This window comes from Oncorhynchus mykiss, chromosome 27, assembly GCF_057628025.1.
Source record: "Oncorhynchus mykiss isolate SJ-2025 chromosome 27, ASM5762802v1, whole genome shotgun sequence".
Classification (NCBI taxonomy): Eukaryota; Metazoa; Chordata; class Actinopteri; order Salmoniformes; family Salmonidae; genus Oncorhynchus; species Oncorhynchus mykiss.
Window position 1 is genome coordinate 35,890,661 of NC_143048.1, and position 72,089 is coordinate 35,962,749.

The window sequence follows — 72,089 nt, forward strand, 5'->3', positions numbered from 1 at the left end:
AATATCAATCTCCTGATAGTGACTTGACAATATGACTAGTTTATCTCAATGTACAGGTCCTCATGTGGACTTGATCTAGAGACCAAGTGTTGTGTTTCTGTTGTCCTGTCTATGTTGTGGCGCTCCTGCAGTTCCCAGGGGCTTCACACACCTCCTCTCACTGCAGACTCTCTCCTAGTTCAGAACATAGTTGGTTTCCTGGGATTATTCCAGCCAATCAGCGTTTCACACAACAGTAGGCCTAATAACTCCCAAGCATGCATGATTGGTAATACATGCATTGAATTCCTGGCAAACGAGAGCAGAACTAAAATGGATAATAAAAGCTACTACTCTCTTCTGTGCTCCCCTTCCCATGTTGCATCATTATGTAGGCTTATGACTGGGGCAAATAGTTTCTGATTAATTATGTCCAAAACATCTTTTTGATCCTCTAAAATGTTTATACGCATGGATAGATGCTCAACAAACTCTTCACAAACTCCATCGGCTAGCTAGGTGTTCACTGCAAATGCTGATATGCAGCAAACAGTCTTGTGTTTCCAGCAGGGAGTTGTACACCTCAATGGAACTTAAATGTGTGTGATAGTATTCAAATCTGGAAGCTCCAGTCAATATCAACCCGGAGTGTATAGACATTGTTTTTTCCTCACTGTGTAACCTTTTACCATTTCAAAGTAACAATCATATTTGAGTATAATTATTAAGGGCAGCAGGTAGCGTAGTGGTTAGAGTGTTAGAGGCCAGTAACCGAAACGTTGCTGGATCAAATCCCTAAGCTGACATGGTAAAAATGTGTTGTTCTACCCCTGAACAAGGCAGGTAACACACTGTTCCCCGGTAGGTCGTCATTGTAAATAAGAATTTGTTCTTAACTGAATTGCCTAGTTAAACTAAAAAATAAAACAATAAAAAAATAAAAAATAACAAAAAAATAAAAAATAAGTACATATATAAATGTAAAAATGTGTTCATTTATTGTTAAAGGCCCAGTGCAGACAACAACGTGATTTACCTGTGTTGCATACATATTTCCACACTATGAGGTTGGAATAATACTGTGAAATTGATCATGCCCTTTTAGTAAAATACATTTTTTTAAAGTCTGCCTGAAATTTCAGTCTGTTCTGGTGAGGTGGAGTTCTTGCCTGCCTGGTGTCCTCACCAGGCAGTAATTTAGTTAATAGACCAATAAGAAAGAGAGTTCCAAACCTTTCTGCCAATAACAGCTAGTTTTCAGTTTTTCCCTCCCAACTCAGACCACCAGACAGTCCAAGCAAAAGTATGTTTTTTTAAATTGAAAACAATCACAGTAAGGTACTTAAATTGTTACCCAGAAAGGATTTGATTTTGAGATAATAAAAAAAAGAAGGGCTGTATTGGATCTTTAAATAATAAAATCCAAACATGGTGCGTTATGGAATAACTTTATTGGAGAACAAGAGTTTCAGGACAGAATCCTTTATCTGTTTGTTCCTGAAACTGTAAACAAGTGGGTTCACAAGAGGAGTTAAAATACAGTTGACAATAGATATCAAGATGAGAACATTGGGATGAATATGATAGGATTTGGCACTGATGTAGACACATGAATGAGCAATGTAGAAGGTAAGGACAACAATGAGATGAGAGGAGCAGGTAGAGAAAGCTTTTTTCCGCCCTTCAGATGTGGCAATTTTGCAAACAGATTTGATGATTTTACAATATGACCAAGTTATGACACTGAATGGAACATACATCACAAATAAAGCACATGCGAGGGCTAGATCTATCAACAGTGTTGTGTCCAGACAAGACAATGTAACAATCGGAGGATAATCACAAAACCAATACATTATCTGATTACTACAGAAAGGTAGTTGTGATGCAAGAATGACATTCAACGCTGGAAGAATTATCCCCAAAGCCCATGCTGTTGAGGCCAGGATCACACATACATTGATTGTCATGATGCTGTTGTAGCGTAAAGGATTGCAGATAGCAACATAGCGGTCGTAGGCCATAGCACATAGGAGAAATCCCTCTGCAGTTTGGAATGTCAAATAGGTATACATCTGCAAGAAGCAACCTGCAAATGAAATGGACACATCATTCCACAAACACACTGATATCATTTTAGGTAAAACGCTGGTGGTGATCACTATATCTGTGACAGACAGATTACAGAGGAAAATATACATTGGTGTGTGAAGTTTGGAGTCGAGCAACACCAGAGTGATGATCATGGCGTTGCCGATGAGGACCATAATGTATACCACAAGAAGAAAGATGGCCAAGTCTGTGTAGATCTCCTTGAGACCCAGCTCCCCTCCATGTATCAGGAAATCTGAAAACAGGCTCACGTTGAACTCCAGTGGTAGAGAAACATCTGAAAAACATTATGAGAAGAATGAGATTTTCATGTAACAACATGCACCCACGAAGTACTGTCTAAAACACATACTGGTTTATATTTACATAGAAAGCAGATAGTCAGGCACAGTGTAAGTACAAGGAATACGTTGTTAAGCAGTATAGTTGTCATGACCTTATTATGAATAGGTATATCATCTGCATGCAGTATTTTCACACACACACATACACACACACCATACGCACACACACACCATACGCACACACACACACACGCACTCACTCACACAAACAGACACACACATATAGTAGGACCTTTTTGAAATCCAAGTGATACAGAAGTTACATCATAATAGAAGGAAACAAAAGCCTTTTAAGGTTAAGGATGAAGTAAGAGTTAGTTTGATAGTTGTTCACTGTTCAGGTAAAGACGTTTCACCAATAGACAACACTGCAAACTCGAAAGCAAAGATTTGTATGGAATCAGCTGACAATGAAGGGGGATATCTAGTCAGTTGCACAACTTGCACAACTTAGTGCGTTCAACCAAAATGTGTCTTCCGCATTTAACCCAACCACGCTGGTTCAAAGAGGTGCGGGGGGGGGCTGCCTTAATCAACATAATTGGCACACAGGGAGCAGTTGCTGATGAACTGTTTTGCTGGTCCAGGTATTTGAACCACTAGGCTACACTGTTGATGTTCATTTAAATCAATATTCACTATTAGAAACCAAACCAAACCAAACATCAAACAACAGTGTGAAGAGCATTGAGCACATTAGGTTTAGAGTAAGGTTGATCCGGACAAGGGCATGGTTGTCCAAAGTTACCACAGGTAATCATAGAGCCTCGCTAGATGCTAAGCGGGATCCTTGGGACGACCCTACCCTAAATCCTGACACCTAACCCTGACCATTACACAAACCCTTACCTAAACCATTTTACATTTCAATGGGGTGAGGCCAGAGTTGGGTCATCCAAAGCATCCCACTTAGTAAAAAACATTGATTCACACAACTGAGAATAAAATAAATAAACATACATCTAACAAACAGAGACAAAACAAATGGACATGGGAGAAAGAACATCTACAAAGGTTGAATGGATGTTAGGGTTAATACATTGACTCCAATAAGGTAATAATTGTAGCTATACATTTTGTTATTGCATTTTAAAAACATTTAACAGGACGTTCTAAAGAAACCAGAAGTGTTAGCATCCTCCAATTCACCAGCCAACGTTGACAATATATTTTACATTAATCAGATGGTAAGCAATTCCTATTTAAATATTGGGAACGTAATTTTGTTCACCTGAAAGAGAAATATAAGATGTTAATTATGGCTGCCGTTCTTCTTGTTCCTTTAACAGCTCTTGTATCATTTGATTTTTCCAATTGGAAAATGAGAAAACACAAACAATTTTCATGTCATAGAAAGCACTGGAGTTCTCACTTACTTGCCATTGTGTTGGTCATCTCACCAGACCCGCATCTCTGGGATTGAGGAAGAGCTGCATAATGTGGGAATTTATATAACAACTCCTCACCCACTCTTCCTCTGTAATCCTTTTCAGGAAGCTTTTTAATTAGACAGAAAACACAGGAGTCACTTTGGGACCTTTTTATTGTGTTGTCTGGCACAAGCTCATAATTGGGACCTACAACACCAGCTCATAATTGGTTTAATCAGAACACAGAGACCCTTCAATACACTGTGGTCCAATACACTGTGATTTAATATTAAATTATATAGTATTCATGCAGTGATTAAATATACTAAGTAGAAGAACATAATCTATGCCAGTGGTGGAAAAAGTACCCTATTGTCATACTTGAGTAAAAGTAAATATACTTTAATAGAAAATGACTCAAGTAAAAATAAAGTCACCCAGTAAAATACTACTTGAGAAAAAGTCTTAAAGTACTTGGTTTTAAATATTCTTAAATATCAAAATGAAATGTAATTGCAAAAATATTCTTAAGTATCAAAAGTAAAAGTATAAATCATTTCAAATTCCTTATATTAAGCAAACCAGACGACACCATTTCCTTGTGTTTTTTATTTATGGATATCAAGAGGCAAAGTCTAAACACAAACATACTTTACAAATGAAGCATGTGTGTTTAGTGAGTCTGACAGATCTGAGGCAGTAGGGATGACCAGGGATGTTCTCTTGATAAGTGTGTGAATTGGACCATTTTCCTGTCCTGCTAAGCATTCAAAATGTAATGGGTACTTTTGGGTGTTGGGGAAAATGTACACTACCAGTCAAAAGCTTTAGAACAACTACTCATTCAAGCGTTGTTCTTTATTTTTACTATTTTCTACATTGTAAAATAATAGTGAAGACATCAAAACTATGAAATAACACATATGGAATCATGTATGTAGAAATGAAAAAAGTGCTAAACAAAAAATATATCTGAGATTCTCCAAATAGCCACCCTTTGCCTTGATTACAGGTTTGCAAACTCTTGGCATTCTCTCAACCAGCTTCACCCGGAATGCTTTTACAACTCCTTTTGAAGGAGTTGCCACATATACTGAGCACTTGTTGGCTGCTTTTCCTTCACTCTGCGGTCTGACTCATCCCAAACCATATCAATTTGATTGAGGTCGGGGGATTGTGGAGGCCAGGTCATCTGATGCAGCACTCCATCATTCTTGTTCAAATAGCTCTCACACAGCATGGAGGTGTGTTGGGTCATTGTCCTGTTGAAAAACAAATGATTGTCCCACTAAGCCCAAGCCAGATGGGATGGCGTATCGCTGTATAATGCTGACGTAGCCATGCTGGTTAAGTGTGCCTTGAATTCTAATGCTTTACATTGGGAAATACACGCTTTACATTAGGAAATTGCTTTTTGCTTATTTGAGCTGTTCTTGCCATAATATGGACTTGTGTTTTACCAAATAGGGCCATCTTCTGTATACTTGTGCATATATGATATTTGTGCATCTGTGACTTTTTCACTCATCATTGTTCATGATTAATTCGGGATGATCCATAATCCTGGTACAGTAGCATCCACATTAATGTCGAAGTGTTTAGAAAAATATTATATTCTTATTTAAAAAATCATCTGAAACACAATCAATGCATCCAACAAATGTGCAGAGTCACAAGCTTGATGTAGTCATTGCGTACTATAAATATTGGAACAAGTACTACTGTAAATGTTTGACTACTTTAATACACATAAGTTAATTATACCCAGCACTTTTGGCCCCCTAAAATGTGGGAACTATGTACAAAAAGTGTTGTAATTTCAAAACGGTTCACCCAATATGGATGAAAATACCCTCAAATTAAAGCTGACAGTCTGCACTTTAACCTCATAGTCATTGTATCATTTCAAATCCAAAGTGCTGGAGTACAGAACCAAAACAACAACAAATGTGTCACTGTCCCAATACTTTTGGAGCTCACTGTATGTTCCTCTTGTGATGTTATTGTTTAACAGACAGACATGAATATCAATTGCCTGGCTCTGCTCCTGTGAGAGGGAGCACCAGAAAGACTGTAGGAACTGTTTCAGAGGGAAAAGGCCTTGGATCAGTTAAAGGCCATTTGGGATTTTTCCTGCTGTTCAATGGTCGTTTCAATTATCCACAGCCAAAGTCACAATCAAATCAAATCAAATGTATTCATATAGCCCTTCCTACATCAGCTGATATCTCAAAGTGCTGTACAGAAACCCAGCCTAAAACCCCAAACAGCAAGCAATGCAGGCGTTGAAGCACATTGGCTAGGAAAAACTCCCTAGAAAGGCCAAAACCTAGGAAGAAACCTAGAGAGGAACCAGGCTATGAGGGGTGGCCAGTCCTCTTCTGGCTTTGCCGGGTGGAGATTATAACAGAACATGGCCAAGATGTTCAAATGTTCATAAATGACCAGCATGGTCAAATAATAGGTCTGGGACAGGTAGCACGTCCGATGAACAGGTCAGGATTCCATAGCCGCAGGCAGAACAGTTGAAACTGGAGCAGCAGCACGTCCAGGTGGACTGGGGACAGCAAGGAGTCATCATGCCAGGTAGTCCTGAGGCGTGGTCCTACGGCTCAGGTCCTCCGAGAGAGAGAAAGAAAGAGAGAAAGAGAGAATTAGAGAGAGCATACTTAAATTCACACAGGACACCGGATAAGACAGGAGAAGTACTCCAGATATAACAAACTGACCCTAGCCCCCTGACACATAAACTACTGCAGCATAAATACTGGAGGTTGAGACAGGAGGGGTCAGGAGACACTGTGGCCCCATCCGATGATACCCCCGGACAGGGCCAAACAGGAAGGATATAACCCCACCCACTTTGCCAAAGCACAGCCCCCACACCACTAGAGAAATATCTTCAACCACCAACTTACCATCCTTAGACAAGGCCGAGTATAGCCCACAACCTAAGGGGGGGGGGGGGGGGGGGGGGGGGGCGCCAACCCAGACAGGAAGATCACGTCAGTGACTCAACCCAGTCAAGTGATGCACCCCTCCTAGGGACGGCATGAAAGAGCACCAGTAAGCCAATGACTCAGCCCCTGTAATAGGGTTAGAGGCAGAGAATCCCAGTGGAGAGAGGGGAACCGGCCAGGCAGAGACAGCAAGGGCGGTTCGTTGCTCCAGAGCCTTTCCGTTCACCATCACACTCCTGGGCCAGACTACACTCAATCATATGACCCACTGAAGAGATGAGTCTTCAGTAAAGACTTAAAGGTTGAGACCGAGTCTGCGTCTCTCACATGGGTATACAGACCATTCCATAAAAATGTAGCTCTATAGGAGAAAGCCCTGCCTCCAGCTGTTTGCTTAGAAATTATAGGGACAATTAGGAGGCCTGTGTCTTGTGACCGTAGCGTACGTGTAGGTATGTACGGTAGGACCAAATCAGAGAGATAGGTAGGAGCAAGCCCATGTAATGCTTTGTTGGTTAGCAGTAAAACCTTGAAATCAACCCTTGCCTTGACAGGAAGCCAGTGTAGGGAGGCTAGCACTGGAATAATATGATCACATTTTCTAGCAGCTGTATTTAGCACTAACTGAAGTTTATTTAGTGCTTTATCCGATGATGATATCTGATACAATGATATCTATAAGAAATTGTGAAATATTCTATTCAATATTATCTGTCTCCTTTGCCAGCAAAGAGGACAAATGTTGTCTGGTAACAATTAGTCTATCCTATCTTATTGCATTGACTAAATAAAATGAATGTAATAAAATACATTATATTTTGCCTATGGTATATACACTTCTAGAAACGTATATAGAGAATAGCAATAATGTCATATCAAGTTGATGCTTATTGTTTATTATGATTCAAATCATTTAAATGTCTACTTTTTCATAAAATGTTGTGGTTTAAAAAAGAGCACATTTCTGCCCGATGCCAGTTAAAATGTCCAAAATAGCACATATTTCTATGACAGTATAATGCTTTTGCCAGAGTGTTGCCCATGCTTAGACCGGTTATGCACATTTGAGTTCACATTCAGGCTCCTGAGCTGTGAATACCTTGCTTCTTTAATATCAGTTTATACAAAAAAAAGTATTTATTTACAGTGACCCCCCCATCCCCCACCCCACTATCGGGGCATGTACTCTACAAGGTGTCAAAGTTCCACAAGGATACTGGCCCATGTTGACTCCAATGCTTCCCACAGTTGTGTCAAGTTGGCTGGCTGTCCGTTGGGTGGTGGACCGTTCTTGATACACACAGGAAACTGTTGAGTGTGAATAACCCAGCAGCGTTGCAATTCTTGAAACACTTAAATTGGTGTGCCTGGCACCTACTACCATACCCTGGTACTTAAATCTTGTGTCTTTCCCATTCATCCTCTGAATGGTACACATACACAATCCATGTCTAAATTGTCTCAAGGCTTAAAAATCCTTCTTTAACCTGTCTCCTCCCCTTCATCTACACTGATTGAATTGGATTTAACCTCTCTAGGGTAGGGGGCAGCATTCAGAATTTTGGATGAAAAGCATGCCAAAATTGAATCACCTGCTACTTGGGCCCAGAAGATATGATATGCATATAACTGGTAGATTTGGATAGAAAAAACACTCTATAGTTTCCAAAACTGTTAAAATAGTGTCTGTGAGTATAACAAAACTGATTTGGTAGGCGAAAACCTAAGAAAAATAAATTCAGGAAGTATTTTTGTTTTGGTTTTGTAGTTTTCTATTCAATGCCATGACAGTCAGTATCCATTGACTTAGGACTCAATTCCTATGCCTTCCACTAGATGTCAACAGTCTTTAGAAATTGTTTCAGGCTTGTATTCTTCTAAATGAGGGAGTAAGACCAGTCTGAACGAGTGGACGATACCCGTGTCGCAGAGCTTTTTCAGGTGCAATCCCGAGAGAGTGCATTTCTTGTTTACCTTTTATATTGACTACGTTATTGTCCGGTTGAAATATTCTAGATCATTTAGGCTAAAAACAACCTGAGGATTGAATATAAACATTGTTTGACATGTTTTTATGAACTTTACGGATACAATTCAGATTTTTTTTGTCTGCCTGTTTTGACTGCGTTTGAGCCTGTGGATTACTGAAGAAAACGCGTAAACAAAATGGAGGTTTTTGGATATAAAGAGACTTTATCGAACAAAAGGAACATTTATTGAGTCAATGAATGTCTTCTGAGTGCCACCATATGAAGATCATCAAAGCTAAGGGATTAATTTTATCTCTATTTCTGACTTGTGTAACTCTTCTACTTGGCTGGCTACTGTTTGTAATGATTTGTCTGCTGGGCTATGTTCTCAAATAATCGTAAGGTATGCTTACGCCGTAAAGCATTTTTTAAATCTGACACCGTGGTTGGATTCACAAGAAGTTAATCTTTAAACCTATGTAAAATATGTTTTGTTTTCTGAATTTTTATAATGAGTATTTCTGTATTTGAATTTGGCGCTCTGCAAACTCACTGGATTACTGTCTCAATTCCAGGCTGTTTTTCATTCAGACCTGGGGCACCAGAATCAGGTACAGGTTGACAATAGAGTGAATTAGTTACGGGTTGGCTCTATAGAGTGAATTAGTTACAGGTTGACTCTTTTCGAGTGAATCAGGTACAGGTTGACTCTATAGAGTGAATCAGTTACAGGTTGACTCTATAGAATGAATCAGTTTCAGGTTGACTCTGTAGATTGAATCAGCTACAGGTGAGTGAAATCTCTGGCCATCAAGGACAATCTCTCAATTCACCTGACAACCAGCAGTATTGCAGACCTTCAATCTTGGAATTGAGCATCTCAGACGTCCCTCTGAATTTTCAGCTAACAGACACTAGAGGTCTCTGTAGAGATACAATTTTGACTGGCAGTCAGGTAATGACTAGGCACAGACAGGAAAGCCTGTTAAACAATGTGTGCACATCACCACCTTTACAGTTCCCTCATTCATACTTCCAAATATCTTACAGAACATCACCTTTAAAGGGTGATTTCACAATTTTTCTATTTCATATTCATAATCTCCAACATCAAAATGTGTAAATGGCAAGACATAACCTTTAAAGGGAAATATTACAATTTTCTCCCGAACATTGCCTGCTCATTGCCAGCACATAATTGGTTAAAATCACGAAACACACTAGATGATGTCATCGGAAACACTTATCTTATCTACAAAACATAGAAAGGTGGCATTTTAACATATGTTGATGTTGGGGTGGTGCTGAAGATGATGAATATGGAGTAGAACATTTTATAAATGTACCTCAAACATCACTCTTAAGAATGGTATGTGGTGAATTCTAATCCATTTTGTTTTAGGGTTTTAGGGATACCAGAATAATCAACAATCCTGTCAATATTATTTACAAAGTGCCAAACAAATATCTGTATTAAGAGTGTGTAACTTTCCGGCTGAGTATTTGTATAATTTTCTGCTTCAATGACTTTGTTTGCAAGCCGTAGATAATTGGATTCAAATTAGCAGGGACGACATGAAATAGAACGTAAGCCAGTTTTCTCAAATATGGATAGTCTGGAAAGCGATGCAGTATGATGGTTAGAAACCCACTCCACAGCATAATGAGATACAGTACCAGGTGGCTTGCACAGGTCTGAAATGCTCTGTTGTTCAGCTCTTTGCTTTTCTTGGTCCAGCAAATCACAGCAATCCTGAAATAAGTGACAGCGATGCTTCCCATTGATGAAGTAAAGAGCAGCACAGTGAAAAAGAGTCCATAGATGTTGTTGATTGAAACATTCTCACAGGACAGCTTGAACAATGATGCATTGTCACAATAAGCATTCTGAATGATTGAACTGCAGCGGGAAAGCCTTATGGTGAGACCCAGTAGGACAGACACTAACACAAGGGAAGCCCCCCAAGCAGACACAGACAACATAACTAAAGTTTTGTTTGTCATTATGGACGTGTACCTTAATGGGTAACAAATGGCCACATACCTGTCAAAGGCCATAATGATCAGTATCATATGTGAGGCTGATCCAAACGTGTGACTGAAAAAGGCCTGAGCAACACATTGGCTGTACGTGATAAACCTCTCAGTTGAAACAATGTCAGCCATGAGGCGAGGCAACAAGACAGTGTTGCCAATCAGATCATTTACAGACAGGTTACAGAAGAGGATGTACATTGGTTGGTGCAAGCTTCTCTCTGTGATGATGGCGACCAGGACTCCAATGTTAGACACAAGGAGGGCGAGATAGACAAACAGCAAGGAGAAAAAAATTGGATACATTAATGTCTGTGGCAATTGAAAACCCTGGATGTGAAGGATATGGCTTGGTAATGACATGTTGTCGTCCATCCTGTTAGCAATGAAGGGCAAACCTGAAAAAAAGAACAGAAATATAACTAAAAATTATCATTTGTTATAATTGTAAATACAAGTTTTAAATGAAGATATACTACACATGCTGTTTGTATCCTCTTTTTTAAAATCTGCTGCCAGGAATTTTGAATACCCCATATAAACACATTTGACAGAGTGAGTAAGAATGCCACAGCAAGAGGAAAACCTGTATACAGGCAGTCCTCCAAAGCCACGCTTGTACCTTGCTGAAGAGGGTATGAATCCTGCCACAGGTATCGGCTACATCCTTTTTATCTACAACACTCCCCCATCATTTATCATCCTTCGTTTCAACAATGATGAGGTAAGTCAAATGGTCACATGTGGATTTTCATGTCATAGTCTCAAGAGCTATAGCTAGGCAGATTGTCATGACAACTCCTCTTGAGAAGGAAAAAGTTATGCATTTAAAATGTTTAAAATATTGTGTGAGTGACCACTAATGGAAACCATCTGGCAACTAGGTTTTGAATGATATTCTGTAGGTGTTTGTTAGCCTGGACCTGGATCTGTTTGTGCCGTCTTCACACCAAGCAGGCCAACATGGCTGGTTGGCGTGACAATTACTCCATATAGGACTTGGATAGACAGCACAAACAGTTTTGGATCTAGACTAGCTGGTCTTTTTGTGCCCTGTGTAGGATCAAATCCTGATACACTATATATAACGTACGTGGACACCCTTTCAAATTAGTGGATTTGGCTATTTCAGCCACACCCATAGCTGACAGCTGTATAAAATAGAGCACAAAGCCATGCAATCTCCATAGACAAACATTGGCAGTAGAATGGTCTTACTAATGAGCTCAGTGACTTTCAACGTGGCACCGTCATGGGATGCCACCTTTCCAACACGTCAGTTCTTAAAATGTGTGCCATGCTAGAGCTGCCCCGGTCAACTGTAAGTGATGTTATTGTGAAGTAGAAACAGCGAAGTGATAGGCCACACAAGCTCACAGAACGGGACCTTCAGCTGAGTGCTAAACTGCGTAGCGCGTAAAAATTGTCTGTCCTCGGTTGCAACACTCACTACCAGGTTCAAAACTGCCTCTGTAATCAACGTCAGCACAATAACTGTTCATTGGGAGCTTCATGAAAGGGCTTTCCATGGCCTAACAGCCACACCCAAGCCTAAGATCACCATGCGCAGTGCCAAGCGTCGGGCTGCAGAGGTGTAAAGCTCGCCACCATTGGACTCTGGAGCAGTAGAAACACGTTCTCTAGAGTGATGAATCTTGCTTCACCATCTGGCAGTCCGACGGATGAATCTGGGTTTGGCGGATGCCAGGAGAACGCTACCTGCCCTAATGCATAGTGCAGTGTAAAGTTTCTTGGAGGAGGGGGCTGGGGCTGGGGCTGTTTTTCATGGTTCAGGCTTGGCCCCTTAGTTCCAATGAAGGGAAATATTAACGCCACAGCATACAATGACATTCTAGACAAGGCCTGGGCAATTATTTTCCATGGAGGGACACATTAGAATATATTTTTGCCATCGCGGGCCAGGATCATATTACAGGATTATACATGTGTATGATATATCTACTGTAAATCACGTCCAGATATGATACTTATTTTAGTTTTTTAACATGCACAGAAATAAAACCACATCCATGTCTCCTTTTAGTAGGTATTTTCATTAATTAACATGCAATCAACCACACGGAGGGAAAAGTACGCTGTGCATTCAGCAACTCTTGTTAACGGGTATGCACAAAAACACAAGAAAGAGAGAGAGAGCTCAACATTACATTTAAACTACTCAATCAGTGTGAGGAGTGAAGTCCCTGATGGGCATTGACTAGAGCAGTGAAGTCAGGTATGGTTTCTGACATCGCTATGTGCAGGATTGCTGAGAGGTGAGAGTCAGTAAGAGATGATCTTTGCCTTGACTTGCTATATTTCATCACTGAAAATGTCTGTTCGCATACATAGGTTGACCCAAACAGTACAAACATCTTCTGCGCATGACTCCTAATCTTTGGAAAGTTTTGTTCATCGAAAGATGCATAGAACCTAGTCAGTGACATTGTTTTGAATAGTTCTCCAATCACTGCATCAGAATGAAAACCGATAAGTTCAGTGGTAGTGTTATCCACATTGAAGGTGAAAGGAGAGGAAACCAACAGCATGTCATTTTCCAACACTTTGAAATCCTCAAAACGACGAGAAAACTCACCGTTCAAAGCACGCAGTAGCGATGTATACTTCTCCCGCTGGTCATCTGATAGGGAACAGACTAGTAGTGTCGGAAGGTGGGTGAGAGTGTTGGCTTCTACTTGACGGGTCAGGGGGAGGCTGGGTTTCTGTACAGCACTTTGAGATATCAGCTGATGTACGAAGGGCTATATAAAATAAATTTGATTGATTAAATTTGAAATTTGAGTAATTGTTTTGGACTGGCCTGCACAGAGCCTTGATCTCAATTCCATTGAACATCTTTAGGATGAATTGGAATGCCGACTGCGAGCCAGGCCTAATCGCCCAACATCAGCGCCGACCTCACTAATGCTTTAGTCCCCACAGCAATGTTCCAACTAGAGCTCGACCGATTAATCGGAATGGCCGATTAATTAGGGCCGATTTCAAGTTTTCATAACAATCGGAAATCGGTCTTTTTGGGTGCCGATATGCCACATTTTTTAAAATTGTATTATTATTATTTTTGGATATATATTTTTGTATACCTTTATTTAACTAGGCAAGTCAGTTAAGAACACATTCTGACGGCCTAGGAACAGTGGGTTAACTGCCTATTTCAGGGGCAGAACGACAGATTTTCACCTTGTCAGCTCGAGGGATCCAATCTTGCAACCGTACAGCTAACTAGTCCAACGCTATAACCACCTGCCTCTCGTTGCACTCCACAAGGAGACTGCCTGTTACGCGAATGCAGTAAGCCAAGGTAAGTTGCTAGCTAGCATTAAACTTATCTTATAAAAACAATCAGTCATAATCACTAGTGAACTACTCATGGTTGATGATATTACTAGATAGTATCTAGCGTGTCCTATAATCTGACTGAGCATACAAGAATACAAGTATCTAAGTATCTGACTGAGAGGTGGTAGGCAGAAGCAGGCGCGTAAACATTCATTCAAACAGCACTTTAGTGCGTTTTGCCAACAGCTCTTCATTTTGCATCAAGCATTGCGCTGTTTATGACTTCAAGCCTATCAACTCCCGAGATGAGGCTGGTGTAACCGAAGTGAAATGGCTAGCTAGTTAGCGCACGCTAATAGCGTTTCAAACGTCACTCGCTCTGAGCCTTCTAGTAGTTGTTCCCTTTGCTCTACATGGGTAACGCTGCTTCGATGGTGGCTGTTGTCGTTGTGTTGTTGGTTCGAGCCCAGGGAGGAGCGAGAAGAGGGACGGAAGCTATACTGTTACACTGGCAATACTAAAGTGTCTATAAGAACATCCAATAGTCAAAGGTTAATGAAATACAAATGTTATAGAGGGAAATAGTCCTATAATTCCTATAATAAATACAACCTAAACTTCTTACCTGGGAATATTGAAGACTCATGTTAAAAGGAACCACCAGCTTTCATATGTTCTCATGTTCTAAGCAAGGAATTGAAACGTTAGCTTTCTTACATAGCACATATTGCACTTTTACTTTCTTCAACAACACTTTGTTTTTGCATTATTTAAACCAAATTGAACATGTTTCATCATTTACTTGAGGCTAAATTGATTTTATTGATGTATTATATTAAGTTAAAATAAGTGTTCAATCAGTATTGTTGTAATTGTCATTATTACAAATAAATAAAACAAATCGGCCGATTAATCAGTATCGGCTTTTTTTGGGCCTCCAGTAATCGGTATCGGCGATTTGAAAAATCATAATCGGTCAACCTCTAGTTCCAACATCTACTGGAAAACCTTCCCAGAAGAGTAGAGGCTGTTATAGCAGCAAACGGGGGACCAACTCCATGTTAATGACCTCCATATTAATGCCCATGATTTTGGAATGAGATTTACGGCAAGCAGGTGTCCACTTACTTTTAGTCTTGTACTGTATTTATGCTGATACCTCAAGTGGTTTCATTCAGGCCTTCACCCTACTCTAGGCCAGTATGTGCCTGAGATACATTGGTTACAGCATTCAGTCTTTATGGTATGTAGACATGCAACAAATAACCAAGTCATGCTGTTTAATTATCAGGAAACTAGACAATGAAGTATATACTCGAAGTGTATACATATCTACGTTTATGGCCAACTGTCATACTTTCAACAATGACTTGGACCTATAATTTGGTGCCCCTTGTCAGTGAAATGACACCTATCTGCAACCCTCTTTGAATGACATAATTTCACTGTTAATTACCCAACTGGAGCAAGTGGATACATTTGATATTGACAGTAGGTCAGGTGATAGTTACCTGACATTAAAAAGTCTGTTTTCCATGGTTGGACAAGCTGTTATAGTACAAAGACCAGAGGAACTAATGAGCGCCATGATCACTATGTACTATAGCACTAACAAATCAAGCTAATAACAGAGGGCTAATTATCTAGGATCCCTAAACTCTAATTCCCACCAGGGAGAGGAATGATGCAATGGAAAGGAAAACACTAGTGGATGTGATAACAAATTAGTATGGCTACATTTACTGTTAAAAAAAGTATGTGTGCGTAATCCAAACGTTTGTATCAATAAACAGGGGTGCTCAAACTTTTGGGCCTTTCGGGCCTTTTAGGCCAAAATATGATCTGAGTGTTAGGTTGCGAGCCGAACAAATAGATAGTGTGTTTAGAAATCTAAAAGGTAAACAATTGCTTTTTAGGGTTTTTAAACAATAGCGTTTTACACTGAACAAAAATATAAACGCAATGTAAAGTGTTGGTCCCATGTTTCATGAGCTAAAATGAAAAAGCATATGGAATAATGTTGTGCGCAAATTTGTTTACATTCCTGTTAGTGAGCATTTCTCCTTTGCCAAGATAATCCATCCACTTGACAGGTGTGGCATATCAAGAAGCTGATTTTACAGCATGATCATTAGTCAGGTGCACCTTGTGCTGGGACAATAAAGGCCACTCTAAAATGTGCAGTTTTGGCACACAATGCAATTCCACAAATGTCTCAAGTTTTGAGGGTGCATGCAATTGGCATGCTGACTGCAGGAATGTCCACCAGAGCTGTTGCCAGAGAATTGAATGTTCATTTCTCTACCATAAGACACCTCCAATGTCATTTTAGAGAATTTGGCAGTATTTCCAACCAGCCTCAATTAAGTGTGCCTATTTAAAAGTAATTTTGTGGAATTTCATTCCTTCTTAATGCGTTTGAGCCAATCAGTTGTGTTGTGTGACAAGGTAGGGGTGGTATACAGAAGATAGCCCTATTTGGTAAAAGACCAAGTCCATATTATGGCAAGAACAGCTCAAATAAGCAAAGAGAAAAGACATCAGATGTCTCTTTTTAACTTTTACCGTCTTATAAAGGCCCCATCTAGTATTCAATCTGTTTACCTTTATTCGCCTAATACAGTTCATTGTGGCTATTTTGATAATCATAACACTTCCATGATTACATCACTTAGCAGAGACTTTCATCTTGGTGTGAAAAACACTTATTAATGAGCCCCGTAGAGAGTTGATTAAATAATGTATTATTGAGTGTATCTTGTTGTAATTAATCCATTGGGACTGCGGAAACAGTTATTAGTCTTCACCTCTCGCTAATGAAGCATGTTGATAAATTTACCCCGAGGAACCACGAGTTCCGGTTAGGCCTCTGGCTTATAGTTAGGTGACATTGTACATATTTGAATGACATAAATCATGTAGATGATATCTCAAATGTCCAATGCTTTTCAATAGAAGGGAGAAATATATATATCTATCATAACGTTGCCTTATTTTATTCTCCATGCCTCTAGCCCAGGCATGCTCTAGCCTGAGTATACATGTTGATGGTCCATCAGAACATATATTGAATCAAATGTTAAAAATGAATATTGTATCTAGTCATATCTATAACTCCTTCCTGTTGTGTCAGAACGTCCACAGAGAGAAACATTGATTAAGTATCTATTAGGAGGGGATAAGGGAATATGTGGACACTGATCTATGGGATTGCAATGGGGACAAGAGGGCCTCTTTACCAAAGTGGCTAAAAGAACTGGGGAATGGACTAAAGGGATAGGTTAACCCAGGAGAGAGAGCCCTATTGGACAGGGAGGTAGTTAATTACTTTTAGAGTCGTGTGTATTGTTGTGAAGTGTTAGATACTACTGTACTATTGGAGCTAGAAACACTAGCATTTCGCTACACCCACAATAACATCTGCTAAATATGTGTATGTGACCAATAACATTGAATCGAATCGAGTTCTGGTCATTGTTAGTTGATGAAGGGTCAGTGGGAGGACACCCCTCTCGTGACTGGAGGATCCTGGGGGATGGAAGACTCACTTTACGCACTTGTAGCCGTGCGTCACAAACCCACTGAATTGGTGGGGAATTTGGTCTTTAAAAACAGAGAAACAGAGAAGATTCACACCCCTTGAATCTTTCCACATTTTGATGCATTACAGCCTGAATTTAAAGTGGATGAAATGTAGATTTTATTTGGTCACTGATCTCCACACAATACCCCATAATGTCAATGTGGAATTATGTTTTTCAGAAATGTAAAAAATGTATGAAAAGCTGAAATGTGTTTAGACAATATGTATTCAACCCCTCTGTTATGACAAGTTCAGTACTGTAGCAACTATGTTATTAACAAGTCAAATAATAAGTTGTATGGACTCACACTCGGTGCAATAACAGTGTTTAACATGCTTTTTGAATGACGACCTCATCTCTGTACCCTACATATACAGTGGGGCAAAAAAGTATTTAGTCAGCCACCAATTGTGCAAGTTCTCCCACTTAAAAAGATGAGAGGCCTGTCATTTTCATCATATGTACACTTCAACTATGACAGACAAAATGAGGGAAAAAAATCCAGAAAATCATATTGTAGGATTTTTATGAATTTATTTGCAAATTATCGTGGAAAATAAGTATTTGGTCACCTACAAACAAGCAAGATTTCTGGCTCTCACAGACCTGTAACTTCTTCTTTAAGAGGCTCCTCTGTCCTCCACTCGTTACCTGTATTAATGGCACCTGTTTGAACTTGTTATCAGTATAAAAGACACCTGTCCAGAACCTCAAACAGTCACACTCCAAACTTCACTATGGCCAAGACCAAAGAGCTGTCACAGGACACCAGAAACAAAATTGTAGACCTGCACCAGGCTGGGAAGACTGAATCTACAATAGGTAAGCAGCTTGGTTTGAAGAAATCAACTGTGGGAGCAATTATTAGGAAATGGAAGACATACAACACCACTGAAAATCTCCCTCGATCTGGGGCTCCACGCAAGATCTCACCCTGTGGGGTCAAAATGATCACAAGAACGGTGAGTAAAAATCCCAGAACCACACGGGGGGACCTAGTGAATGACCTGCAGAGAGCTGGGACCAAAGTAACAAAGCCTACCATCAGTAAAACACTACGCCGCCAGGGACTCAAATCCTGCAGTGCCAGACGTGTCCCCCTGCTTAAGCCAGTACATGTCCAGGCCTGAAGTTTGCTCGAGAGCATTTGGATGATCCAGAAGAAGATTGGAAGAATGTCATATGGTCAGATGAAACCAAAATATAACTTTTTGGTAAAAACTCAACTCGTCGTGTTTGGAGGACAAATAATGCTGAGTTGCATCCAAAGAACACCATACCTACTGTGAAGCATGGGGGTGGAAACATCATGCTTTGGGGCTGTTTTTCTGCAAAGGGACAAGCACGACTGATCCTTGTAAAGGAAAGAATGAATGGGGCCATGTATCGTGAGATTTTGAGTGAAAACCTCCTTCCATCAGCAAGGGCAAACTTAATGATGGTGTTGGAGTTGTGCCTGGCTGTGCAGTCATGAGTGAACAGGGAGTACTGGAGGGGACTGAGCTCACACCCCTGAGGGGCCCCTGTGTTGAGGATCAACGTGGAGGATGTGTTGATACCTACTCATACCACCTGGGGCGGCCCGTCAGGAAGTCCAGGACCCAGTTGCAGAGGGAGGTATTTAGTCCCAGGGTCCATGGCTTATTGATGAGGATTGAGGGCACTATGATGTTGAACGCTGAGCTGTAACCAATGAATAGCATTCTCACATAGGTGTTCCTTTTGTCCAGGTGGGAAAGGGCAGTGTGGAGTGCAATAGAGATTGCATCATCAGTGGATCTGTTAGGGCGGTATGCAAATTGGAGTGAGTTTCTGGGTTTCTGGATAATGGTGCCTTTCAAAGCACTTCATGGCTACAGACGTAAGTGCTATGGGTCAGTAGACATTTAGGCCGGTTACATTAGTGTTCTTGGCCACAGGGACTATGATTGTGTGCTTAAACATGTTGGTAATACAGACTCGGATAGGGAGAGGTTGAAAATGTTAGTGAAGACACTTGCCAGTTGGTCTGCGGATGCTCGCAGCACACGTCCTTGTAATCTGTTTGGCCCTGTGGCCTTGTGAATATTGACCTGTTTAAAGGTCTCACATCGACTGCGGAGAGCATGAACACACAGTCTTCCGGAAGAGCTGGTGCTCTCTTGCATGTTTCAGTGTTACTTGCCTCAAAGTGAGCATAGAAGTAGTTTAGCTCGTCTGGAAGACTCGTGCCACTGGGCAGCTCTCGGCTGTGCTTTCCTTTGTAACGGCTTGCAAGCCTTGCCACATCCGACGAGCATCAGAGTATTGATGCATCAGAGTATCCTGTATTGACGATTTTTCTGTTTGATGGGTCGTCGGAGGCATTGCAGGATTTCTTATAAGCTTCCAGGTTAGAGCCCCGCTCCTTGAAAGCTGCATCTCTAGCCTTTAGCTCAGTGCGGATGTTGCCTGTAATCCATGGCTTCTGATTGGGGTATGTACGTACAGTCACTGTGTGGACGGCATCATCGATGCACTTATTGATGAAGCCAATGACTGATGTGGTGTACTCCTCAATGCCATCGGAGGAATCCTGGAACATTTTCCAGTCTGTGCTAGCAAAGCAGTCCTGTAGCTTAGCATCTGCTTCATCTGACCAGTTTTTTATTGATCTAGACACTGGTGCTTCCTGCTTTAATTTTAGCTTGTAAGCAAGAGGATAGATTAAGAGGATAGAATTATGGTCAGATTTGCCAAATGGAGGGTGAGGGAAAGCTTTGTATGTGTCTCTGTGTGTGGAATAAAGGTGGTGCAGAGATTTTTCCCCTCTGGTTGCACATTTAACATGCTGATAGAAATTTGGTAAGATGGATTTAAGTTTCCCTGCATTAAAGTCCCCGGCTACTAGGAGCGCCACTTCTGGATGAGCGGTTTCCTGTTTGTTTACGGCGGAATACAGCTCATTGAGTGCAGTCTTAGTGCCAGCATCAGTCTGTTGTGGTATATAGACAGCTACGAAAAATACAGATGAAAACTCTCTAGGTAGATAGTGTGGTCTACAGCTTATCATGAGATACTCTACCTCAGGCGAGCAAAACCTGCAGACTTCCTTAGATATCGTGCACAAGCTGTTATTTACAAGAATACGTACAAAAATACGCTTGACCTCATACACATTGGGCTGTTGTAAAGGAACAGTTTGGTGGCCTCATAATACACATTGGGCTGTTCTAAAGTGATAGTTCACTTGTTTCATACATGTGGGGCTGTTATAAACTGATAGTTCACCCAAGTGACACATTGACAGATAACTGGCAATATATGGATGATGGAAGAGAGTCAGCAACATAAAACGTTGCTTCGTTTACCTGATCACAATTCAGTGTTAGCAAAATTTAATGGGAGAACTCTGAACAGTTTTGCTACATCATCTCAGTCACCATTGAATTACATGTTAATCTAAAGAGTTGATAATATTGCAAAAGTTGTTTTAACATTCATAATCATTAAGTAGACTACACAGCAACACATATGTCAGGAGGTTCCCAGGTTACGTCAGCTAGGTGACAGACCTCTAGGACACTAAAGGGCTGTCCTTTACTGATCATGAGGCAATAAAAAGGGCCTGTTAGGGAGCCGTCACACAGGGTCCCAACTGAAGGTAGCCTCCAGCTCTGGTCGTGGGCTGACATCCAGGAAGAGAGAAGTAGGCATGCTTTAATTATTATACAACGGGTGGGTCTAATCCTGAAGGTTGAATAGTTAAAAGGATATTCCAGGGATCTTGGGCATTATCACATAAATATGGTAGATGTAATTCATGTGTTTCCATTAGGCAAAGAAAAATGTGTGTTATGTTTCACAGTTGCAAAATATATATATCTATATATGTATATATGTATTATTTTGATTTGAGTTTTGTTCATTTTAGTTGTTCTTTCTGTCATATTTGTTGCAGTTCCAACAACATCATGTCCGTTGCAGTAGGCAACATTGTGCTCTTTTAATTCAGTATATTCATTGGACAAACATATGTGCTGAAGACTATTTGACTATTTCTGTATTATTTCAGGTGGGCTGCTTTCCAGAAGGCAATTACAAAATCATCCTACAGTAGTTATGTATACAAACTCTACATACATGTTGAGCATGGAATCACTGGCCATAGCTCCATCAGGTGTTTACCCAGCATTCCTTTTTGGAACCCTTACGTACTGTTTCATTGTGTTTTGTAACGTGACGGTTTTATCCACCATAGCCCTGGACAGAAAGCTGCATAAACCCATGTTTATCCTACTCTTCAACATGCCTATCAATGACTTGATTGGTGCTACAGCCTTCTTCCCTCAGCTGTTGGTGAGCATCCTGGCTCAGAACAGGTCCATCTCCTACCCTGCATGCTACCTCCAAGCTCTGCTCGTCCACCTGTACGGAGCTGGCTCCTTAACTATCCTGACTGGCATGGCTTATGACAGGTATATTGCAATCTGCTGTCCACTGAGGTATAACTCCATCATGAATTCCAATAACTTGATGAAAATCATCATTTTCATGTGGCTTTTGGTCATTACCCTGATTGTGGTTCTGTTGGCTCTGGTCACTCGCTTCAAGATCTGCAGAACAACAATAGTGGACATTTATTGTAACAATCCGTCATTGGTGAGGCTCATTTGTGATGACACACGTGTAAACAACTACTATGGGTTGTTGATAACAGCTGTCTTTCAGGGTGTATCGTTGATGGTGGTTATATTTACATATATCCAGATCCTGCTCAGCTGTGTCATGAATAAGTCATCTGATGCCCGGAGCAAGGCCATTCAGACATGTGGTACACATCTTGTAGTGTTCTTATTCTTAGAGTTCAACGCCTGCTTTAGCCTGATAGCTCATCGATTTGAGCAAGCAGCCCCTTCCTTGAGGAGGGCTTTTGGGGTGTCAGTTATGGTGTTCCCTCCCATTCTCAATCCCCTCATATATGGTCTAAAAACTAAAGAAATTCGACAAAATGTTCTGGGTTTCTACAAACGGAAGGTATCTTCAGTTAAATGAGAACAAATACTGTGCATCAGTCTGTATAATACATGGCATGGGCTTTAGACAGTTTTTAAGGCCTTCCCAATAAAATATAGAAATTCTCCTTTGTAAATCAGTCAATGAAAATAAGAGTTGTGTTCCCTCTTTTTGTGCAAGACAATGACAACATTTATTTTTTGGGGGTTCAAAAGTGTAATGGGTTAAGATTGGTTATGGGTTGGCTACAGCATGTTGAGTAAGTTGTGTTTAACTTGTTTTGTTTTGTCATTCTTCAGCATTTTAATAACAATAACAAAGACAGCACAAAATAGTGTGTGTGTGTGTGTGTGTGTGTGTGTGTGTGTGTGTGTGTGTGTGTGTGTGTGATTGTGTGCGGCTAGGGCCTGACTGACTTGACGTTCATGTCAAATACCATTATTTAACCAGGCAAGTCAGTTCAGAACAAATTCTTATTTAAAGTGACCTCCTACCCCGTCATTGTAAATACAGTAGGTTTCATTGTAACAAAAGCAGAAGACACATATCAGTTGTCTGCTCTTCATATATAATTAAGTTGTATTGTTTAATTATTATGCCTGTACTTTGTTCCTGTGAGAAGGTATGCCTATTTGTAATAGAAAGACAAAGATTTGCCTAGATAATGGCACCACAGTATAACAAGTCAATCATTTCCGTTTTTGAAAGGTGTACAGTAGGTTTTTTCTAGCACAAATAATTTGTGGATCCCCTTTTTTGAAATAAAGATATCTGAACTGGACCAATGGATAACTTTTTATCAAATCCATCATCTGTTTTGACACTGCAAGGCTTCGTTCTCCCCCCTGAAAGTGCCTTTGCTGCTCTGAGCTGAATGCCTGTAACCTGGACCTGATTTTTACCATCGTCCTCAACAGGAGGCTCCTCCAGCCCATGTATCTTCTGCTGCTAAACCTTCTCATCAATGCCCTTACAGGCTCCACGGCACTCTTTACGCAGGTCATCAAAGAGCTTTTACTTGACACAGGGACCTTTCAATACTCTGCTTGTTTCACAAGTTATCTTTATTCATTTCTATGGGACGGGAGCAGTGTTCATCCTGAATGGTATGGCAGGTGACAGATATATTGGCATATATTGCCCTTTGAGGTACAACACAATTATGACCAATGCTCATTTCATGAAAATCATCACACTTATATGGATGTGTGACTTGATTTTGATGAGGGGGCTCTTTTACCTGCTGCTTGGGTTACCACGCTGTAGATCTCTGATGACACAATCCTGCTGTGACAACACCTCACTGTTGAAACTGGTCTGTTCTAACACAGCCATCAATAACATCTATGGTCTCTTTATTCCTGCCCTCATGCAGGTCATAGTTGTTTGGACCATTCTTTACACTTACTTTCATGTACTTGTCACATGTTTCAGGAACAAAGGATCAGCTGACACTAAAAGCAAAGTTCTGCAGACTTGTGCTACACATTTAATCGTTTTCTGCTCTTCACGTGTTTAGGGCTTCTCACAATTATTTCATACCGAATGAGCCAATTTCCCCCGCAATTACAGAGACTCATAGGGGTTTCCACATAAAAATGTATTTGGGTTCAGTGTCCCTTCCATGGGACGGTTGAGCTAAGGTAGGCTAATACGATTAGCATGAGGTTGTAAGTAACAAGAACATTTCCCAGGACGTAGATATATCTGATATTGGCAGAAAGCTTCAATTATTGTTAATCTAACTGAACTGTCCAATTTACAGTAGCTATTACAGTGAAAGAATACCATGCTATTGTTTGAGGAGAGTGCACAATTTTGAACATGAAAAGTTATTAATAAACAAATTAGGAATATTTGGGCAGTCCTGATACAACATTTTGAACAGAAATGCAATGGATCATTGGATCAGTCTAAAACTTTGCACATACACCGATGTCATCTAGTGGCCAAAAACTGAATTGCACCTGGGCTGGAATAATACAGTATAGCCTTTCTCTTGCATTTCAAAGACGATGGTACAAAAAAAAAAAAGATCGGTTGTTTTTTTCTTTGTATTATCTTTTACCAGATCTATTGTGTTATATTCTAATACATTCCTTTCACATTTCCATAAACTTCAAAGTGTTTTCTTTCAAATGGTATTTAGAATATGCATATGCATTCCGTAAATACAAGGAATAGATCTATGTGTTATCCAGACAGAAAAGAGAAATAGGCAAAATAACATTTTGATTTAGAGCAATAAAAAAAAATAATTAACTGAGCAAACCAGAAACCTTTTGAGATATACATTTAAACATTATTTTAAAACTATTTAAATGTAATATATAGAAATGTTGTGGGACTATAGTAGATGAATAATCAATATTTTTTAGATTGAGTATTTATTGGGTCATTATGTATCTTTGTGTGTTATATGTGAAAATGTGTTCGTATTATAAATTGTATTTTCATGTTTAAGGACTCTTGGAAGATTAGTCCTAATGGGGACTAAAAGAGATCCAAATCAAATCAAATCAAATATCCTTGCTTCAGGGCCTGAGAAACAGGCAGTTAGATTTGGGTAGGTCATTTTAGGCCAAAATTGAATAAAAGGGCTAATCCTTAAGAGGTTTTAATATTCCTCCCAACTTTAAATCCAATCATATATTGTCTTAAAACAAATCAAAGTAAAAGTAATGAATTTCTTGCAGACAAAGATCTTTCCATCCTAGTCTATGTTTTCAGTGGTAGACATAGATTTGAAAATAACTCATTCATAATTAATATAAATCTATATTAATTGTTGACATTTGTCACAATCTTTTTAGTGTGGTTGTATTTAGGCTATGTTGTTGTATTTTACAGTCTGAAAGCTTGATGTACCAATTGTTGTTATATTTATCTTCATAACTGTAAATGTATCACTTGTATTCCAAAACAAATAAGCCATTTTGAACACCCCGGGTTGTCAAGAAATCCCTCACTTGATTTCTAACGGACATGGGAAATGATATAACAACCATTGTTGGGTGCCATTCATTTTCGGCCCTGTGAAGCTAATGTTAATCAGAGACTGATATAGTTGGAACAAACTAAATAACCCTACAAATACACTTAAAAAAATTGTATGTGGCAACCAACAACAGTCAATGTAAGTAGATCATATTTTGAATAAACTAGTAAGGAGGTTTCTGGCCTGGACTTTTTATGTATTGGCAAGGTTTCACACGAAAATGTAAATCACGCTGTCAATTGGAAAATTTCAATTGCATTCTCCTCTTGTTCTCTCTCCTCATCTCATTCTCAAAACCCATTGGATAAGAAAGCCAGAGGTCCCGCCCCTCTGACCTTCTCCAATGGGTTTTGAGAAGGAGATGAGGAGAGCGGAGAAAGGAAGAAAGAAATATGCAATTGAGACCTTCCTTTAGACATCAAACTATGAGAGACATTTAAAGCAAATTGATGACTCCTATGACGAATGACATCCTGTGACATGTTTGATCATGGTTAACAGTCTGCGTTGAAGAATGACTCCACATTTTAAAATACATAGGCACCACCTCATTTCATATTATTTGGTGCCTATCTTTCCTAATTCATTGGGATTACAGACTAAATATCGATCAACACCACAGATGGCGTGTGACATGGACTCATCTTGACGTTAGACTTTTATTGATCTGTGAAAATGTGTCTAAAATTGATAAAATTATTTCCAATATCCATCTTCAACGTTGGTCTGATTTGGTTAAATAATGTTATTTTGCCCAGTTTACACTCCAGTAGTCTTTCCCTGGATTCTCAAATACTAACGCAAAAACTAGGGGTGGTAAGTAGCTGTTAAGAGGACCAGTAACCGAAAGTTCACTGGTTCAAATCCCTGAGCTGACTAGGTGAAAAATCTGTCTGTGCCCTTGAGCAAGGCACTTAACCCTTATTGCTCATGTAAGTCGCTCTGCTAAATGACTAAAATGGAAAAGTAATTGTTATGCATCTCATATGTAGGCGTATGCATTATGTCTGGTGTATTTGGCTCTCTCTCCACATTAAAGATATGATATCAGTGTGCTTGTTGTATGATGACCTAGATGTAGGCCTAATTGTTCCTCTTCTCTCCATCTTCCAAACCCATGTTTCGTTTGTGGATACCACAAAACAAGACAGATTTCAAATGTATAGAATGAGACATACCCATTTCTACTTAGGTCTGGGATGCTGATTAGAACAACGTTGATGAACTGATAAAAAATGAACACACTTTGTTGTCCAAATTAGTTCATAGCACCCTCTAGTGACGTTGTTCTGCACCAAATATAGCCTGGACTCCACATTGAATATCGCTCATTGAGTCTGGAAATTCTCCAGTCGAGGACTTGATCAGCATCCTCTCAGAAACTATGGGTGGGTTTAGCCCACATGGCTTCTGAAGATTTGGTCTGATGACTGAAAAATCATGTTGCATAGATAGCACCCTTCATCAAAGGACAGATTCATTTCAGTGCCATACATGTTGAATCAATTACATAAAACAATACTACAAATGATGCAACTACAAATGCAAACTGAGAATGTGTCAGGAAAAGAGTGGTGGAAGGTGTAGTTTACAAATTGAAAAAATGATTCACATAATTATTTGATATTTTATGAGTGAAGTGGTATTACAGCCAACAGTTTTCGAACACAAAACCAAAGTAAAAATGAAAATACTGTCTATGGAGGAAATTGTATTTGCTAATTAAACCAATTAAAGGTTAAAAATAAATTTGTGGTAATTATGGTGACTTGAAACACAATCACATAAATTGACTAATCAATGAATAATATATATAAACCCTTTACAGATAGAAACAGAGGAGGAGACAGGCAAGTGGGACAACCGTAGACAGGGTGGATGCAGGGATTGATCCCTGGTCTGCAATGCAGAGCAGTATATGACTGGCCATGAGAGTGACTGCTAGACCACAGGCTCTGCACGTCGAGGAAGGAATAATCAATGACCTCAGTCTCCTCCTCACTGTGCCATTACAATGGGCCCATCCACCTATGGCTCCTCTTCTGGTCCCTATGCTTTTTATCATACATTCCTCTTGAGAATTATTTTCCTTGACAATACTAATGTATAACAGAACAACAAATAATTAACGTTACATTATTAAGTTATACTATTGACTTTTACTACTCTAACTGAACCTTTGGCCATAGAGAAAAGCTGAAGTAATTTCACTCTAATCTTTTTAGTTTTGATACCATATATTACTGGGTTCAGACCTGGAGGAAATATGACAAATATCATTCCTGCAAATGTCTGAAGTAGGAGAGGAGTGTTTGGTATTCGATACACAAGGACAACAATGATACCTGAGAACTCATAGATTAGAAAGACAAGCAGGTGTGTGGCACATGTATGCAAGGCCTTTAGCTTGGCATCAGAGTCACTACCTCTAAAGCATGTGAATAGAATGAATGAGTAGGAGAAGACCACAGAAAAAGCCCCTCCCCCATGGAGTACACCTGTGATAAATAAGCCATAGATGTTGTTCACTGTGGTTTCTGTTGCACAGGTCAGTCTTAACAGGGACATGTTGTCACAATAGATGTTCACGATAACTGTTTTACAAACAGGGAAACGCAACGTGAGCCCGAACAGGATCCCAACCAGTAGAAAGTCAATCAGCCAAGCAGAGGCAATGAGACTTACAACAGTGTTCTTAGTCATGATGGAGTGGTACCTTAGTGGATGACAGATAGCTATGTAGCGATCAAACGACATGATAGACAATATGAGAAGTGTCGCTCCGCCATACATATGAATACAGAAAGCCTGAATCAAGCATGCTGGGTAAGTGATGTGCCTATCTTCAGACAATACATCTGACATGACCCTTGGAATCATGGCGCTTATACCGATCAAGTCATTGATGGATAAATTGAGAAGGAACAGATACATAGGCCCGTGTAGATTTCTGTTGAAAACTATAACCGCAAGCAAAGACAGGTTACAGAACAGTGTAAATAAGTAGATGAGAGAGCCAATTAGGACAGTCAAATATTTCCCTTCAGAAGACAAGTCTATTTTGCCCAATATGAAAACAGCGTTGAGTACATCTATGGTTCGGTTCCCCATCCTCCTGTAGCGTTGAACCTCACGGCAGCATGAAGAATTCTAAAAATGTCCCAAAACATCAACTTAAATGACCAGCAATTGTTATTGACTGATAGCCTTGGAGATGTAGAGTGCAGAACATGGAAGCATGTGGTTGCATGTATATTTATAAGAAAGCTGATCCTGTGCTTTGTGGTTCTACAACCTTACCTCAAAATATTATTGGTCTGTCATTAATAATGTATTAATGGATTTTGGAGGTGGTGATTGGACAATATAATTCAAGGGTGTCAAACTTATTCCATGGAGGGCGGAGTGTCAGTGGGTTTTTGGATTTTCCTTTAAATTAAGACCTAGACAACCAGGTCAGGGGAGTTCCTTACTAATTAGTGACCTTAATTCATCATTCAAGTAAAAGGGATGAGCAAAAACACGCAGATACTCGGCCTTCCATGTAATGAGTTTGACAAAAAATTTTACCTGGCAAGTCAGTTAAGAACAAATTCTTATTTTCAATCAGGGGCAGAATGACAGATTTGTACCTTGTCAGCTCGGGGGATTTGAACTTGCAACCTTTCAGTTACTAGTCTAACCACTAGGCTACTCTCCCGCCCCATTTGACACATGATGTAAATGATTAGATCATCTCTTTCAGAATGCAAATGTCATATCAGGATGCCAACTACAGCTGAACTAAGACTTTTCGTAAATTTACAAAACGTATAAACCTGGCACATGAGATTACATATTCAAATTTAAGAAATTATTAACTATTCTTAAAAATAAGCATATTTCATTGGGAGCCTTTGTTCTCTAGTGCAATAAACTTCCCACAATCAGAAAATATACAATACTCTAAGAACAATGGCTCTTCTAAGCTTCAATAAAACCTTTAAAAAAAACGTTTTCACTTTATTTGCTATTAGCCTGGTTATGCACTCACTGCAGTAAAACATTTAAAAAAGAACGGACATGGAACGAGATGGGAACAGCATCAGCAAACTGATAATACAGACAAAAAACTATGACTGCAGCAGTGGGAAACAGAGCAGGGAACTGACACATATAGGGGGGGTAATAAACAGGTGATGAGTGAGTCCAGGTGATCAGAGCAGGGAACTGACAAATATAGGGGAGGTAATAAACAGGTGATGAGTGAGTCCAGGTGATCAGAGCAGGGAACTGACAAATATAGGGGAGGTAATAAACAGGTGATGAGTGAGTCCAGGTGATCAGAGCAGGGAACTGACAAATATAGGGGAGGTAATAAACTGGTGATGAGTGAGTCCAGGTGATCAGAGCAGGGAACTGACAAATATAGGGGAGGTAATAAACAGGTGATGAGTGAGTCCAGGTGATCAGAGCAGGGAACTGACACACATAGGGGAGGTAATAAACAGGTGATGAGTGAGTCCAGGTGATCAGAGCAGGGAACTGACACATATAGGGGAGGTAATAAACAGGTGATGAGTGAGTCCAGGTGATCAGAGCAGGGAACTGACACATATAGGGGAGGTAATAAACAGGTGATGAGTGAGTCCAGGTGATCAGAGCAGGGAACTGACACATATAGGGGAGGTAATAAACAGGTGAGTGAGTCCAGGTGAGTCCAATATTGCTGATGCGCGTGACGAGGGAAGGCAGGTGTGTGTGATGGATGGCAGGAGTGCGTGATGCAGGGCAACCTGGCGCCCTCAAGCACCAGGGGGAGGGAAGAGCTGGAGCAGACGTGGCACTCCTATGCATTTAACCTAGGTATTTGAAAATCCTTTCAAGTACAATTTGGTTGACTATTTGGTTTTTACAAATACTCAAATATTGAAATAATAAATACTAAAATATTGAAATATCAAATAGTCAAATACAGATGTTTGCTACAGACATGCTTTGGCAGGGCCATGGTTGTTCAGGCCTTCATCAGAACAAAGCCATGGAACTTGGTAACTGATGAACCATATGTTCTGCAGATAAAGCACCCAAATAGTAAAAAAGAAAGAAAGAGAGATGGTTACTTATGGAAGGATTTTATAGTGGTTTTATAGTGAAAGTGAACTGTCTTTCACATGATTCATACACTATTTTGGTATTATATTATAAAAAAGAACACTTTAACATGAATTGGATGTTCTTGATGGGTGGAGCCTTTCCCCTCCACTTTTGTCAGCTAATTTCTGTTTACTTACAGTATGTCTTATTTCACCAAAGACGAGGAGAGCACTGCATAGTCTGTCATATCAGACTGCATTCATACATTTGTTGTTGCTACTGTAGCATTCATTAATAGGCCTTTATATTATCAGCCTATGTATAATGCATTATGCATGAATTACTGAAAACAATGTCACTTTTTTGCTATAAGCGTTTATAACTGGCTACGAGACTATTGTAGCAACATTAATTTACCATGTTGATACCTTCTGGAAACAAAGCTTGGTTTATAAGGAGGATGGGATCCACTCAAATCATTTGGGTTCCAAGCTCCTTTCAGAGCATTAAAAGGCTGCATTGAGAAAATGACTTATCAATGACCCAAGCCCAGCTCAGTTAAACCCTACCATTGTGACACAGAGCTGGCATACTGCTTTAGCAGATGTACATTATACCAGGGGCGTTGGAAGACACAATGTAAGTAATCTCATTTATGTCCCTCTAACTGCCCTAAACGCCCGTGCTGATCCTACAGATTTTGTATGCAGTTATCATGTGTCCATGAACCAGATTTATACTGTTAGCACTGAGGGGGTGTGCCTTAGCAGGAAGTCCACTGTGTGCAGTTCACCCTGCACTAACATAAATAACATGAGCATGCCTACATCTGCTAAGCTTCCCAGTAAAAGCAATGAAAACAATCAAGCGTCCCATAAAAGTGCTAAATATAGCCCATATTAGCATATGTAGCTTAAGGGACAAGGTTCATGAAATCAATCATTTTCTAGTAACAGATGACATTCATATTCTGACAATCTCTGAAACTCACTTAGATAATACCTTTGATGATACAGTGGTAGCAATTCATGGTTATAACATCTACAGAAATGCCAGAAATGCCAGGTGGAGGTGTTGACTTTTATATTCAGAACCACATTCCTGTAAAGTTTAGATAGGATCTCATGTTAAATACTGTTGAAGTAATATGGCTACTGGTTCATATGCCTCACCTAAAGCCCATTCTGGTGAGAAGCTGCTTTTGAAAACCAAGTGCTATCAGTCAGTATGTGAAATGCTTGATAATGTATGTGATATCAACAGAGAGGTATATTTTATGGGAGATTTAAATATTGACTGGCTTTCATCAAGCTGCCCACTCAAGAAAAAGCTTAAAACTCTAACTATTACCTGCAACCTGATTCAGTTTAACTGTCAACCTACCTGGGTAGTTATAAACAGCACAGAAAGACAATCATCAACATGTATTGAGCACATATCCTTCCTGTTTGGCCCTGTCCGAGGGTATCATCGGATGGGGCCACAGTGTCTCCTGACCCCTCCTGTCTCATACTCCAGTATTTATGCTGCAGTAGTTAATGTGTCGGGGGGCTAGGGTCAGTTTGTTATATCTGGAGTACTTCTCCTGTCCTATCCGGTGTCCTGTGTGAATTTAAGTATGCTCTCTCTAATTCTCTCTTTCTTTCTCTCGGAGGACCTGAGCCCTAGGACCATGCCTCAGGACTACCTGGCATGATGACTCCTTGCTGTCCCCAGTCCACATGGCCGTGCTGCTGCTCCAGTTTCAATTGTTCTGCCTGTGATTATTATTATTTGACCATGCTGGTTATTTATGAACATTTGAACATCTTGGCCATGTTCTGTTATAATCTCCACCCGGCACAGCCAGAAGAGGACTGGCCACCCCACACAGCCTGGTTCCTCTCTAGGTTTCTTCCTAGGTTTTGGCCTTTCTAGGGAGTTTTTCCTAGCCACCGTGCTTCTACACCTGCATTGCTTGCTGTTTGGGGTTTTAGGCTGGGTTTCTGTACAGCACTTTGGGATATCAGCTGATGTAAGAAGGGCTATATAAAGACATTTGATTGGATTTGATCTTAACTAATGCAGCAGAAATTTGCTTTAAAGCCGTAATCAAATCCATTGGCCGTAATGATCCATGGACTGAGCCTAATATAGTGTTTAAGAGGTCATACAATACGTTTTGTAGTGGTTCCTATGTTGTTGATGTAAATAATATTTGTTGGTCTGTGGTGTGTAATGAAGAGCAACCAGAAGCTGCATTTGACACATTTATGAAATTGCTCTTTCCAGTTACTAATAAGCATGCACCCATGACTGACTGAAAATGACTCTAAAAAAGGTTAACACCCAATGGATTGATGAGGAATTTAAAATGGTATGGTTGAGTGGGATGAGGCAAAAGGAATATGGACCCTTACAAATCAGCCGGGCTAGACAATCTGGACCCTTTCTTTCTAAAATGATCCTCCGCAATTGTTGCAACCCCTATTACTAGCCTGTTCAACCTCTCTTTCGTATCTTCTGAGATCCCCAAAGATTGGAAAGCTGCCGCGGTCATCCCCATCTTCAAACGGGGAGACACTCTAGACCCAAACTGTTACAGACCAATATCTATCTTACCCTGCCTTTCTAAGGTCTTCGAAAGCCAAGTTAACAAACAGATCACCGACCACTTCAAATCCCACCGTACCTTCTCCACTATGCAATCTGGTTTCCGAGCTGGTCATGGGTGCACATACAGGTCGCAGTGGTGGGTAGTATATGCGGCTTTGGTGACAAAACAGATGGCACTGTGATAGACTGCATCCAATTTGCTGAGTAGAGTGTTGGAGGCTATTTTGTAAATGACAGCCAAAATCGAGGATTGGAAGTATAGTCAGTTTTATGTCAGTATGTTTGGCAGCATGAGTGAAGGATGCTTTGTTGCGAAATGGAAGCCGATTCTAGATTTAATTTTGGATTGGAGATGCTTAACGTTAGTCTGGAAGGAGAGTTTACAATCTAACCAGACACCTAGGTATTTGCAGTTGTCCACATATTCTAAGTCAGAACTGTCCAGAGTAGTGATGCTGGTCGGGCGGGCAGGTGCGGGCAGCAATCGGTTGAAGAGAATGCATTTAGTTTTACTAGCATTTAAAATCAGTTGGAGGCCCCGGAAGGAGAGTTGTATGGCATTGAAGCTCGTTTGGTGGGTTATTTAACACATTGTCCAGAGAAGGGCCAGATGTTTGCAGAATGGTGTCGTCTGCGTGGACGTGGATTAGAGATTCATCAGCGGCAAGAGTGACATCATTGATGTATACAGTGAACTGAGTCAGCCCGAGAATTGAACCCTGTGGCACCCCCATAGAGACTGCCAGAGGACCGGACAACAGGCCCTTCCGATTGACACACTGAACTCTATCTGAGAAGTAGTTGATGAACCAGGTGAGGCAGTAATTTGAGAAGCCAAGGCTATTGAGTATGTTGATAAGAATGCAGTGATTGATAGGGTCGAAAGCTTTGGCCAGGTGGATGAAGACGGCTGCACAGTACTGTCTTTTATCGATGGCGGTTATGACATCATTTAGGACCTTGAGCGTGGCTGAGGTGCAGACATGACCAGCTCGGAAACCAGATTGCATAGTGGAGAAGGTACGGTGGGATTCGAAATGGTCGGTGATCTGTTTGTTAACTTGGCTTTCGAAGATTTTAGAAAGGCAGAGCAGGATGGATATAGGTCTGTAACAGTTTGGGTCTAAAGTGTCTCCCTCTTTGAAGAGGGGGACGACCGCAGCAGCTTTCCAGTGTTTGGGATCTCAGACGATACGAAAGATACACATACACATACACATACACATACACATACACATACACATACACATACACATACACATACACATACACATACACATACACATACAAATACAAAATAAAACCTCCTGGATTTTATGAGAACCTATGCAAACTATATTCCCATTTGACATTTATTGTACAATGCATTACGTACTTGTTGCTCATAGAAAGATTGTTGATCATTCAGGAACTATAGTATCCTCATTTGAAAATATTACATGAAGCATCAAATAGCAGTTTTATACAGGTCAATTGAATCTGGGGCACATTGTGTCTCAACGTTCAATCTCAACATTGAGCATGAGGTCCACAACATGATTTGGAGCTTGATCATGTGCAGATTACAGTTAACAAGCTCTGTTAAAAAGGTGTTTTGTTGACTTGACAGCCGACACCTGATAGTAATGAACATTCATTCTTAGTTAGTTGACTCCTATAATGATTTATTCAGTGTGCTGTGTATACCATAGACAACAAATGTGTAGTATTGTCCTCTTCTACAGTGCCTGAACAGAAAATAAAATGTATCTGTACATATAACAGTGGATACATTTCTGTAATGAGCTCGGTAGTGTGAGGCCCTCTCTATCTGTCTCTGTTACAACTGAAATGAAGCTTAGAGATGTTGCTACGACAAAGCACCCAATGGAATTATGACACAATGGTGTCATCATAACCTTCACCTTATAGGCTGCCTCTGTGAGCACGTGTCATTGGAGGGTCTCTCCTCACCTTAGGCCTTGTTATTGAAGAGTACACTTACCAACCATGTGTATACTGTAGCAACCACAATGTTTACTTTCTTTGAAACTTTGCTCATTAGGTTAATGACTGCTTTGTTTACAGCAGAGTTGATAGGAAGGGTGCGGCACACATGCTCCTCTCCTGGGTCCCTCTTACCTCCCTACTTAGCCCTGGTAATGGACCTCTATGGAACGGCTGACAGCAAGAGCCTCAGGTTATTGTGTCAGTCATCTGTGAAAGAGTGGCGATATTTGACCAACTACAGATGGGGTCACCTCAGCTGGGGTCACCTCAGCTGGAATGGCTTTGGTCACACTGTACCAGTTTTGAGTTGGGCCACCTAAACATAAAACTAGTTCAACAGCCTTTTTGAATATACCCACCGTTTTTTGGCAAAGTGTTGAATGAAATTCAAATTTTGAGTTGGCCAAACTTTGTTCTGACTAAATGGGACAAGTTGGGGGAATGTTTAATCAACTTATTGTGTTGAGGAAATGTTTCTGACTCATGAGACAAGTTGATCGACTATGGATTTTTTTGTTAACAGATTGCTATTTTAAATATTTTGTTTTGTTTGCGACAAGTAAATAAATGTTGTACGTATCAAATGAATGAACCAGACAGTGGTCTCTTTAAAATCTATCAACACTGACCACCAGAGTGACTATCATAAATCATATTGTCTTTGGTCTGTTTCCAGCTATGGCTTCCTCCAGCAGTTCCAATGTTCTGTCTGTCTGTTCACTGAGCCAGTGTCCATCCCATGTGGGCACAACTATTGCAAGGCCTTTGTCAAAAGATATTAGGATAGCACTGGCCTGTAGCACTGACCCTGGAGGCAGAACTGAGTGGTTTCCGCTATATTGTCCTTGGTTTTTGTTGTCATAATTTAACAGAGAGGCTAATGAGCGTAAACATTTGTCAAAAGAGATTAGGCCCTGATATGATAAAATACGATGGCGATAATTAGGTCCGTAGATCTATTAACAACATTACATTTAATGAGTTGTTAATACATAAATATGTGCTTGTTTTCTCACTTTAATTAAACCAAAACGACAGACTGCTTACAAAATATTGTTAAAAGCACAGGTGCAATTGGTGTTCGGTGTTATTGATGTTGGTACAGTGGGTGTTCAGTATTATTGACGTTGGTACAGTGGGTGTTCAGTATTATTGGTGTTGGTACAGTGGGTGTTCAGTATTATTGGTGTTGGTACAGTGGGTGTTCAGTATTATTGACATTGGTACAGTGGGTGTTCAGTATTATTGGTGTTGGTACAGTGGGTGTTCAGTATTATTGACATTGGTACAGTGGGTGTTCAGTATTATTGACTTTGGTACAGTGGGTGTTCAGTATTATTGGTGTTGGTACAGTGGGTGTTCAGTATTATTGACGTTGGTACAGTGGGTGTTCAGTATTATTGGTGTTGGTACAGTGGGTGTTCAGTATTATTGACATTGGTACAGTGGGTGTTCAGTATTATTGGTGTTGGTACAGTGGGTGTTCAGTATTATTGACATTGGTACAGTGGGTGTTCAGTATTATTGACGTTGGTACAGTGGGTGTTCAGTATTATTGGTGTTGGTACAGTGGGTGTTCAGTATTATTGACATTGGTACAGTGGGTGTTCAGTATTATTGACATTGGTACAGTGGGTGTTCAGTATTATTGACGTTGGTACAGTGGGTGTTCAGTATTATTGGTGTTGGTACAGTGGGTGTTCAGTATTATTGACATTGGTACAGTGGGTGTTCAGTATTATTGACGTTGGTACAGTGGGTGTTCAGTATTATTGGTGTTGGTACAGTGGGTGTTCAGTATTATTGACATTGGTACAGTGGGTGTTCAGTATTATTGACGTTGGTACAGTGGGTGTTCAGTATTATTGACGTTGGTACAGTGGGTGTTCAGTATTATTGGTGTTGGTACAGTGGGTGTTCAGTATTATTGGTGTTGGTACAGTGGGTGTTCAGTATTATTGACGTTGGTACATTGGGTGTTCAGTATTATTGGTGTTGGTACAGTGGGTGTTCAGTATTATTGACATTGGTACAGTGGGTGTTCAGTATTATTGGTGTTGGTACAGTGGGTGTTCAGTATTATTGACATTGGTACAGTGGGTGTTCAGTATTATTGGTGTTGGTACAGTGGGTGTTCAGTATTATTGACATTGGTACAGTGGGTGTTCAGTATTATTGGTGTTGGTACAGTGGGTGTTCAGTATTATTGGCGTTGGTACAGTGGGTGTTCAGTATTATTGACATTGGTACAGTGGGTGTTCAGTATTATTGGTGTTGGTACAGTGGGTGTTCAGTATTATTGGCGTTGGTACAGTGGGTGTTCAGTATTATTGACATTGGTACAGTGGGTGTTCAGTATTATTGGTGTTGGTACAGTGGGTGTTCAGTATTATTGTAAAATGTTGTCAGGGAGGTATTAAATGACCAGAAAGATTGTCTTGCCTTGGTCAATGTTTGGTTTAGAAGTTCATTTTGTATCTTCGGATAATTTATGGATAATGAAATGTAATAACTCATTAATCTGTAAATTCTCTCTTCCAGACACACAGCGTCCCCTCACATGGGTTTTTCTGTGCTCCTTTACAATGGAATGGAATCATCAGATGATGGATTCTATATTACAGCCTTCCACACACTGGGCAATGAGAACTACCTCATCTTAGCTCTATCTATAATGTACTGTACATCGTCACTCTAACGGGTAACTTTGCTCTGATAGCAGTCTTCATTATAAACACAAGCCTACCAAATCCCAAAGATGTTGCAGTGTGGAATTTAACAATAGTAGACATCTCTTTGAACACTGTTATCATCCCCCAGATGGTGCCTGTATTTGTGTTCAATCTGAACTATGTCTCCATTGGGATGTGTTTTTCTCAGATGTTCTTCACTAATTTTTTGGGTGATATTGATTCCTTTTTCCTGGCTCTCCTAGCGTACGACCGTGTGATAGCCATCTGTTTCCATCTGCGTTACCTCACCATCAACACCAACCTGAGGTTGCTGCTAATCCTGGTAGGGATCTGGACCCTGGCCTTCCTTTTGGAGGTCTCCCCTGTCACCCTGGCCTCTAGTCTGCCTTACTGTGCCTCCAGGGTGGTGCAGAGCTCTTGCTGTGAACACAGCCCTGTATACAGACTGGCCAGCTTCAACAGGAAACTACCGACAGCTAAGTCTCTGGTTGTCCTGTTAGGCCCGCGGTCCTTCATTATCTTCACCTATGCTGTGGTGGTGGTTCAGCAAAATGCTTATGTGTTATGTGTTTATCGCCACACCTTTTATACCTGATATAAACTGTATGATCCCTAAGTGTAGATAATTTGCCTCAAGTGTTTATATGTTGTTCTGTAATTTAGCCATTTAGCAGTCAATCTATGTAGAAAAAATGGGTTAAGTGCCGTGCTCAAGGGCACATCGACAGATCTTTCACCTGGTCGACTCGGGGATTCAACCCAGCAACCCAACCCAACCTTTCAGTTACTGGCCCAACATTCTTAACCACTGGGCTACCTGCCGCACATCTGAGTTACCCCGTTGTAGGTACATGTGAATGATGCAGTAAAGAAAAGAGTGTATATCATGTCACTGTGCACAATTTCCTTCTTATTTTTACTGGATATGTTAATTTTACTGTTGATATTATCAATCAAACTGGGGACCCCGGTCAGAGACGATGTCCAGAGGAAGTCTGTGACGGCGGAAAAGATGCTGAATGACAAGCTGAGCAATCTCACGGGCAGATGGAAGCGTAGGCAGCGGAATGAAAAGTGCCACTGTAACGAATCTCTTCGTCGTCTGAGGAGGAGTAGGAAGGATCGGACCAATATGCAGCGTGGTAAGTGTCCATGTTAATTTATTATACTTAACACAAAAAAACAAAATAACAAAGCGAATGGAAGAAACGAAACAGTTCTGTAAGGTGACAAACTAAACAGAAAACAACTACCCACAAATCATAGCGGGAACACAGCTGACAGCTGCCTCTGATTGGGAACCATACCAGGCCAAAAGCAGAAATACAAAACCTAGAACAAAAACATAGAATGCCCACCCCAACTCACGCCCTGACCAAACTAAAACAGAGACATAAAAAAGGAGCTAAGGTCAGGACGTGACAGCCACCTTGGGAAAACGGTCCACAATGACTAGGATGTTAGTGTGGCCTGCTGAGGATGGAAGACCCGTGATGAAATCCATAGAGAGATGAGACCAGGGTCGAGAAGGTGTTGACAGCGGATGAAGAAGCCCCAGAGGCTGCTGACGAGGAGTTTTGTTCGGGGCATGTCGGATAAGCAGCCACAAAGGTACGAGTGTCCACCTCCGCTGAGGTCCACCAAAACCACCTCCTAAGAAACTCTAGAATTCTGAGCCCTCCCGGATGAGAGGTGAGACGTACCTTGGAAGAAGTACCTTGGACAGTGCCCCAAGAGGGACAAAAAGTATGTTTGGTGGACAGCCGTCTGGAACTGCCTCCCTACCTTGCGCCTCCCTCACTACAGTCTCTATACCCCAGGACACCGGCGCGAGGATGAGCGACCTGAAAATTATGGATGCAAGTGGCCGATCCTCACTGGAGCTGGGGAACTGGCGAGAAAGAGCATCCGGCTTCACGTTCTTAACCAGGAAGGTAAGATGACGTGAATTTGAACCGAGTGAAGAAGAGAGCCCAACGAGCCTGTCAGGGACTGAGGCGTTTAGCCTCCTGGATGTAGTCCAAACCGTAAAGGGATGTTCCGAACCCTCCAACCAGGGCCGCCACTCCTCCAAAGCCAGTTTGACCGCAAGAAGCTCCCGATTTCCTTGGGGAGTGTTGTTACCCTTATCTTGTTTTCTAGTTTCCAGTTTACCCTGATTTAATTCTTATCGGTTTCACCTGTGTTTGATTACCCTCTCAGTTCACCTGGTTGCCTTGTAATTTAGGTTCCTCTGTTTGCCTGCATCTTTGCTTAGGGCACAGGTTTGTTTAGTGTACTCGTGTGTTATTGCTTTGTTTTCTATAAAGACCTTAGTAAAAGTTCTTGATTTACCCTTACCTCTGCTTGCTGTGTTTCTCTGTGCCTGGGTCCGAGTACGTACTAGTATTACTGTCACACCCTTCCCTCCTAGGTAACCTGCACTTGGTGCAGTCCTCAGACCTCCTGGCTGCCATCCTCACTGTGTCTGTCATCCTGCCATCCTCACTATGTCTGTCATCCTCACTGTGTCTGTCATCCTGCCATCCTCACTGTCTGCCATCCTGCCATCCTCACTGTGTCTGTCATCCTGCCATCCTCACTGTTTCTGTCATCCTGCCATCCTCACTGTGTCTGCCATTCTGCCATCCTCACTGTTTCTGCCATCCTGCCATCCTCACTGTGTCTGTCATCCTGTCATCCTGCCATCACTGTGTCTGCATTCATCAATGTGTCTGCCATCCTGCCATCCTCACTGTGTCTGCCATCCTGCCATCCTCACTGTGTCTGCCATCCTCACTGTGTCTGCCATCCTCACTGTGTCTGTCACCCTGCCATCCTCACTGTGTCTGTCACTCTGCCATCCTCACTGTGTCTGTCATCCTCACTGTGTCTGTCATCCTGTCATCCTCACTGTGTCTGTCATCCTGCCATCCTCACTGTCTGCCATCCTGCCATCCTCACTGTGTCTGTCATCCTGCAATCCTCACTGTGTCTGTCATTCTGCCATCCTCACTGTTTCTGTCATCCTGCCATCCTCACTGTCTCTGCCATTCTGCCATCCTCACTGTGTCTGCCATCCTGCCATCCTCACTGTTTCTGCCATCCTGCCATCCTCACTGTGTCTGTCATCCTGCCATCCTCACGGTGTCTGCCATCCTGCCATCCTCACTGTGTCTGCCATCCTCACTGTGTCTGCCATCCTCACTGTGTCTGCCATCCTCACTGTGTCTGCCATCCTCACTGTGTCTGCCATCCTCACTGTGTCTGTCACCCTGCCATCCTCACTGTGTCTGCCATCCTGCCATCCTCACTGTGTCTGCCATCCTCACTATGTCTGCCATCCTCACTGTGTCTGTCACCCTGCCATCCTCACTGTGTCTGTCACCCTGCCATTCTCACTGTGTCTGTCACCCTGCCATCCTCACTGTGTCTGTCATCCTGCCATCCTCACTGTGTCTGTCATCCTGCCATCCTCACTGTGTCTGTCATCCTGCCATCCTCACTGTTTCTGTCATCCTGCCATCCTCAATATGTCTGTCATCCTCACTGTTTCTGTCATCCTGCCATCCTCACTGTGTCTGTCATCCTGCCATCCTCACTGTGTCTGCCATCCTGCCATCCTCACTGTGTCTGCCATCCTGCCATCATCACTGTTTCTGCCATCCTCACTGTGTCTGTCACCCTGCCATCCTCACTGTGTCTGTCATCCTGCCATCCTCACTGTGTCTGCCATCCTCACTGTGTCTGTCACCCTGCCATCCTCACTGTGTCTGTTACCCTGCCATCCTCACTGTGTCTGTTACCCTGCCATCCTCACTGTGTCTGTCACCCTGCCATCCTCGCTGTGTCTGTCACCCTGCCATCCTCAATGTGTCTGTCACCCTGCCATCCTCACTGTGTCTGTCACCCTGCCATCCTCACTGTGTCTGTCACCCTGCCATCCTCACTGTGTCTGCCATCCTCACTGTGTCTGTCACCCTGCCATCCTCACTTTGTCTTCCATCCTCACTGTGTCTGTCACCCTGCCATACTCTCTGTGTCTGTCACCCTGCCATCCTCACTGTGTCTGTCACCCTGCCATCCTCACTGTGTCTGCCATCTTCACTGTGTCTGTCACCCTGCCATCCTCACTGTGTCTGTTACCCTGCCATCCTCACTGTGTCTGTTACCCTGCCATCCTCACTGTGTCTGTCACCCTGCCATTCTCACTGTGTCTGTCACCCTGCCATCCTCACTGTGTCTGTCACCCTGCCAACCTCACTGTGTCTGTCACCCTGCCATCCTCACTGTGTCTGTCACCCTGCCATCCTCACTGTGTCTGTCACCCTGCCATCCTCACTGTGTCTGTCACCCTGCCATCCTCACTGTGTCTGCCATCCTCACTGTGTCTGTCACCCTGCCACCCTCACTGTGTCTTCCATCCTCACTGTGTCTGTCACCCTGCCATCCTCTCTGTGTCTGTCAGTCTTCCATCCTCACTGTGTCTGTCACCCTGCCATCCTCACTGTGTCTGTCACCCTGCCATCCTCACTGTCTGTCACCCTGCCATCCTCACTGTGTCTGTCACCCTGCCATCCTCACTGTGTCTGTCACCCTGCCATCCTCACTGTGTCTGTCACCCTGCCATCCTCACTGTGTCTGTCACCCTGCCATCCTCACTGTGTCTGTCACCCTGCCATCCTCACTGTGTCTGTCACCCTGCCATCCTCACTGTGTCTGTCACCCTGCCATCCTCACTGTGTCTGTCACCCTGCCATCCTCACTGTGTCTGTCACCCTGCCATCCTCACTGTGTCTGTCATCCTGCCATCCTCACTGTGTCTGTCATCCTGCCATCCTCACTGTGTCTGTCATCCTGCCATCCTCACTGTTTCTGTCATCCTGCCATCCTCAATATGTCTGTCATCCTCACTGTGTCTGTCATCCTGCCATCCTCACTGTGTCTGTCATCCTGCCATCCTCACTGTGTCTGCCATCCTGCCATCCTCACTGTGTCTGCCATCCTGCCATCATCACTGTTTCTGCCATCCTCACTGTGTCTGTCACCCTGCCATCCTCACTGTGTCTGTCATCCTGCCATCCTCACTGTGTCTGCCATCCTCACTGTGTCTGTCACCCTGCCATCCTCACTGTGTCTGTTACCCTGCCATCCTCACTGTGTCTGTTACCCTGCCATCCTCACTGTGTCTGTCACCCAACATGGAGTTACTGATCTTATGTTTTCAGATCTTTAGTTTGGGTTCAATTCTGCAGCAAGAACTCAAGATTTAAGAAATGTTTCCAAGGCAACCTTCCCCTTTGTATCTACTTAATTTAAATATTTTTCTGTTGATACTGTTTAATACACACTAACTCTAAGATATTTGCAACAAAGCTACTTATGTCAATTCTGCTGAACACAGTATTTGAAGGTAATATATGTAACATATGGTAAATAAAATGCAATCTAATTTCAAATATATTTTTGTGTACATTTCAGAGATGTTTTTTTGCCACAGCTGTAATTTTGGGGTGTTTATATATAACATTAATTATTGGATGGATTAATGCTGCAACCATCATAAAGCTACTGTATTAACAGAAAGGTACTGTACAACATGTTGAGGTAAAATCATTCTGATAACTGACAGTGTGATAACTGACAGTGCAGGGCATGATAAGTGAGTACAGGTATGTCACATAGTGATCACATACATTAATGGTATAAAGAGTCAAGTTTAAATGCAAAGTATGCAGATATACAGTATTTATGTTGAAAGAGTTTAACTCTAATTCAATTAAATAGCATATATTAATTAGTTCCACTAGATGACACTAAAACATATTCACTGGCAGATCCATAGTGTCGGGCTCTTTTCACAGGTAAAATTGTTTTTATAATACATTTCATGAATAAGGATTAATAGATTATTTATAAACCTTTAATACAAATGTATAATCATTGTAAGCATTTTTGTGAACAATTCTATATTTATTTTGTATTTATTCAGTTTAAGGTAACATACAAGCAGTTCGTACAAGCAGTACGCAGAGGGACAAATATCTAAATTAAAGAGACAAAACGAGGCATAAATCTATTTAAGGATCTAAAAAAAAGAATGTTGCAGTTCTTGTTTTGTGGTGAATAAACATAACTATTATAAGGAGCAGTGTAGTTACGCTATTATAAGGAGCAATGTAGTTACACGTTTGGGACATAGCATATTGGAAGGATCTTATTTAGGATTTTTCCTAAAATGTCAAAGACATGCTTCCAAAGAGATCCACAGTTAAACAGCACCAAAACATTTGCAGAAAGTTTCCTATTTCAGAACAAGAGCATTTGGAAACATTGATCATTATCTACAAGCTATATTTTAAATCTACTCTCAGGAGTGAAATAGGTCCAGCTGATGGGAAAGGTTTTGAGATGAAGAAATGTTGTTCCATACCATGGGCCAGTCCCATTTGAGACCAAGGTTCTCTAGGTCTCTTTCCCACCTCTTTGTGATAGGGAGGGTGTTGACTTTATGTGAGGATCATTTATTATAAATGAAGGATACGAGGCCAGTTATTCTGGTAGACAAGATCAAACTGCAATAAGGTGGGAGCCTGGAAAGGCCTCCCATTGTACAAATGTTTTCAGAGCTGTCCATTCAAAACATACATTATCATTCATCCAAACATACATTATCATACATCCAAACATACATTATCATACATCCTACCCATACATTATCAGCTTCTGATTAACTTATTTATTTTGGTTACATAACATGCAACTCTTGTCACGCCTGCTCCTTCTCTTCCCCCCTGGCGCTCGAGGGCACCAGGTTGCCCTGCATCACGCACTCCTGCCACCATTTAAGCATACCTGCCTTCCCTTGTCACGCGCATCAGCAATATTGGACTCACCTGGACTGTCTGTCACCCTGCCATCCTCGCTGTGTCTGTCACCCTGCCATCCTCAATGTGTCTGTCACCCTGCCATCCTCACTGTGTCTGTCACCCTGCCATCCTCACTGTGTCTGTCACCCTGCCATCCTCACTGTGTCTGCCATCCTCACTGTGTCTGTCACCCTGCCATCCTCACTTTGTCTTCCATCCTCACTGTGTCTGTCACCCTGCCATACTCTCTGTGTCTGTCACCCTGCCATCCTCACTGTGTCTGTCACCCTGCCATCCTCACTGTGTCTGCCATCTTCACTGTGTCTGTCACCCTGCCATCCTCACTGTGTCTGTTACCCTGCCATCCTCACTGTGTCTGTTACCCTGCCATCCTCACTGTGTCTGTCACCCTGCCATTCTCACTGTGTCTGTCACCCTGCCATCCTCACTGTGTCTGTCACCCTGCCAACCTCACTGTGTCTGTCACCCTGCCATCCTCACTGTGTCTGTCACCCTGCCATCCTCACTGTGTCTGTCACCCTGCCATCCTCACTGTGTCTGTCACCCTGCCATCCTCACTGTGTCTGCCATCCTCACTGTGTCTGTCACCCTGCCACCCTCACTGTGTCTTCCATCCTCACTGTGTCTGTCACCCTGCCATCCTCTCTGTGTCTGTCAGTCTTCCATCCTCACTGTGTCTGTCACCCTGCCATCCTCACTGTGTCTGTCACCCTGCCATCCTCACTGTGTCTGTCACCCTGCCATCCTCACTGTGTCTGTCACCCTGCCATCCTCACTGTGTCTGTCACCCTGCCATCCTCACTGTGTCTGTCACCCTGCCATCCTCACTGTGTCTGTCACCCTGCCATCCTCACTGTGTCTGTCACCCTGCCATCCTCACTGTGTCTGTCACCCTGCCATCCTCACTGTGTCTGTCACCCTGCCATCCTCACTGTGTCTGTCACCCTGCCATCCTCACTGTGTCTGTCACCCTGCCATCCTCACTGTGTCTGTCACCCTGCCATCCTCACTGTGTCTGTCACCCTGCCATCCTCACTGTGTCTGTCACCCTGCCATCCTCACTGTGTCTGCCATCCTGCCATCCTCACTGTGTCTGTCACCCCGCCATCCTCACTGTGTCTGTCACCCTACCATCCTCACTGTGTCTGTCACCCTGCCATCCTCACTGTGTCTGTCACCCTGCCATCCTCACTGTGTCTGTCACCCTGTCATCCTCACTGTGTCTGCTATCCTGCCATCCTCACTGTCTGTCACCCTGCCATCCTCACTGTCTGTCACCCTGCCATCCTCACTGTGTCTGTCACCCTGCCATCCTCACTGTGTCTGTCACCCTGCCATCCTCACTGTGTCTGCTATCCTGCCATCCTCACTGTGTCTGCTATCCTGCCATCCTCACTGTCTGTCATCCTGCCATCCTCACTGTGTCCGTCACCCTGCCATCCTCACTGTGTCCGTCACCCTGCCATCCTCACTGTGGCTGCCATCCTCACTGTGGCTGCCATCCTGCCATTCTCACTGTGGCTGCCATCCTGCCATCCTCACTGTGGCTGCCATCCTGACTGTGTCTGCCATCCTCACTGTGGCTGTCATCCTGCCATCCTCACTGTGTCTGCCATCCTCACTGTGTCTGTCACCCTGCCATCCTCACTGTGTCAGTCACCCTGCCATCCTCACTGTGTCAGTCACCCTGCCATCCTGACTGTGTCAGTCACCCTGCCATCCTCACTGTGTCTGTCACCCTGCCATCCTCACTGTGTCTGTCACCCTGCCATCCTCACTGTGTCTGTCACCCTGCCATCCTCACTGTGTCTGTCACCCTGCCATCCTCACTGTCTGTCACCCTGCCATCCTCACTGTGTCTGTCACCCTGCCATCCTCACTGTGTCTGTCACCCTGCCATCCTCACTGTGTCTGTCACCCTGCCATCCTCACTGTGTCTGTCACCCTGCCATCCTCACTGTGTCTGTCACCCTGCCATCCTCACTGTGTCAGTCACCCTGCCATCCTCACTGTGTCAGTCACCCTGCCATCCTCACTGTGTCAGTCACCCTGCCATCCTCACTGTGTCAGTCACCCTGCCATCCTCACTGTGTCTGTCACCCTGCCATCCTCACTGTGTCTGTCACCCTGCCATCCTCACTGTCTGTCACCCTGCCATCCTCACTGTGTCTGTCACCCTGCCATCCTCACTGTGTCTGTCACCCTGCCATCCTCACTGTGTCTGTCACCCTGCCATCCTCACTGTGTCTGTCACCCTGCCATCCTCACTGTGTCTGTCACCCTGCCATCCTCACTATGTCTTTCACCCTGCCATCCTCACTGTGTCTGTCACCCTGCCATCCTCACTGTGTCTGTCACCCTGCCATCCTCACTGTGCCTGCCATCCATGCTCAACCCTATCAACTACAGCCTAAAGACAGAGGAGCTGCAAGAGAAAATCATCAAACTGTATGTAAAGACAAAAGCTTCTCCACACAAATGAGACCTTACATGGAGTTACTGATCTTATGTTTTCAGATCTTTAGTTTGGGTTCAATTCTGCAGCAAGAACTCAAGATTTAAGAAATGTTTCCAAGGCAACCTTCCCCTTTGTATCTACTTAATTTAAATATTTTTCTGTTGATACTGTTTAATACACACTAACTCTAAGATATTTGCAACAAAGCTACTTATGTCAATTCTGCTGAACACAGTATTTGAAGGTAATATATGTAACATATGGTAAATAAAATGCAATCTAATTTCAAATATATTTTTGTGTACATTTCAGAGATGTTTTTTTGCCACAGCTGTAATTTTGGGGTGTTTATATATAACATTAATTATTGGATGGATTAATGCTGCAACCATCATAAAGCTACTGTATTAACAGAAAGGTACTGTACAACATGTTGAGGTAAAATCATTCTGATAACTGACAGTGTGATAACTGACAGTGCAGGGCATGATAAGTGAGTACAGGTATGTCACATAGTGATCACATACATTAATGGTATAAAGAGTCAAGTTTAAATGCAAAGTATGCAGATATACAGTATTTATGTTGAAAGAGTTTAACTCTAATTCAATTAAATAGCATATATTAATTAGTTCCACTAGATGACACTAAAACATATTCACTGGCAGATCCATAGTGTCGGGCTCTTTTCACAGGTAAAATTGTTTTTATAATACATTTCATGAATAAGGATTAATAGATTATTTATAAACCTTTAATACAAATGTATAATCATTGTAAGCATTTTTGTGAACAATTCTATATTTATTTTGTATTTATTCAGTTTAAGGTAACATACAAGCAGTTCGTACAAGCAGTACGCAGAGGGACAAATATCTAAATTAAAGAGACAAAACGAGGCATAAATCTATTTAAGGATCTAAAAAAAAGAATGTTGCAGTTCTTGTTTTGTGGTGAATAAACATAACTATTATAAGGAGCAGTGTAGTTACGCTATTATAAGGAGCAATGTAGTTACACGTTTGGGACATAGCATATTGGAAGGATCTTATTTAGGATTTTTCCTAAAATGTCAAAGACATGCTTCCAAAGAGATCCACAGTTAAACAGCACCAAAACATTTGCAGAAAGTTTCCTATTTCAGAACAAGAGCATTTGGAAACATTGATCATTATCTACAAGCTATATTTTAAATCTACTCTCAGGAGTGAAATAGGTCCAGCTGATGGGAAAGGTTTTGAGATGAAGAAATGTTGTTCCATACCATGGGCCAGTCCCATTTGAGACCAAGGTTCTCTAGGTCTCTTTCCCACCTCTTTGTGATAGGGAGGGTGTTGACTTTATGTGAGGATCATTTATTATAAATGAAGGATACGAGGCCAGTTATTCTGGTAGACAAGATCAAACTGCAATAAGGTGGGAGCCTGGAAAGGCCTCCCATTGTACAAATGTTTTCAGAGCTGTCCATTCAAAACATACATTATCATTCATCCAAACATACATTATCATACATCCAAACATACATTATCATACATCCTACCCATACATTATCAGCTTCTGATTAACTTATTTATTTTGGTTACATAACATGCAACTCTTGTCACGCCTGCTCCTTCTCTTCCCCCCTGGCGCTCGAGGGCACCAGGTTGCCCTGCATCACGCACTCCTGCCACCATTTAAGCATACCTGCCTTCCCTTGTCACGCGCATCAGCAATATTGGACTCACCTGGACTCACTCAATCACCTGTTTATTACCTCCCCAATATTTGTCAGTTCCCCTGCTCTGTTCCCTGCTGCTGCACGGTTTGTCGTCGGTCTTTGTGTTTCCCAGTTCTGATGCTGTTCCTGTCCCTTTGCATGTCCGTTCCTATTTAAATGTCAACTCCCCGTACCTGCTTCTCTTCTCTAGCGTCATTCCTAACAACTCTGTTATGACAGTGATGAATGCTAACATGTACAATTACCACTGCAGATATGAGTGAATAGCATCACATACAAATGTACAATCCCAGCACCTGATCAATTTACTGGTATTATGCTAGAGGTGTTTTGTTTGACCATTTTCTTCAACAACCCTCTGATTTCCTCAGTATTCCAAACCTAAATGACTGGATTGAGCATGAGAGGGATAGCTGAAGCAAGAGACAAACAGATAATCCTTGCATTGGGGTGAAGAGAGAAGGTCACTGCAGCAATGTAGGTGGATATAAATGGAAGAAGGAAAAGTGCTACTCTGAGAAGGTGTGATATACAAGTCTTCAGAGCCTTCACACAGCCTTCCCAGGTAGTAATTCTAAACAGGGCAAGTAAAATACACACATAAGACAGGACTATGAAAACGAACGGTACATGAAGGACTAGTACTGTATTCACTTTTGCCATTATGGAATTGACAGAATTGTCGTTTCAGGCCATTCTGTACAAAGGCCCATGATCACAGAAATAACTGTCAATAACTATGGTTTTACAGTAAGACAGTCAAGTGATCAGGACCGTGTTTGTACCAACAATGACCACATCGACAAGCCACATCCCTGTAATCATGACAGACATGCTAGTGTTAGTGAGCAGAGTGTGGTATCTCAGAGGCAAGCACATGGCAACAAACCTATCACATGCCAGAACAACAAGGGTCATAGACTGCAAGGCAATAAAGAAGAACACAAAAAAACATATTGGCCAGACATGCTTCACAGCTGATGTACTGTGAATCAAAAAGAAATGTCTTAATCAGGTTAGGAATTAGTGCACTTCTCTCACCTAAGTCAGATACTGCTAAGTTTAAAATGCCAATATACTTTGGGATGTGAAGATGGCGTTGAGTGAATATTATGAACATTACAATGGAGTTCCCACAAACAGCAACTACATAGGCAAAGCACAAGAACATATAGTCAAATTTGTCATGAGGAATATCATGGAAGCCATTGATGAAGAAATACTGAGGACGCACAAAAGAGCTGTTTTGTTTGATGATGGTTATCATGGAGCTCATTGCAGCGCAGGTCATAAGGTACGGTTTGCATCAATCTGTCATTTAAAAATACATAAATTAACAATTGCATTAAGAAGTGCAGTAGGCCTACACTCATCTTAATAGTGATTTCACACATGTAACCGTATAATACAATGCAATGTTATGAATTACTTAGCTAAATATTAGTCTTGTTCCACGTCTAACATATTGAGATACAGGGGCCTTTTGTCTTTACCAGAGTAGCCTAAACATTAAACATAACATTTGATCAAATCACAGTAAAAGTGAATGTATTTGCAGGTGAAGGTCTGTTGTTTGCAGGAGAGCCACTTACTTCTGGTTAAAAGTCTACGCCATGTGCCATTTATACGTAAGTGTCCTTCACTGTAAATGTCTGTCATAGGATATTGAAAACCCCCAGGAGAATGAAGTAATCATATTTGGACTGGCACTGGAGCTGTACAGCATATCAACTACAGCAAGGTTGCAAATCAGAAGATACATTGGCTTGTGCAAACGCTTATCATGAAGGATAAAACATATATTTGCCACATTAGAAAGCATGACTAGGAGATAGATACACAGGATTACAATCCCTACTGTCAGAGGTCTTTCAATTTATTTGGCATAAAAGGTTAGATTGCTTGCTTAACCCACCGGTTCTCTAATATTATGAGTGAGATATCTCATGTGGGAGTTTGCTATTCTCTCTGAAGTAACTATCAAAAGTATCTATTGGAGACAGAAGAGTAAAGTGGCGAGTGGCAAATTAAGTAAGACCCTCACTTACATAAAATGAACCATTGCCCTCTGAACCACTGCCCCCTGGTTATTCCCAAGCATGCATCTCCTCACTCTTTTGGCGAGCAGGGGAATGTGGTGAGATACAATGTATTCGGTCAGTATTCAGACCCCTCAACTTTTCCCACATTTTGTTACGTTACAGTCTTATTCTAAAATTGATTAAAAATTGTTTTTCCCTTATCAACCTACACACAATAACCTATAGCGACAAAGCAAAAACAGTTTTTTAAATTTGTTTTGCAAATGTATAAAATATAAAAAAACTGACATACCACATTTACATAAGAATTCAGACCTTTTACTCCATACTTTGTTGAAGCAACTTTGGCAGTGATTACAGCCTTGAGTCTTCTTGGGTATGACGCTACAAGCATGTCAGGCCTGTATTTGGGGAGTTTCTTTCTGCAGATCTTCTCAAGCTCTGTCAGGTTGGATGGGGAGCATCGCTGTACAGCTATTTTCAGGTCTCTCCAGAGATGTTTGTTCAGGTTCAGGTCCGGGCTCTGGCTGGGCCACTCAAGGACATTCAGAGACTTGTCCCGAAGCCACTCCTGCATTGTCTTGGCTGTATGCTTAGGGTCGTTGTCCTGTTGAAATGTGAACGTTTTCCCCAGTCTGAGGTCTTGGGCGCTCTGGAGCAGGTTTTCATCAAGGATCTCTCTGTACTTTGCTCCATTCATCTTTCCCTCGAGCCTGACTAGTCTCCCAGTCCCTGCCACTGAAAAACATTCCCACAGCGTGATGCTGCCATCACCATGCTTCACAGTACAGATGGTGGCAGGTTTCCTCCAGACATGACAATTGGCATTCAGGCCAAATCTTGTTATCCTCAGACCAGAGAATCTTGATTCTCATGGTCTGAGAGTCCTTTAGGTGCCTTTTGGCAAACTTCCGTCTGGCCACTGTACCATAAATGCCTGATTGATGGTGTGTTGCAGAGATGATTGTTCTTCTGGAAGGTTCTCTCGTCTCTACAGAGGAACTCTGGGGCTCTGTCAGAGTTACCATCGGGTTCTTGGTCATCTCCCTGACCAAGGCCCTTCTCCCCTGATTGCTCAGTTTGGCCGGGCGGCCAGCTCTTGGAAGAGTCTTGGTAGTTCCAAACGTCTTCCATTTAATAATGATAGAGGCCACTGTGTTTTTGGGGACCTTCAACGCAGCAGACATTTTTGGTAGCATTCCCCAGATCTGTGCCTCTGCAAAATCCTGTCTCGGAGCTCTACCAACAATTCCTTCGACCTCATGGCTTGGTTTTTGCTCTGACATGCACTGTCAACAATGGGACATTGTATCAATCTGTAGTTTTTCCTAATGACATGTTGTGCCAGGATGTAAATCTGCTGTTGTGTAGATTTGTGAACATATCAAAATACTTAAACTTACATGCAAAATACCTGCTATTAACTTTTAAATGATTGGAATGAATTATCCAAAGAGAGTGTAAAGATTTTCTGTTGCGCAGCAACTCACTGCCTTCCTGAAGACAAACAATGTATACGAAATGCTTCAGTCTGGTTTTAGACCCCATCATAGCACTGAGACGGCACTTGTGAAGATGGTAAATTACATTTTAATGGCATCGGACCGAGGCTCTGCATCTGTCCTCGTGCTCCTAGACCTTAGTGCTGCTTCTGATGCCATCGATCACCACATTCTTTTGGAGAGATTGGAAACCCAAATTGGTCTACACGGACAAGTTCTGGCCTGGTTTAGATCTTATCTGTCGGAAAGATATCAGTTTGTCTCTGTGAATGGTTTGTCCTCTGACAAATCAACTGTAAATTTCGGTGTTCCTCAAGGTTCCGCTTTAGGACCACTATTGTTTTCACTATATATTTTACCTCTTGGGAATGTTATTCGAAAACATAATGTTAACTTTCACTGCTATGCGGATGACACACAGCTGTACATTTCAATGAAACATGGTGAAGCCCCAAAATTGCCCTTGCTAGAAGCATGTGTTTCAGACATAAGGAAGTGGATGGCTGCAAACTTTCTACTTTTAAACTCGGACAAAACAGAGATGCTTGTTCTAGGTCCCAAGAAACAAAGAGATCTTCTGTTGAATCTGACAATTAATCTAAATGGTTGTACATTCGTCTCAAATAAAACTGTGAAGGACCTCGGCGTTACTCTGGACCCTGATCTCTCTTTTGAAGAACATATCAAGACCATTTCAAGGACAGCTTTTTTCCATCTACGTAACATTGCAAAAATCAGAAACTTTCTGTCCAAAAATGATGCAGAAAAATGAATCCATGCTTTTGTCACTTCTAGGTTAGACTACTGCAATGCTCTACCTTCCGGCTACCCGGATAAAGCACTAAATAAACTTCAGTTAGTGCTAAATACGGCTGCTAGAATCCTGACTAGAACCAAAAAAATTGATCATATTACTCCAGTGCTAGCCTCTCTACACTGGCTTCCTGTCAAAGCAAGGGCTGATTTCAAGGTTTTACTGCTAACCTACAAAGCATTACATGGGCTTGCTCCTACCTATCTCTCTGATTTGGTCCTGCCGTACATACATACACGTACGCTACGGTCACAAGACGCAGGCCTCCTAATTGTCCCTAGAATTTCTAAGCAAACAGGACCCCAGGACTACCTGACATGATGACTCCTTGCTGTCCCCAGTCCACCTGGCCGTGCTGCTACTCCAGTTTCAACTGACCTGAGCCCTAGGACCATGCCCCAGGACTACCTGACATGATGACTCCTTGCTGTCCCCAGTCCACCTGACCGTGCTGCTGCTCCAGTTTCAACTGTTCTGCCTTATTATTATTCGACCATGCTGGTCATTTATGAACATTTGAACATCTTGGCCATGTTCTGTTATAATCTCCACCCGGCACAGCCAGAAGAGGACTGGCCACCCCACATAGCCTGGTTCCTCTCTAGGTTTCTTCCTAGGTTTTGGCCTTTCTAGGGAGTTTTTCCTAGCCACCGTGCTTCTACACCTGCATTGCTTGCTGTTTGGGGTTTTAGGCTGGGTTTCTGTACAGCACTTTGAGATATCAGATGATGTACGAAGGGCTATATAAATACATTTGATTTGATTTTTAATTTGTGACTTTCCAAATAATTTCCAATCAATTGAATTTACCACAGGTGGACTCCAATCAAGTGGCAAAAAAATCTCAAGGATGATCATTGGAAGCAGGATGCACCTGAGCTCAATTTCGAGTCTCAGAGCAAAGAGTCTGAATACTTATGTAAATAAGGTATTTCTGCTTTTTTATATATAGATTTGCAAAAACAAAATATTTATATTTTCAAACATTTCTAAAAAAGTGTAGATTGATGAGGAAAATTATTTATTTAATCCATAAAAAAGGGAAAAAAGTCAAGGAGTCTGAATACTTTCTGAATGCACTGTATCTCACTCATAACGTCAGAGAACCTGGGTTACACAACTAAACTTAACTTATCTTTCAATTATTTGTTTCGATATCTCATGTGGGGATGTGGCCAACTCCTGTATCGCAAAAATGCTGTCTGAAGACAGGGAAGTTCCAACATCAGCAACCTTCAGAGGTCCCGAAACTAAGGGAGTATGCACAGAAAAAGGTGCATAGACAACACAAAGCGGGAAAAACCTCACAGAAAGTGAGGAGAAGCATACAATCTCAGTTTAATGAGATATTCCCCAAAAACAGTGACCAAGAGGTCAACTACTCCGTAGGAAAGGGCCCTTCCAAGCCACTCTGAGGGCTATTACCCTCACCATTATAAATCAATATAATGGTCCCATTGAATATAGAAGGGCCCTTACGAGGGTGGTTGCCCAACGAGCGTAGAGCAGGACACTCTTGCCCAAGCTCTCCTACAATCCAAGTAGATGCTAACCACATGTACGGGACAACAATGGGGACTCCTTTCTAGGGAAGGCGACAGGTGAAAAGCCATAGGCTCCAAGGTGCGACAATGGGAAAATTGCTTTGTTCTCTTGGGTAAAGAACCTGCATGTAGAGAGCTGCCAGTACTGGTCAGGGTTGTAGGGTTGTAACTGCTGGGTTGTAACTGCTGACCGGAAAATAACTGGTCATCAAGGGGCTCAAAGATGTGGAGGGAAAGCATTCGGCATCACCCACTTCTCATGGGTGTGTAAGCTCTTCCACCCCGTAAGATGGGAAGATAGAGCAGGCAGTGGCCGGCTTGCGTGAACCAATTTTAGTAAAAAAAACCTGATGAGGAAAAGCCAAAGCTTTGCGGATAGCTGGCTGAGGCTCCGACGCCTGTGAGGGCGTTGCCCCTCCCCCTTTCCCTAATATCCAGAAAGTAAACTAAGGAAACAGTATACCTAATCAGGTGTACAACTGAATGCATTCAACTGAAATATGTCTTCCGCATTTATCCCAACCCCTTTGAATCTGAGAGGTGGGGGGGCTGCCTTAATCGACTTCCACGTCATCGGCTCCCGGGGAACAGTGGGTTAACTGCATTGCTCAGGGGCAGAACAACAGATTTTTACCTTGTCAGCTCTGATATTCAAGCCAGCAACCTTTCAGTTACTGGCCCAACGCTCCTACCCGCCTGGCTACCTGCCGAGATCCAGAAAGTAAACAAAACAAAAGTGAAGTAAACTGCTCAATGGAGAGTGTTCTAAATAACAGAGCCAAGTTGTCTTAGCCAAGTAGAGAAAAAAACACCCATCAGAATCCTAAAAAGGGCTAAGAGGGTTGGCCAGTGGAACCTGTACTCCCGTAGAACGGTGGAGCGGTATGGTTAGGGTTCCCCTGCCTGTCATACAGAGTAGCATTGCCCTATTGTGGGAAAACTGGAGTGGCACATACCGGGGATAGAGCCTAAGGGAGGCACTCGGGGAGGAACCAAAAGTGTCTCTCCTCCATTTCCTCATATGAACATGGTCACAAAAGTGAGCTGCTGCACAGAGAATAGGGTTTCGTCTTAACACAGCTCTGCATACCCACTGCTGCGAAACTCGGAGAGGGGAAAGAGTAGCAACCGTTAAACCCAAAGAGAGAGGGTATGGCCCTGCACACTAGCCTCCTCCGCTGCCAGGGCTGCACCCTAGGATGGCTGACCCTTCTTACCTCCTTTGGACAGAGGGGCAGATCCTTGCTGCGGCCGCATCGTAAGACGACTTCCTTGCTCATGTCACACTTCTGTGGCGGGGACAGTGGGCCCAAACAACTCTTTGGGTGTCACTGGGGCATCCATAAGGTCCATCTTTTCTCTGTATGTTAAGCTGGATAAGCTCAGACCTTTCTCCCACTACTGCTAGGCTCAAGGCTAGACCACAGCCTTGGGTGGCACTACGGGAGTCACGGAGGTTCAGGTCCGTAATCTCCTAAGCATCTGAGTCTAGTCTAGTTGCTTCTCCACTTCCTCCAGTAACTCAGCCTGATATGCCAACAAAAAAAGGGAACTTAGAGGGCTCTAATTGCTTGGGCTGAGGCCTTGTACGTTTTCTTAAAAACAGAGGCAGTAAAGTGCTCCGCCTTCCCAGGGAGTGAGGCGCTGGTGTCGTTAATAATACGATGTGAGGGGCTGAGGTTGTGAGCCAGTGTCACGAATCCCGCCGAAGATGGTGCCTCTTCCTGTTCGGGCGGCGCTCGGCGGTTGTTAAAGGAATTCTAAATTCCTCTCTATTATTTCCCAATCAGAATTCATTACTCTGTCAATGCATTCTATGTGATCGTAAAACCCATATTATTATTATAGGAATGGACAGAGCCCCAGTCTTAAACTCAGGTAACAGCGTTTATTTCAAGAGAGTACTGGGTACATACACATTTTACCACAGGTTATAAACTGAAAATGACGTCAGCGTTTTCTAAATGTTCTATCTCTTTCATGACACCGGTAGAGAGGCCCTATAGTTCTCGAGCCTTCCCTCCTCTCCTAAAGCCAAGGTCAGTCACTGTAAATCAGCATTCTAGACAGTCTGGAGATAGTTCATTCATTTGTACAAAGGAACAGACCGTCATTGTTACTAAACTCCTGACTATATTATATACAATTGGGAATGGGAGCAAGAGAGAAAATTCATATATGTACAGTACATAATAGCATTTGGACTAGTCAGTCCTGATTGAAATGTATACATAAGTCATCATTGATAAAAATTCCCTTAACAGCGGTCGTCGTCGCCGGCCTACTAGCTGCCATCGATTCCCTCTTTTGTTTCTGTTAGTTTGGTCTGATTGGTTACACCTGTTTTGAGTTTAGTTTGTGGGCTATTTAAGGGGTCTAGGCCTGCCGGCTTTTGTGCGGGCTTGTTTTCTGTTCATGGTGTTGGATTATTTGTGGATTCTATATTTCCGGACAGTTTAGTCCTGTTTGTTTGGACTGGGTATTTTATGCGCCCTTGTGTTTGGCATGTCCGTTTTCACTGTCTTTGGAATAAAGACCCACGTTCTGAACTACCTGCTCTCTGCGCCTGACCCCTCCACCCACTACTCCTAGAAGCCGTAACAGCCAGTGATGGCTCCACCATGGGAGGGTTGCCAAAGCCGGATTCCTCCATATTGTGCAAGTCCAGGTTTGGCACGCACTTGGCAAGAATCCTGCTAGTGAATGTTTTTTCCGACAAGCTCTTAGCTTCCCTGAGGAAAGCTGGTACTGCGGGGAGCAGTTGTTTTATCGGGGCTGTCTGGGGCGGGAGTCTAGCAAATAGCAGCTTGTGTGGACGGTGTACCAAGCTAGCTAGTTAGGAGCCTTGTGGCTAACAACTAGCAATATTGATCACCATATAATGCTATAGCCTTAACACTATAGCGAGGCTTGTTGGTTGTTAGCAAGCTAGCAGTGACCCTTAATTTCAAATTCCTTATATTTTTAAACAAACCAGACCGCACAATTTTCTTGTTTTTTTTAATTTACGGATGGCCAGTGGTTCACTCCCTCTCACACATCATTTACAAACTAAGCATTTTTGTTTAGTGAGTCCGCCAGATCAGAGGCAGGGGAATGACAGGGATGTTCTCTTTTTCCTATCCTGCTAAGCATTCAAAATGTAACGACTACTTTTGGGTGTCAGGGAAAATGAATGGAGTAAAAAATATATGATTTTCTTTAGGAATGTTGTGAAGTATAAGTAAAAGTTGTCAAAAATATAAATAGTAAAGTCAAGTACAGATACCCCAGGAAACAACTTAAGTAGTACTTTAAAGTACTTTTACTTAAGTACTTTACACCACTGCTAGTGAGGTTAGATGCCTTTCAGCAAGCTAGCCAAGTTAGCTTGGGCTCATCGAGTCTCAACTGCTAGCAGTGATGATAGCTACCAACAGAGGCTGAGAATTTGAAAAGGAATTTCTACAGTAAAACATAAACCTTCCAGTTAGTACTCAACCTCTCAACAGGGTCGGAACAGCTACGTTCGGCAATGATATCCTTCATGGTTCCCTTGTGAGCAGTTTAGCAGACAAACAGATATTCAGCTGATATGAGGAAAACGAGAATAAGCAGAGGGTGGGAGAGTGGTTATTTTTATGGAAGTGAGGGTCTCACCTCATTCGCTACTCTGTCTGTTTCCAACGGACGCTTTGATAGGTGCTTCAAGAGAGTAGGCGGTCCTAGCGAACCCCCATGTAACGAATAATTGAATGAGAACCAATCTTAATGAGTAACACTCATTTTACATTGACAACTAACGTACAACTATATGAGTGTGAAACCCAGCAAAAACACTGGTGCTGCAGTCAGCTCCCATGGACAAAATAGGGATGCAACGTTACAATTACATTATTTTCAGATAAACATTGACATGTGACTTCAGGAAACCAAATTACAACCAGATTCAGACATCTTTATCGTGACCACGTCAAGGCGGGATTTTGTTCTTAACTTTGCATGTGATATGGTGGTTATAATCATGACCATGAAGTTGTTTGCGGGTCAGAAAGAACAGTCCTGCTTTATTTTCAAATGTAAGTCTCAAAAGATATCATGCTGACACTATATGCATCAATTCATTCCAAAATAAATAATTAAGCAGCCCCGTGTTATTAAAGTGTCCTGAGATTTCAATTACACATGAGATAACTGACTAATGAGTCCTTGAATCAGGATTTACATTTTAGCCAGTCATTCTGGACGATGTTTCTGCTAAATGACTTAGATGTATTGTGATGTATAAAAACAAAACCAAACTGGTCATTTATTGTGAGAAAAACAACACCATTCTCACATGATATTGCAAAAAAACATTCTCAGGGAAAATCTTAGACATCACACAATCTATTTGTATTGTCTACTTTGAGTAAACTAAACCCTATGTGCAATTTATTTGCTCTTTATAAAGTATACTACAAAATAAGTGTGCACTGTTGCATCCATCATTCAGTTGTGCTAGCTGGTCTGAAATGTGACCACAGATGTGTTGGCTAGCACTGTAGCACTGCTCAGGTGTTGCACAGCTAATTGAGCTAGGTTAATGATGTGTTGACGATTTTGAGTGTTATCTGAAGAGACAGATGTCGCAATACCATGCATCAGAGTTAGGCCTCCTGACAGAAGGCTGATTCAAACATGAAAGCAAATGAAGGGGCTGATACTGTTCCAGTCCAGAGGATACATGTTCCTACTTTTCATGTGGAGTTAAAATGCAGTGTTATTCTCCCACTACTGATAATGTTGGTGAAATAGTGGCTTTGGGTCATAGGTCTCCTTTTGGTTGTGTTCTTATTGTTTTTAGAGCACAGTGTCCATATTGTTCTGGAGCACATATTTGTAGGAATACTTTGTGTATTGTTTCTCTAACACATCCTATCTATATAAAATATCTATATTTTTCTTACATTTTACTATATAAGCAGGGGATTTGACACCTGTATTGATTTATACCTGTTACCTAAACCTCTATTGCCAATAGAGAACATAATAAAGGTGATATTAAAACAGGCAAGCATGCTTCTATAGAGCACGGTAACAGACATGTTTTTACACATTCACTCACACAGTAGGCTACACAACAAGGAGATGACTTCATTAAACCGTTTTTTTTTTTATTCAGTGGGCGCAACTTTGTTAAACATCTTCAACATTTTGTTTTTGATCTCTTTGGTTCTAAAACAGTATACAAAAGGATTTACAAGAGAGGGCCCGAGAATAGCCCCGATCATCAAGCCATGACGCTCTTCCAAGGTCAGCACCACACCTAGCCTGGTCAAGACTATACGTACAAATAAAGGAACGTAATAACACACTACCACTATCAAGTGACTGAAGCAAGTACTGTACATCTTCCTCTTGTCGTTCTTGGAGGACATTTTAACCATAGCAAATATGATCCATATGTAGGACAGGCAAATAGAACAGAAAGTGCCAAACAGGAGAAAGAAGGTGATAATGGTTATCATATTAAAATAATAGCTAGGATTGACACAAGTGGCTCTCACTAACGCAGCATAATCACAGAAGGTGTATTTGAGGGTTGAGTGGCAGTATGGGAGAGATAACACAGTGGCAGGCATAACAGCCACAAAAGCACAGGCAACCAACCACAGAGCACCGGTCAGAACCAGAGTACGAACATTGGTGAGGATACTTTGATACCTCAGTGGATTAGAGATTGCAATCAAACGATCAAAAGCCATGACAGAGATAGCAAACATCTCCATTACGCCCCCCAGGTGGAAAACAAACATCTGAATGAAGCATGACACATAAGCTATGGCTTTATCACCAGCTACCAGCACACCAATCATAGTTGGACAGGCACTGGAGCTGTACAGCATATCAACTAGAGCAAGGTTGCAAATCAGAAGATACATTGGCTTGTGCAAACGCTTATCATGAAGGATAAAACATATATTTGCCACATTAGAAAGCATGACTAGGAGATAGATACACAGAATTACAATCCCCACTGTCAGAGGTCTGTCAAGTGTGTCAAAACCACCGATGACAAATTGATGTATTATTTTGCCAGAGACATTTCCCAAGGACATATTCCACTGTCCCTCGAAGGTCCAAAGAGCTACAAGGGAAAAAAATATGTGTCATTCAACCAGACTTATGAACATGCACTCCTTACGCCATTATGACCGCTGCTTTACTGAATAACTGCTCTAAATCAATCTTACACCATTATGACCGCTGCTTTACTGAATAACTGCTCTAAATCAATCTTACACCATTATGACCGCTGCTTTACTGAATAACTGCTCTAAATCAATCTTACGCCATTATGACCGCTGCTTTACTGAATAACTGCTCTAAATCAATCTTACACCATTATGACCGCTGCTTTACTGAATAACTGCTCTAAATCAATCTTACGCCATTATGACCGCTGCTTTACTGAATAACTGCTCTAAATCAATCTTACGCCATTATGACCGCTGCTTTACTGAATAACTGCTCTAAATCAATCTTACAACATTTAAGCACCAAAAGCTTTAAGCACATTCTCAATTTTCATTCTCTTACGTTTCTTAATTTTCAAATCAGAAAAAGTGGTCATGAATTAAATATACTCAAAACAATGAGAAAACAATGCACAGCAAACAAAAAATAATGCTATGATTGATTATATCGAAGCAGAATCATGATTTTTACATAAAGTATCATGATCCTGTTCTAATATACTACTCATTGAATGTTTTCATATCAACAATCCTGATGCTATCAGGATACCACACAGTGAGATGATGCAGTTCTACATCTGAACATCTAAGACACCTACATCTTTCCTTCGGATGAGCTCACCTAGAGATCCAATGGTTATCCTCTCTATGATGGCATGGGATATTTATACATGGTTGGTTCACCTAAGAACCTCCTGGGTAGAGACCCAACAACCAACCATATCATTGATATCAAACTGAGATTATAATATATCTACATAATAATCATGTCCCTTGCGTCCAAAGCAGGAACATGGATGGATATGTCCCTAATGAAAAAGGAAAATACTAGGCTTTCAGGTTTTGCTAAACCAAACTATTCTGAATGATTGGAATATGATGTCACTAAAGGTTTTACACATGCTAGTTGGACTGGCCTAACCTGCCTAAATGACTACCGACCCGTAGCACACACGTCTGTAGCCATAAAGTGCTTTGAAATGCTGGTCGTGGCTTACATCAACACCATTATCCCAGAAACCCTAGACCCATTCCAACTTGTATATTGCCCCAACAGATCCACAGATGATGCAATCTCTATTGCACTCCATACTGCCTTTTTTACACCTGGACAAAAATAACAGCTATGTGAGAATGTGATTCATAGTGCCCTCAAAGCTCATCAATAAGTTAAGGACCCTGGGACTAAACACCTTCTGCAAATGGATCCTAGACTTCCTGACGAGCCGCCCCCCAGGTGGTAAGAGTAGGTAACAACACATCCACCACGCTGATCCTCAACACAGGGACCACTCAGGGCTGCATGCTCAATCCCCTCCTGTATTCCCTGTTCACTCATGATTGCATGGCCAGGCACGACTCCAACACCATCATTAAGTTTGCCGATGACACAACAGTGGTAGGCCTGATCACAGACAACGACGAGACAGCCTATAGGGAGGAGGTCAAAGACCTGACTGTGTGGTGCCAGGAAAACAACCTCTCCCTCAACGTGATGAAGACAAATGAGATGATTGTGGACTATAGTGAAAGGAGGAACGAGCACACCCCATTCTCATGGATGGGGCTGTAGTGGAGCAGGTTGAGAGCTTCAAGTTCCTTGGTGTCCACGTCACCAACAAACGAACATGGTCCAAGCACACCAAGACAGTCGTGAAGAGGGCACAACAAAACCTATTCCCCCTCAGGAGACTGAAAAGATTTGGCATGGGTCCTCAGATACTCAAAAGGTTCTACAGCTGCACCATCGAGAACATCCTGGGTTGCATCACTGCCTGGTGTCATGACATTGTATTAGTTAATGTGACGACTGTTGCTCATCGAATGATTACAAGTTTCTAATTGAGTGATTAACTGAATCAAGCAATTATTAACTCATTAACCTGGGGCACCATGGGAAAAGTAGTTTTTATTGAGTTTATTTTTCCCAAATTAACTCAAAGAATGTCAGAATATCGATTTTACAACAGCCGCTAATTAACCAGTTACCTCTACCAATCTTGTTCTGAACGTCGTATAGCCCGTGAATCTGCACGGACCCGGGTCTCACCAATGAGTTTCTACCACACCAATCTTAGTCAAATATTTATTTACTAAAAAGCTAAGATAATAATAAAAGATACACATAGACAAAACACATTATAGGCTATTGATTAGAACTTAGTATAACGGGCCAACACACTATGGCGCGTTACCCAAAATGGGGATTTCAACGAGAGAGAGAACAAAGAAAATACACGAGAGAAATATACATTTGGGTGAATTTGTCAGCTATTTTTACAGGTTATTTTCCTGTATTGCAAATGGTTTAATGCAGACTTTTACTTTCTACAAGAGACTCATGCTTGTTCTTCCGATCTAATTTTTTTGAAAAATCAGTGGGGTAAGGCTATCTGGTTATCATATGGCAACAACCACTCTGCAAGTGTAACAGTTTTAAGAGGTACATTTAACGGAAAAGTCATCAGTAGTAAGATTCACCACTCTGGAGGTTGGTTCATTTTAACACTGAATTTCAACTGTGAAATGTTTTTATTAGGGAATATTTATGCATCCAACAACAAACAAAGCAACAGGATATTATTTCAAGAATTTGAAGAGATTAATAGAGTTATAGGTGTATTTCAGGATGTCAAAATTATCTTAGGTGGAGATTTTAATTCTGTATCTAATGTGATGATTGTCAGATATCCCCCCCCTAACAGATCCAGCATTGTTAATCCTGAGTTTAATAAACTATGTCTTGGATTAGTCGATATTTGGAGATCTAAATGCCCTGATAAAAATGACTTTACTTGGAGTAACAAGGACATGTCCAGACAGTCAACAATTGATGGGTGATTTCTAATTGGTTGATTTCTAATTTATTAGATAATACTGTTGTCAAGGTATCCATTGAACCATCAATTCTTACTGATCATAAAGTTATGTATTTATCTATAAATATTAATGGATCTGAAGTTAATAAACCAAATCGGAAATATTGGAAACTCAATAGTAGACTGTTGGAAGATGATAATTGCAAGATGGACGCCAAGGATATTATACAAGACAATTGGAGGAACTCCCAACTATTTAAGTCTGTCACACCTGCTCCCGCTCTCCCTCCCTGCACACAAAGGCAGCAGGCTCCCCAACAGGCTCCCCAACCTTTCCCCATCACACGCATCAGGGTATTATTGGACTCACCTGGACTCAATCACCTGTTTATTACCTCCCCTATATTTGTTAGTTCCCCATCTCTGTTCTCCGCTGCTGCATTAATGTTCGTATGTCGTTGTTACCCATGTGCTGACGCTGTTCCTGTCTTGTTACCTGAAAATAAAATAAAAGAGAGCCGCACACTCTAGGAGCTCAGCCTCAAAAATGTAATACCAACGTTTCGACAGCCAAGCTGTCTTCATCAGGGTATAATCACAAACACTGCGGGATGACTCGTTTATATAGTGTCAAAAGACACAGGTGTCTGTAATCATGGCCAGGAGAGGCCTAATATCATTGGTTAATCATCAAATATTAAAATGTCATACAAAGAACAGCATACAAACAAATGGATCGCATACGATCATAGATTAATTTGACTACACAAGTTTACAAACAATTACAATGGCAAAGTCACAATAATCACAAGAATGGCTTCAGATCAAAGTCTACATTGAGACCGAAGGGAGCAAGGGTCTTTAAATTAAAGATCAAGGCAGCCTCTCGTTTTAACAATAAATGATCAAGGTCACCCCCTCTCCTAGGGAGGGTGACATGTTCGATGCCAATATAACGCAGAGACGAAATCGAGTGGCCTGCCTCCAAGAAGTGGGCCTCAACTGGATAAGTAAAGTTTTTGCACCTAATGGTGCTACGATGCTCTGAGATACGTATTTTAATTTGCGCTTTGTTTTACCTACATCATTTTTACCACAAGGACAAGTTATAAGATAAATAACTGCCTTAGTCGAGCACGTAATGACACCTTTTATTGGGATCGATTTCCCTGTTTGTGGGTGTTTGAAGGATCTACATTTATAAGTGCCATTGCATTGAGCACAGCCATTACATTTGTAATTTCCATCCAGTAGGGGCGCAAATAAACGTTGTTCAGGAATATCTTGGGGTGGTAAATCAGAGTTTACCAATTGGTCTCTGAGATTTCTGCCCTGTCTTGTTACCTGTCTGTTCCTCATTAAATGTTCAACACCCCGTACCTCCTTCTCATCTCCAGCGTCGGTCCTTATAAAGTATTTTGGGAAATATTGGCAATGTATAACATAAGACAAACAGCCATGTTGAAAGGTAAATAAATTGCTGAACTTAAAAGATTGAGGGAAGATGAACTTGTTAAGGAAATACTTTATTTCTTGATGAAGAAACAAAGGGTCAGTTATCTTCTTTATAACTAGAAATGTACCGAATGTATGAAGAGAGAGCAAAAGGGGCATTTGTAAGATCAAGAAGGATATGGTTGGAGGAAGGTGAAAAAAGACAAAATAATTTAACAATCTAGGGAGAAATTCTGAATTTACATCTATTCATAAGCTTAATATAGATGGCAAATAAAATGAGAACCCCAAAGATATTTCAAAATATGTTTCAGAATTCTATGGTAACCTTAATACCAGTAATGCCTGCCTATGCTTGAGACATATCTGCCATTCTAGACTCTGTAAAAGACTATGCAAAATTCATAGATGAAGACTTCCAAAAGTCATGTGATGAATTTCTTTCTATTAATGAAAAAAAAAAATATCAGCAAGTTAAACGAGAACAAATCTCCATGCAATGATGGCCTTATTCGTGAATTCTATCATTCTTTTCAGGAGGATATTGTTGAATTTATACTCAATGTTTTTAAGGAGGCAATTGATTTAAGGTTCCTGCCTGTTTCTATGTCACAAGGCCTCCTTTCTGTAATCCCAAAACCAGTCAAAGATCCTATCATGTTAGAAAATTGGAGACCAATCACATTAATGAACAACGATGTAAAGATACTTGCATCCATCTTTTCAGAAAGACTGAAAAAAGGTTTTGACAAAATCATTGATACCCAGTCTGGTTTTATGAAGGGCAGACATACATTATATGCAATCATATTCGACTAGTATTGGACTTGATAGACTACAATGATAAAATTATGGAAGATGGCTTTTATTGGTAGACTTTAAGACTTTTGATACAGTTGAACATTATTTTCTTTTGAGACTCATATTTATTTTGGTTTTTCAAAGTGTAATTAAGACACTTTACAATAATAGTAACAACTCTGTTAAATTATCCCATGGAACTTCACAGAGATTCGACATTAGATGTGAACTTGAACAAGGATTCCTAATTTCTCCTTTGTTATTGGTCACACACGTTATGGCACTTCATATCAATAAGGATAGCTTTAGGGGTATTCAGATACAAGATAAAGAGATAAAATGTTCACAATTGTCTGACGCCACCACCATTTTTTTTGAAAGATCGTAATGAAATCATGAAGCTATTGAGGGTATTAAATGTTAGAAATGTGAATTATTTGTGTTGAAAAGATTGTGACAAACTCAGTATGTAATATCCCTGTAAAAGATGTGATCACATATCTTGGTATTAAAATCAGCAAAGATCAGAAAGAAAGGGCCAACTTAAATGTATCTCCTATTCTAGAGGACATTGGAAAGAGATTTAACTCCTGGTTATTAAGATATCTTTCTTTATCTGGACGTTTACTTTTATCACAATCTGAAGGTCTGTCCAGATTAGTTTATACCTCCCTTGCCTTGGATGTTCCTCTGTCAGTAACTAAAATGGTTGATACTAAATGTTTTTACTTCATATGGTGGAATAAACCTCATTATTTAAGAAAAGCGGCAATATGTAGCACCCAAGGTGAGGGAGGGATGCTCTGGATTTTAAAACCTCTAATGTAATATTTATGATTAAATGGATACAAAACTATTTAAGAAATAAGGATTGCATTTGGAATATAATCACTAATTTAATATTCCAAAAGATTTGTGGTCTAGAATTCTCTCTCAAATGCAACTTTGATGTGGGTAAAATCCCTATTACGCTCATAAGAACACACAATGTTACATTCACTCCTGAGGAGTATCAAATTGTTGTTAGAGCTGTCCCTAATGTTGCTTTTCTTCTTTTAGGAAAATATAACAATATTCCAGTTGCAATTGTTGAGGATTTTGCAGCCTCAATACAACAAGAAGGAATTGACATTTTCAACTATGAATGTAATAACATGTATATAAGAAAACTGTGTCAAGATGTTGCTATTCCCTCTGCTAAAATGTTGGAATGTAGCCCTATAATTGTTTAACCTTTATTTAACTAGGTAAGTCAATAGCTATTACAAGTGAACTGGAACAAAGTCTTGTTGTTGTCTGGCAAATATTGTATCTAATAAGGTGAAAGAAGTATCCTACAAAGTCATTCATAGAATCTACCCTGTAGAGACCTTTATTATACACAGATTTAAAATATATATCGATAACAAATGTGTATTTTGTGGTTGTGACCCAGAAACTCTTGACTATTTATATTGGGACTGTTCTGATGTCTGAAGATTCTGGAGTGAGTTAGAAGATTTTATTTTAAAAGAAACAACTATTAGTGTTAATCTGAGAGACACTGATAGTATGTTTTATTTTGATCTAAATGATATGGACTCTGATTTATCGTTCATTGTTAAATGGTTTATTTTTCATGGAAGATTCTTTATCCAAATAATGAAGTGAAGAGAGAACAAATCCTCTTCACATTATTTAAGATATAATTTAAATATTATCAAATTAAGAGTAAATGTAAAAACAAAAAAGCAATACACACCATAAAACTATTTGACACACGAAAATATATCTTGACATGTAATAACACTGTCTGTTAGGTTTATGTACTCTTGTTTGTATATTTCTGGTTTTGTTGTGTTCATAAAAGGAGGATTATTTAATTAAATGAAAAACATGTTTTAAGTTTAAATGTTACAACCTATAGCTACGTTTTTGATATTTGGAGTTATTAAAAAAATGTATTGATTAGGGTCACGGCATATTACGCACATCTGCAAGCATAGCAGCAAAGGCTGAACAAATGATTTATCTATTTTGTTTTAGCATGTTAAAATGCTATATACTAATAATAAGTGGACATTATAAAATGCCATATTTTTTTTATTAAACAAGGTCCAGTTTGGATCACAGTTGTGTTTTTTTGTAAAAACAAATATGCTGTGTCTGGCCAGCCAATTGGTTGTGTTTTTCAATATGGCTCGTGCTCTCTTATTTGTCAATCAAATGTATTTGGCATCGAGAAAATGGGTGGGCAGGCAGGCAAGTTCCGATTCAGTCGTCAAAACGTGGGTTGGACAAGCAGGCAAGCTGCAGAAGGACGAGCAGGTTACTATTCCCCATCATTCATCAGTGCAATTTTGACGGCCAATGAGCTGAAAAACGTTTGAGAGGGTTTATTTAATGTTCCCTGGTTAGATGTTAGCTCATCTTGCTCTGGCTAGCATTAGTTGTTGATCTTGATGCTGTTGATGTGCATAGATAACTGAGGGGGATAGAGCCTACCTTGTCATGGTTGTTTGATCAGTAGAATTATGAAGTTTCCAAATGTAAGAGGACTCCTACGGTATTTACACATTTGCAGAAATCAGTGGAGGCTGCTGAGGGGAGGACAGCTCATGATAATGGCTGGAATGGAGTGAATGGAATAGTATCAAACCCATAAACACTGTATGTGTTTGATACCATTCCATTGACTCCATTCCAACCATTATTAATGACCTAGCCTTTGAACAGTTACTCTGTTGCAGCTGCCTGTAAACACTCCGGCCCTGGAAAGGACAGATGTAACGGTTTTCTTCCATCGAAGGAGAGGAGGACCAATATGCAGCGTCGGTCGTGTTCAACATGTTTAATAAAAGACGATCACTTGAACACGACACAAATACAAAATAACAACCGTGGCAAAACCCAAAAATGTCCTATCTGGTGCAGAGAACACAGAGACAGGAAACAACCACACACAAACCCCAACACAAAACAGTCCTATCTGGTGCAGAGAACACAAAGACAGGAAACAACCACCCACAAACCCCAACACAAAACAGTCCTATCTGGTGCAGAGAACACAAAGACAGGAAACAATCACCCACAAACCCCAACACAAAACAGTCCTATCTGGTGCAGAGAACACAGAGACAGGAAACAACCACCCACAAACCCCAACACAAAACAGTCCTATCTGGTGCAGAGAACACAAAGACAGGAAACAACCACCCACAACCCAAAACAGTCCTATCTGGTGCAGAGAACACAAAGACAGGAAACAACCACCCACAAACCACAACACAAAACAGTCCTATCTGGTGCAGAGAACACAAAGACAGGAAACAATCACCCACAACCCCCCAACACAAAACAAGCTACCTAAATATGGTTCCCAATCAGAGACAATGAGTAACACCTGCCTCTGATTGAGAACCATATCAGGCCATACATAGAAACGGACAAACTAGACACACAACATAGAATGCCCACCCAGCTCACGTCCTGACCAACACTAAAACAAGGAAAACACAAAAGAACTATGGTCAGAACGTGACAACAGATGTTTTTATTCGGTTTTATTTACTGCAGTGTCTATTAATTGTCCAAACACACGGCTGCTTTTCTATATTGCAATAGAATTTTCACAATTGTCTCACTTTACGTCATTCTTAAACATTCTATGAATTTATGAAAAGGTCAAAATGACCATATCTAAATGCTCGCTTGTCAGAAAATGTTAAAAAAAATAATAATAAGTAATATTCTTCCTGGGGGTGTATATATGAACAGATTTTAATGAAATGTCATGTTGCTAAAATGCTGTCAGTTCCACTTTGTCTAGAATTAGAACAATATTCAGAATGTGAATGTCACGTTCGTCGTAATGATCGGACCAAGGCGCAGCGTGGAATGCGTACATTATCTTTTATTGAATGAACACCGAACAAAGCAACAAAAATAACAAACGAAACGTGAAGCTACACAAAATAGTGCTCACAGGCAATTACACATAGTCAAGATCCCACAAACACAAAAGGGAAATGGCTACCTAAATATGATCCCCAATCAGAGACAGCGATACACAGCTATCTCTGATTGGGAACCATATCAGGCCAACAGAAAATACAAAACCCCTAGAAGAACAAAACTAGGGCGTGACATTGAAAAGTTGGCCCAAGTCTTAATACATGGCTCTGCATCTGACTAAATGGGGTGACCAAATACAGTTACTCTGTGGGCAGGCAGTCAATCCAGTCCGTACTCTCATGTCACATTTCATACATTTTGCATGGACACTAGGTTGATCATGTGAACATAAATAAATGAAATATATGTAATTTACCTGACACTTTTATCCAAAGCGACGTACAGTCATGAATGCATACATTTTATGTATGGGTGGAATTGAACCCACTACCCTGGTGTTACAAGCACCAACTGAGCTACAAAAGGAGCCCATTGTGGATAACCTACAGCTTTGAGAGGTACAGTATGCCTCTACTTTTCATAAGAGTTTAGTGCTTTTGTGATTGTCATGCACCTATAGAACTCCAGTACTACTTGAAAAGTAGTCACTTAATTTTCTAGTTCCCTTAAAACTTCCTCTGATGATTTATCCAAACAAAATACATTTTTAGAAGAAATACTGTATATAAAACCTACATTGCTACTGTGTATAAGGGTAGATTGACGTGTTGTTTCATGTTCTTGCAAGACAAGTTTGTTAGAAGTGTACATGATTCTCAGAGGCAACCCGTCTTTCAACAACATACAACAAATTAAGTCTTGAAGGATTACTGTCTAATTAGTGTCTCTCTCATAAGTTCCCTTGTGTGTGATTAGTGAGGAGCGTGTGTGTGTGTGTGTGTGTGTGTGTGTGTGTGTGTGTGTGTGTGTGTGTGTGTGTGTGTGTGTGTGTGTGTGTGTGTGTGTGTGTGTGTGTGTGTGTGTGTGTGTGTGTGTGTGTGTGTGTGTGTGTGTGCGCGTGTCTGTGTTTCTGTTTTGCTGTTATGATTTCACTATGCATGCGATAACAACTACATGTTGCCCATTTTTGTTTATCTAAAATGTATTTATTCTAATGGTGTGTGTCTTCATTGCAATCACACCACAGACTTTCAACCAGTGTTGACGCGCCCAAGAATTCTCAAATAATATTGTTTATATTTTGGGTCATAAAGAATTGTGCTAATTACAGAAGATTATACTGTATACTATGAGGTGAAAATAATATATTGCATTCTCTTATTGCATTCTCTTTTTAAAAGTCTTTTCATGTTGAAAGATAAGGTAACCAAATCATGGTGTTGGCCTTTTTCTACAGTAGCCAACTATGGTTGCTTCCATTATGGTTATGAATGGGCTATGAAAGCTAATCATGAAAGCTTACACACACACTTTGTTATTTTGGTCTGTTTACACCTCAGAACAGTACACCCCAGAACTGTCTATGGGGCTGTTACCTAATTGAATAAATTATTAATGCTGGAACCCTCTGGGGTGGGTTAAAAGACTGCTGCTGCTTTCTGTTCCTAGGGAATGTATAAATGCTTTACTAATGTCATTAGACAAGCTGGGCCTTGGGATTACAATATATTTTTGCGTTGACCCTTAATGATCCCCTGGAACAGCACTGTCTGTGAAAGGGTGACTACACTAATGAATCACATGACAAAACCTACTCACAGATATTGAAAGGTTGAGAGGGGGGGGGGGGGGGGGGGGGGCTCAATGGAATTCAATATTAAAAAGGTAGCAGCCTAAGTCATAATTTAAAAAACATAGTCACGACCAAAATGATTGTCACTCTTGATAAAGAAAATGATTGTCACTCTTGATAAAGATGAGCAAAGAAAACTGAGCTACTGTACACTGTATGCAACAAAAAAAAATGAAAAACTAT

General features: G+C 41.3%; 5 protein-coding genes and 3 pseudogenes across 5 annotated transcripts; 3 read left to right on the forward strand and 5 right to left on the reverse strand.

The window, feature by feature from the left end:
• Window positions 1-1,415: 1,415 nt before the first annotated feature.
• LOC110507267 (olfactory receptor 10J1-like) lies at window positions 1,416-3,818 on the reverse strand. The gene is made up of 2 exons (XM_021587152.3): window positions 3,812-3,818; window positions 1,416-2,368 (listed from the first exon to the last, which is right to left on the reverse strand). The coding sequence occupies exons 1-2, from the start codon at window positions 3,816-3,818 to the stop codon at window positions 1,416-1,418; spliced, it is 960 nt and encodes a 319-aa protein (XP_021442827.3).
• A 6,226-nt stretch (window positions 3,819-10,044) lies between these two features.
• On the reverse strand, window positions 10,045-11,144 carry LOC110507200 (olfactory receptor 52E4-like). Its single transcript, XM_090223922.1, has one exon. It carries the CDS (start codon window positions 11,142-11,144, stop codon window positions 10,209-10,211), a length of 936 nt encoding a protein of 311 aa, XP_090080048.1. The 3' UTR covers window positions 10,045-10,208.
• Window positions 11,145-21,704: 10,560 nt separating this feature from the next.
• LOC110507268 (olfactory receptor 52K2-like) lies at window positions 21,705-22,666 on the forward strand. The gene has a single exon (XM_021587153.3). It carries the CDS (start codon window positions 21,734-21,736, stop codon window positions 22,664-22,666), a length of 933 nt encoding a protein of 310 aa, XP_021442828.3. The 5' UTR covers window positions 21,705-21,733.
• Window positions 22,667-23,222: 556 nt separating this feature from the next.
• Window positions 23,223-24,223, forward strand: LOC110507201 (olfactory receptor 4D1-like; annotated as a pseudogene).
• Window positions 24,224-27,764: 3,541 nt separating this feature from the next.
• LOC110507202 (olfactory receptor 52D1-like) lies at window positions 27,765-28,736 on the reverse strand. Its single transcript, XM_021587095.3, has one exon. It carries the CDS (start codon window positions 28,734-28,736, stop codon window positions 27,765-27,767), a length of 972 nt encoding a protein of 323 aa, XP_021442770.3.
• Window positions 28,737-37,845: 9,109 nt separating this feature from the next.
• On the forward strand, window positions 37,846-47,329 carry LOC110507203 (olfactory receptor 52E8-like; annotated as a pseudogene).
• Window positions 47,330-49,391: 2,062 nt separating this feature from the next.
• LOC110507204 (olfactory receptor 51F2-like) lies at window positions 49,392-50,301 on the reverse strand (annotated as a pseudogene).
• A 9,748-nt stretch (window positions 50,302-60,049) lies between these two features.
• On the reverse strand, window positions 60,050-61,007 carry LOC110507205 (olfactory receptor 1M1-like). Its single transcript, XM_021587096.3, has one exon. It carries the CDS (start codon window positions 61,005-61,007, stop codon window positions 60,063-60,065), a length of 945 nt encoding a protein of 314 aa, XP_021442771.3. The 3' UTR covers window positions 60,050-60,062.
• Window positions 61,008-72,089: the final 11,082 nt, after the last annotated feature.

Bases quoted from the DNA above. Each gene is read 5' to 3' on its own strand.
- LOC110507200 (XM_090223922.1), bottom strand. From the start codon at position 11,144: ATGGACGACAACATGTCATTACCAAGCCATATCCTTCACATCCAGGGT.
- LOC110507268 (XM_021587153.3), top strand. From the start codon at position 21,734: ATGTATACAAACTCTACATACATGTTGAGCATGGAATCACTGGCCATA.
- LOC110507202 (XM_021587095.3), bottom strand. From the start codon at position 28,736: ATGGGGAACCGAACCATAGATGTACTCAACGCTGTTTTCATATTGGGC.
- LOC110507205 (XM_021587096.3), bottom strand. From the start codon at position 61,007: ATGTCCTTGGGAAATGTCTCTGGCAAAATAATACATCAATTTGTCATC.